General features: G+C 40.8%; 1 protein-coding gene, 2 long non-coding RNA genes and 5 pseudogenes across 3 annotated transcripts; 5 read left to right on the top strand and 3 right to left on the bottom strand.

Annotated features, from left to right (window-relative positions):
* LOC129379801 (ATP-dependent RNA helicase DDX55-like) overlaps positions 1-2012 on the bottom strand; it is a 7033-nt pseudogene extending 5021 nt beyond the window's left edge.
* On the top strand, positions 1305-5551 carry LOC129379805 (uncharacterized). Its single transcript, XR_008608241.1, has 3 exons — positions 1305-1396; positions 5073-5189; positions 5453-5551. It is a non-coding gene; the product is annotated as an uncharacterized LOC129379805 (long non-coding RNA).
* Positions 5552-7310: 1759 nt separating this feature from the next.
* Positions 7311-13665, top strand: LOC129379765 (B-cadherin-like; annotated as a pseudogene).
* Positions 13666-35578: 21913 nt separating this feature from the next.
* Positions 35579-37313, bottom strand: LOC129379764 (transmembrane emp24 domain-containing protein 2-like; annotated as a pseudogene).
* Positions 37314-38801: 1488 nt separating this feature from the next.
* On the top strand, positions 38802-41704 carry LOC129379803 (translation initiation factor eIF-2B subunit alpha-like; annotated as a pseudogene).
* Positions 41158-47975, bottom strand: LOC129379802 (ATP-dependent RNA helicase DDX55-like; annotated as a pseudogene).
* On the top strand, positions 47529-49403 carry LOC129379806 (uncharacterized). The gene is made up of 3 exons (XR_008608242.1): positions 47529-47784; positions 48944-49060; positions 49325-49403. It is a non-coding gene; the product is annotated as an uncharacterized LOC129379806 (long non-coding RNA).
* An 11816-nt stretch (positions 49404-61219) lies between these two features.
* On the top strand, positions 61220-70846 carry LOC129379763 (cadherin-4-like). The gene is given in 10 exon segments (XM_055060617.1): positions 61220-61225; positions 65257-65412; positions 66092-66236; positions 67763-67859; positions 67861-67930; positions 68269-68331; positions 68333-68398; positions 68512-68640; positions 69306-69433; positions 70393-70846. Coding segments are annotated over 8 exon segments (708 nt in total). The 3' UTR covers positions 68617-68640; positions 69306-69433; positions 70393-70846.
* Positions 70847-72089: the final 1243 nt, after the last annotated feature.

The following is a 72089-nucleotide window of genomic DNA, read 5'->3' as shown; positions in this document are numbered from 1 at the left end:
AGAAAGTGATTCTTTGGAACAAATGTTTTCAATGTTAGCAAAAAACTCTAAGGAGCTAAACAAAACATCAGGTCCCTATTAGTGGATTAATTGTGTTGCCACCACTGGGATACAGCTTTCATTTTTTTAAAAAATTTAAAATATTTGCCCTCGGTTACTTATTAAAATGAAAACTTTACTCAGAAGCATTTTGTTCAAATGATGAAGTCTAACAGAAGAAAGTGATACACCATTAAAACAGAGGAAGTCTATTTATTGCCAGCTTTTCATCCAGTTAAAGTCGGACTGAAATCCGTCGCGTACCCATGCTCTTTAAACTTCTCCACGTCTTCTGCCGGGTTGCTGCCACCAATCAGCAAAATCTGCCTGAGAACCAAAAGGTGAAATTGATTATTGAGTGCAAATTGATAAAAAAAAAAAAAAAAATGCCTGTAGTTAAATCTGCCAGCTCAGTTTGAAACAATTCCAATCTACAATATTTGACTCTGTGGAGTTTTTTTTAATTTTTATATATAGATACTCACGTGAACTCTGGAAACTTCTGGATAAACATTCCCATCACTTCACTGATCTGCAGGGCCAGTTCTCGTGTGGGAGTGATCACCAGAGCACCGACCTGCACAAAACACCTGAACTTTTCAGCGGATCCGACACAACAGCAAACCTCCCAGCATCCAAAAAAAGATAAATAACAATACTGCAGAGACTAAAGTAGCCGTGTTTTTTTGCTTCGGTGTCATGGTTACCTGTTTCTTCTTGAGTTTCTCCTCGCGCTTCAGCAGCAGCTCTATAACAGGAATGACGAAAGCCAAAGTCTTCCCACTGCCGGTGACCTGAAGCAAAACAGCAAACGCCTTAAGAAACTACCGGTTGTCATGGCAGCACAACTTCCTGATCTTTTCCAAATAACTGTTTTTGCATAATTTTGATAATTACAACACCTCTATATCCTCAGTTTTGACCATCTATCATATTTAATATCTACTGTTGGATCCAAGGTGAATATTGATTCAGCCGCCAGCAGAGGGAGCCAAATCACGTTAAACACACAGAGCAACTTCAAAGCATCTCTTGAACGTTTCATATTTTGTCATGTGACCATAAACCTTTATAAATTTCATTCAGATTTCGGTTAGATAAAAAAAGTCCATCATTCTGAATTTTTGCAGCTGAAAATCTGATAAGTGTGGCATGCACTTATTCACCCTGCTTGAGTTAAAACTTTGTAGGACTTTGAAGAACAATAGCAACTGCAAGCCCTTTAGAGGATGAACCTGTCAGCTCTGCACATGCGCAAACTGAATTCTTCTGTCCGATTGGATACAGAGCGTCTACGAACAGGCCTGTTCCAACTTTTTGTCCTAATAAGAAAGTGATTCAAATGACCACTACTGCTGTGAGTTTATCATCATCATCATCATCATCATCATCATCACAGCGCTCCTTCATCAGATATACTTCCTTCATGACAGAGACATCGCAGATGTTTTTGGTACCTTGTACTTATTCATTTGTCATTTTTGTAACAACTCGCTCAACACATTCGACGTCTCCTGGATCACGTTAGCTTGGATTTCTTCGTGACCCAGAATCAACGTGTCAGTAAATCCTACTGGTTCAGTTCTAGTTCTTGCTCCGTCTCGGCCTCTTTAAACAACTTGTTCACACTCACCGCCTCAGCAGCAACGTCTTTATTGTTCATGAACAGCGGAATACAAGCCGACTACAACGAAAAGAGATCCATCAGTCAGACAGGTGGAGATTCAGGCAGCATGGATTGAAACAAGGATTTAAGGCTATGAAAGTTACCTGTACAGGTGTCATGAAGGTAAATTTCATTTCCTCAAGCGTTTGTAAAATCTTCTCGTTTAGTTGGACAGGTAAAGTGTCCCATGTTCCGTCTGTAATGTTCTCCATGTTGGGAAGTAAATCGAGAAGACGTAGCAGCAGAATGCTAACGCCGTTAGCACATGGTCAGCCTTTCTGCACGATGGACCTTCTTCCGCTGCGTTCCGTAGTTGTTTACACGCCGGGGAGAAACTGAAGCCGACTCGCATGTTTTGGTTCCGCTTTCCACTCCGTTGTTCTGTCTTCTTCTTTTGTGTTTTATTGGCAAATGGCAACCAACTTAAGGTGACTTTACCGCCACATACCGGACTGGAGTGTTGTCATCAACGATACAGAGGGAATTTAACAATACGCACCTCAATGGTGTGTAGAAGTGTGCAAATTCATACACACACACGCGCGCGCATACACACATAACCCCCCCACACACTTTTAAAAACGATTAAATAACCTAATAGTTTTTTAAAATCTAATTAATTGATTTCTTATAGATTTTGATTCGTTTCCTAAAATATTTATCAGAAAATCCCTTCTTCTCTCTTGTATTGACTTTAAATGCTGACGTCCCTCTGAATATTTATTACATTCTAATTAGACCTGTCCCACTGCCTCCATCTGACTGCAATAATCACAAGTCCTCGTTTCATGTTTCTCTTTTCAAAAAGAGAACTATTAAGTCCTGCATGCCCAGTTCTAAATTGTGACATGAATTCTTCTTTCCAACTTCCCCATTTGTTGTTCTTCTTCTTCTACATTCTTACTTTTATTTGGTTTTCATGCAAGCATTTAACTTCCACATCAAGGCTGCTGTTACATGAGAACCACTGTTTTCTAGTAAATTTTCAAGTCATACTCAATATTTAATAATTGTAATATTAAAATTATTTTTTTTCTTCAATGACTCCAAATCAGAGTGAAGCTGTTCATTTTTATTGAATTTGAACCTTTTGATATTATTTTTGCTTTTTGTTGTTGTTAAAATGTAGTATTTTTCTTCTATAGCTTCTGGGTCATGTGACCCATTTACACTGAATCAGTGTGAAATTGTTCTAGAGTCAGTCAGGAAATAACAGAAATAATAGAAAAACAGAGTTTCTTTTATTTTAACCCACAGATTATAAATGACAAAAAGATAAACTCAACTCATAAAAGAGGTCAAAGAACCTCTTTAGTATCTTCCCCATTTTAGGTCTTCTTGCATTTTTGATGTTAATTTTGCCAATCATATTTGGTTTTTAGTAGCTCACCTGTCCTACTGACAAGGACTAAATGTTTCAATGGAATAAAAGCAGGTGAGCCTCATCTTCAAAGTCTAGTAGAACAATTTCACACTGATTTAGTGCAAATGGGTCACATGACCCAGAAGCCAAAGAAAAATACTACATTTTAACAAAAAGATGCTAAAATATCAAAAAGGTTCAAAGGCAATAAAAACGAGTGCACTTCATCTCACGAGTTAAGAACCGTTTCACACTGATTTTGAGTCAATAAGGCACATGACTCGGAAGCTATTTGAAGAAAAAAACAACACTTTTTAATATAACAATTATTAAAAATATTGGGTATGACTAAAAATTCACTAGAGAACAGAGGGTCTTGTGTAACAACATGAATTCTGTGTCAGTTGGTCACAAGGCAAGAAATCTATTTACTATTTCTATTTGTTTCTTTGGAGTGTTTGGTTCGGAAATTTGTTGAACCTCTGAGTGCATGAGGATGTAGCTGACGCGTGACTGTCGTCCGTCTGATATGATATATATATATCATATCAGATATATGATATATCAGCAGCAGTTATTTGCATGCATCAAATAACTGCTGCATGCATAATAACTGCTGCTGATATATCATATATTATATCAGATATATATCAGCAGCATGCATATAACTGCTGCTGATAACAGCTGAGGACTGAAAAATGGAAGGTCTGACACACACACACACACACACACTTTAAGTTTACCAGATGCCACTTGCAGCACCTGAGAAGAGTTTAAAAACTGACACACAGCCTGTTTAAAATGATCAAATTGGTGAAAAAAAGCAGAACTTGTGACTTTTGTTTGGTTGTGTGGCATGCAGTGGTTTATGTGAACATTTAGTGGTTTGTGCCCACTGCAGGCTCAGAAGATAACAGTCTGCAGTAGAGTCTTGACGTGCTGACTTCTCTGTCTCTCAAAACATTTGATTCATAAAAATAAAACACAAGAGCTTCTCCACACAAATGGGGACCACTTGGTTTGCAATTTGGAGTGTTTGGATCTTCTTGCGGCAGGTACGAAGTTTTCTCTCCTTTAATTTTAACACTTCTCCATTTCTTGTTTTTTTTTAAGTGTCTCTGTTATTTTGTGTTTTATAGGTGACAGTTAAAAGTAGTAAACATGTATGACATGCACAAAACAACGTTATTTACTATTGTTTTGTTATTGAAAAATGTTACATTTCCATCAATGTAAGAAACCTAACTTGAGGCATCACAGCTCGGACAGTTTCGCTACGTCTGGGTCTCAAACTGCGTTCCTCCAGGGCCGGTTTCCTTCACCTCTGCTTCACACACCTGGCTCAAACATGCACTCATCAGCAGAACTTTGTAGAGCTGGACTGAATGCTAATGAGGCAGTTTGACCATTTAATTAAAGAATGTAGTACAAGGAACAAATGTAAAAGTTGCAGGGTTCTGGCCCTTTCTAAATGCAATTTGAAACAATCTGCTTAGTGCAGGACAGATCTTAACATGCTCTTATTAATGACATTGATTTAGGGCGTATGAAATCAAACTGGAGTGAAAAATTTTCAGCTCAAAATTTGCATATTGCATGATACTTCACTATTTTCTGTTGAACATTTTAACAGACAAATTGATCTACAAAACAATATTTATTACATTGTTGAAAAGTGGCGCACTTGGTAGCACTGTTGCCTTGAAGCAAGAAAGTCCTGGGTTCGATTCCCGGCCTGGGATCTTTCTGCACAGAGTTTGCAGAAAGACGTGACTGTCGGGTAAATTGGTCTCTCTAAATTCCCGAGGTGTGTGTGTGTGTGTTTGTCCTGTTTATTTCTGCGTTGCTGTATCTCGCCTCTCACCAGCAACTCCCGGCCTCATTAGGGACAGAAAATGGATGGATGGAGTGAAAAATGTGAAATTTCCAACAATGTATAAAACTGTTGAGACCATACAATAGAAATTAGCCGTTAAAATAAACATATTTCTTCTCCTCTTCTAGACTGCAGCTGCAGAGGAATCACCATCTCAGCCTGGATTTGAGTCAGAGATGTTAATATTAAAAGTGAGCAAAAAAGCCTTGGAAACTGGCACAGACAATCATCATATTGGAGACAGTGTGAGTGTCTTTTCTTTCATTTTTTATTTTTACATCATGTGACACACACATTTAATGAAAATTAGCCAAACAAACAGACAATATAGTGGACAAAAAAGCAGCATTGTGAACTGTTTCTCATCATCATAGTAACAGGATTATGAGATTATTTTGATACTCGTCTTCAGGGGCCCTTGAGGGCCAGATTGCACCCTGGTTTCATCATTCACCAGACCTTCACAGGTCGGTTCAGTCATTTACAGACAGAATATTTGTTTCCTTAGGATCCAGCTGGTCCTCAGATCCCCGTCCTGGATTTCACTAAATCCAGTCCAGGACTGAAGAGGAGGAAGAGAGACTGGGTTATCCCTCCCTTAAACATTGCTGAGAATCTAGAGGACCTTATCCTTGCATATTCATGAGGTAACAGGAACAAAAATGTTATACAGTTTTTTTAAGATGTCAGAAACATTTCCTGCAGTGTATTTTCCTCTTTATTTATATCATATGTTTGTAATGTGCAATTACAAACTTTCTACATTTCATTTTGTGTTTAGTAAAACTGAATTTGGCTCCAAAGTGAAAAAAAGTGTTTCTGGCCTGTATCTTTTATACCAGAAATAACATAGAATAAATGCTTCAATTAAAACATCTCTTAAGTTAAGTTAATCAAAAGACATTTGTATCCCACAATAATTTTCTGTTCACTGAACAGTTTTTGCTAATTGTTGTCTTTGAAGTTGTCTCTATTCAACCCTGATTTTTGTTGTCCAGATACGCTCTGATGCAGACAATGTGAGGAGGCTCTATTATAGCATCACTGGTCCTGGAGCAGATCAGCCTCCTATTGGTCTTTTCACCATGGACAGAGACACTGGTCGTCTGTATGTCACACAGGAACTGGACAGAGAGAAACAGGACAAGTACCTGGTCAGTGTTTTCTCTGCTATCTGTTGGGTGCCTCATCCACACCAGTCCTGTTTCGCCACCGTAATAGAACTAGAAAGTCCAGCTGGTTTGGGATCGTGTGAATGTGCAGTCAAACTCTGATGCAGACCAAAAAAAAAAAGGAGAAATCAAGAGCCCAGAAACCTCAGACTCAGTTCTGATGAAGTGAACTCTGGTACAGTTTGAATTCACATGTGAATGCCAACCGGACCGGAGGCCTCTTAAAAAACATGAAGCAGAGTGTAGCGCAGAGTATTCTGGGTAACACAACTAAAATAGTTGAAACTAGTAATAGTTATTTTATGAAATCATCATCAAATAGTTTCATTATTTGGTTCATGTATTAGAAGATCTTTTGCCAAAAACAAAATAGAAATCCTCCAAGCATTAAAATCTGACGCTGCTCCATTTTTGTGAAGAAGGAAGTTGAGCTCAGCGTCTTCTTCAGAGGTTTTTATGTTGACTGTAAAGAGGATTCAGTAACTCAATCTGTCACAGAATACTTCACTGTAATTATTGAAAACTTTTTAGAATATTAAGTAGTTTTAAAACCTACACAGAAATGTATTCAGTAAAAACCAAATTATTTTTTCATCATTATGAAAGAAGAGAGACACAATATAATTGTTCTGGTGATTAAAAAAATGGCATCATGTTACAGCTCACAGTCCATGTTACGACAGAGGAAGGTGCAACTGCAGAGGAGCCAATGGAAATTAAAATCAATGTAATTGACCAGAATGACAACAAACCTGTTTTCAGTCAGTCCATCTATGAGGGAGAAGTTCCAGAGGCGACACAAAGAGGTAAAGTCACACACATTAACGTCTTTGTTCACATGTGTAGATATAAGTGCATTAATGTAATCTTATTTAAAATCACAAATATTTGCAACTTTTAGCCTTTGTGACCTGAATCAGCTGCAGACCGAGGAGGAAACTGAGGCTGAATGACCTCCTCAGTCTGCAGTCACGTTCTCGGTCTTTGTTCAGCAGATGAACTCGTTGTGCCTCAGCCACAAGGAGACCGTTTCAGATTTATCCGCAAGTTTTTTTTGTTTTATTCTGTTGTCCACACGGATTCGGCTTTTTGAGAGACCAGAAGAGATCATTTCTGAAAGAGGGTTCCAGAGTGGATCGGTTTCATATTTCAGTGTATACTTGTGAGCTGAGACTTTTTTTAAATTTTTTAACTATGACTGCTGAAGGGCTGCACAGTGGCGCAGTTGCCTTGCAGCAAGAAGGTCTTGTGTTCGATTCCCGGCCCGGGGTCTTTCTGCAGGGAGTTTGCATGTTCTCCCTGTGCATGCTGGGTTCTCTCCGGGTTCTCCGGCTTCCTCCCACAGTCCAAAAACATGACTGTCAGGTTAATTGGCCTTCCCAAATTCTCCCTAGGTGTGAGTGTGTGTGTGCATGGTTGTTTGTCTCTGTGTTGCCCTGTGACAGACTGGTGACCTGTCCAGGGTGAACCCCGCCTCTCGCCCGGAACGCAGCTGGAGAGGCACCAGCACCTCCCGACCCCGATAGGGAGAAGGGGGACGGAAAATGGATGGATGGGTTGCTGTAGCTCTCTTTGGATCCCACAATGAGCTCACTTTTATGAGTAACATGGTGACGTTCAGTGTTCTTTTTTTTGTCGTTCTGTGACAGTGTTAGAGCGCCACCGATTGGCTTGGCATACCCTCTATGGTGTATGCTACACACTTTTTTCTCTCTCTCTCTCTTTTTTTTTTTTTTTTTTACAAAACTTCTCACACTGATTGTGGCAAGCAACAAGATAGTTGGCAGTTGGACAGAGGTCTTGGTTCTGGTTCTGGTCTGTATACCCAGAACCAAACATGGAGAAGCAGCATTCAGCTTCTATGCAACACAAATCTGGAACAAACTTCCAGAAAACTGCAAAACAGCTGAAACACTGAGTTCCTTTAAATCGAAGACAATTTATTTAGAGATAAATATTCATTAATGTGCAATTTTAGCCTTTCCAACTTTTCTTTGTTTTCCCGCATTATATCACTGAAGTGTATTTATCTAAACCATGTAAAGCTCTTTGAATTGTCTTGTAGCTGAATTGTGCTACAAAGCTAATCCTGCCTCACCTATCAAACTCAGCAACAATTTAAATACAAATAGAAAATCTGCCATCATCTCAGTTGATGTCACTGTGATGACTTTTAGTGATTTGTCAAAATTTAGAAAGACCTTTGACCTGAGTTTAATGGAACTTGGAATCATCAGCTAGACAAGAAGAGCTTCTCAGCTCAGCCTCATTGTTAAATCTCTGTTGATAAACTGATGTCTCTGCTCTCACTGACCTGCTTCGTGTTTCCTCTTGATTAGGTTTTAAGGTGATTCAGGTCGTGGCCACCGATGCTGATGCACCAAATACTGACAACTCTGATATCAGGTACTTTATAATGAGCCAGAGCCCAGAGCAGCCCAGTCCCAAATGTTTACCATCAACCCATCAACTGGAGACATCATAGTTAAAGAAGCTGGACTGGACAGAGAGGTGGGAATTCAGTTAATCAATGAATCAATCAACTACATCTGTATAGCACATTTCAAAGACTGTTAGGGTAGTCTGAGTGTCTCACTAAGTCCTCACGGTCAGATTTCCTGTTGATAACATGGAGCTTTACATTTTGGTCGGAATTCAACCTTCATGTGGAGAATAATTTAATTCACTAAATAAGGTTGAGGCAAGTTTTATAAAACTCACTTCAGATTATTTCTCCCAACATGTGATGCAGTGATCAGCCAACTGATCCATCAAAGTTTTGCTCTGGACTTAACAATTTGTCGCTCGGAGGCAAAGTTGTTGATTCAAGTCCATGTTTGTTACAACAGAAAATCCCTCAATACAAACTGAAAGTAAAGGCAGCCGACATGAAAGGAGAAGGTAAGACTGGATTTGCCGAAGTGATCATCAAGGTGACGGACGGCAACGATCACGATCCGGTCTTTACAGAACCTTCTGTAAGTAGAACACGTGACTACTTTTATTAATCTGCTGATTATATTTAAATCTGTTTATCAGAATCGATTTGTGCAGTAGGTGACCAGTAAAGCAGTAGATCACCCTGAATGCTATTGGCGTGTCCATGAAATGAAAAACAAATCACAAACTGATAATCGATGATCATACAATGACTGTGTGGAACTTTTTCTGGTGACGTCTGCATCTTGTGTCTCAGTACACGGCCACAGTTAAAGAGAATGAAGTAGACGCTCTAGTTGTTAAGCTGTCGGTGACAGACGGGGATGAGCCTCATACTGCAGCCTGGAAGGCAAAGTTCAGCATTATTGATGGAGATCCACAAAACCTTTTTACTGTGGAAACAGGAACAAACAAACAGGAAGGAATCATCACTACTGCTAAGGTAGGACGACCAGCAGGTTCTCACTGCTGGAGCATAAATAATAAATGTGATTCTTTATTGCACTGTTTTTAATAAAGGGACATTTTTATAAACATAGCATAGTTAAGTGATTGTACTGCTAATGTCTGATCAGTTGATCTGAGATGATTTTTCTTTTACTAAACCAGAGTCTGGACTTTGAGAGATCCAGTAAGCACACTCTACTGGTCAGAGTGGTGAACGAGGCTCCTTTTGCTCTTGTTTCATTGGTCACTTCCACTGCCACAGTGGTGGTGACTGTGTTGGATGTCAACGAACATCCCATCTTTGAACCAGTAGAGCGGCGTGTGTCTAAAAGGGAGGATCTTGCCGTGAACAGCGTTGTGGTGAGGTACACAGCTTCTGATCCAGACTTTGCGTTCAAACAAAGGGTCAGGTAGAAAATCCTCCAACTTGAAGAGTCACTGCATAAATTACCTTTCATTTATGCTGTACTTCTGAACCAAGTTTGTTTTCCCACTGGTAATTAATCAGGCAGGAAACATTACTATAGATGGATGTGTTTTTGTTTTGTCATACTGCTTATAAAGTCTGGCTTTGTCTTATCATTTATATACATTTATATACAGCTTTATATACATTTTTGTTCTTGATGTCCAGGTATAAAATACTCAATGACCCAGCTGACTGGCTTGGCATTGATCATGAGACTGGTGTGATAACAGTGAGAAACCAGATGGACAGAGAATCCAGCTTTGTTAAGGAAGACAAATACACAGCTCTGATTGGTGCTTATGATGATGGTGGGTGTGACCGTTAACGGTCTTCATGGTTTTGGAGGAACTCTTCATAAATCATGGTGGAAGTTAAAAGGAATTTAATTTAATGGTTTGAGCTAAATTTTAATTCAGTTCAAATTCAAAAATTAGAGAGATGTTGGAGTTGGGATATAAACCCTGCAGCCTTGACTCAGTAAAACACATCACACTGTATTACCTATTCCCTTTCCGAGTCCTTGTCAGGGCTTGAAGCTCATCCACTTCGGCCTCCTTTTCAACTCCTCTGGGATTTCTGGCTTCAGCTATGGTATTATTTCAGCTTTTCAGATGTTAGACAGTTGTTCCCTGTTGTAAACCACTTTATCACAATGGTTGTGTATCAAAACTAGAATTGCAAAGTATAAAGAAATTCTTTCCAAAATCAGTTCAACTACACAGCACCCAAAACAAAAACGAAGCTGTTGAACAAAAAAAAGCAACTTTCCCCCAAAAAGGCTGGAATGAAAGTTTGAAAAGGGAAAAAATCTCTGTGAAAGTACACAGCTACAATTCCAGGATTTACTCAAAAATTCAATTCTAGAATTGACTTGAAAAGAGTTCTTTACAATATTTCTTGTCTTGAAGAGATTTTGAACTCCTTCCTCAGAGGATCATTGAAGGTGTCGACATGCTTCACTGCTGTTTGCCTGTCATGCCTCCAGATCCGATCCCAGCGACAGGAACTGGAACTCTGATCATTGAACTTGAGGATGTCAACGACAACGCCCCCTTTATTGAAGAACGTTCTATTATGTGTACCCCCGTTAGGAGATCAACATTTCTTAGGCCTGGTTGTTGTGTAGAGTTCTGTGTTTGAAAATATTATTAGTATCGAACTGAATTTAAATCCATTTGGTTTGTTCAGGTGTGCAACAAGAAACCAGCTCCTCGGCTGCTGACTGTGACAGATAAAGATGGACCAGGCTTTTACTTCTCCGTACAGCGTGAGCTTACATGACTCTGCTAAGGCCGACTGGATCGCGAGGATGAACGACGCCAGTATGTATCCGAGATAAACCCAACTCATCGTGATTCAGTCCACAAGCATCACCAACAAATGGAGGAATCTGCATTTAGAGGCAGAACAGACTAACCACTATATTTATATGTATTATATTTGCTGAAACTACAGTGTAATCGAAGTGGAAACGGATGATCGAGCATTTTTGCTTATCATCTCTCATTCTTTGATGCTACCCAGTTTGCTGCTGTTCTTGCCAGAACTTTAAGTGTCACCTAAGTTGTTCAAGTGAAGAAGAATGAGAAATCGAAACTTGATTGAACGTCTGATAAATGATTTTATTTTTTTGTTCTCTTGCTTGCAGGAACAGAGATTATTCTGACTTCGAACCGTGAGCTAGAGGAGAGAGATTACACTGTAGCCATGACTGTTTCAGACACCTCTGGTCTGTCTCAGGTCAGCAAGGTCACAGCTACAGTGAGTGACTGCACTGGAGAAGTAGTGACCCGGCAGGAGAATACTGTCGGTGGCTCCCACCAGTCAGTCATCCTGGGAATACTGAAAGGCATCCTCATGCTGCTGTTCAGTGAGTTTGAATCTTGTTAAGCTTCTGTTCAAAGCTGTTTGAGGAACAGCTTTGAATTCAAGAGACCAAGAACCATTTTAAACTGAGAATCTGGAAACTATATGTTGCATGATTATCATAAAAACACAAGACAAACACTGACGTCTATGAAGTTGGACATGTATAATTTACAATCAACAAAGTTCACTACACAGTGCATGCTTCAGATAAAACTAATATTACAGTGATTTTATTCATATTCAACACTAAATTTTCCAGTAGCAGCCTCTAAATGATCCAACCCCTAAGATAGAACCCCTCTTTAGAGAACACATTAGGCTGGTGTGGAATAAATGGGTCCATTGCATCTTGCTCACCATCTCTACCACAAAACATGACACCGACACTTTGTTCACATCTGACGAATGGGCTGCTAAACATCATGACAGCACATGACAGAAGCATGTGATAGTGAATATAGAAACACTGAGAAACTCACATCAATCTGTGATTGCGTAGCACAAAGAGCTGTGGTAATTTGATCCTTTTGAGCAAGATTAATGTGAGAAACTTGTGTGATCATAGGATGAGGCTTTAGGGGATAAGAAGCTTCTTGCTCCATCAGGGCATAGAATTTACAACACCATCATCCACGCAGTGATTATGAGTCTTCTCTTCATTTAGTGCTGGGGCTGCCGTTCTTTCTGTTTGTGAGGCGAAGAAAAGCAGCAGAGGAACCTGTTGAATTCAACCATCTCCACGTCAAAGACAAGTTTAGGAAGAGATGATGGACGACAGAGAGAACATTCAGGTGAACAGGGACAAAGGCTGATTCTGCTCAGACATTCATACGGTTCAGTTAAAACTTCAGACTGAAATTGTTCTTGCCAGTTTATTCTTGGCTTCTACTTGTTTGAGTCGAGCTAATTATTTTTTTTTTTAGCGTAACACTTGATTAAGGTTCACAGATGGAGACATTTACCAAATCTTGAAATGGTTGACTTTGCCTGAATTCACAAAACATGATTTATGTCACTATGTCATAAACAGTTTCCCCTTGAACCAGAGCAGCCTTAAAAACGTGCAGAAGACGAGATGCTAACCAGTTTTGCCCGTACATGCTAGGCTACACGACGGTGGAGCATCGTTTCCATGTTCACTGATGATTAGTACCTTTTCATAATGCAATATTTGATATATTTATAATCACACTTACCTATAAAATATATGAAGGTTAATCTTCTTACCTGGCGGATACACAGAGGGCTGATAGTAATTATGATTGATGGCTGCTGTCCATTGCTGCCACGTCTTTCCTCATTGAAAGTTATACAACAAGTTTGTATAACTTCTTACCGGTTTGTGCTGCCGACCGCGCAGCATCCTGTGATCATTTTCACTGCGAAATCAACTAATTAAAAGCGACATCAGGGTGCCATATGTAAATTTGACAGGAGCGCGTAGGTTATTTGGACGTCCATCATGGCGGAAGAGGCTGAATTTCAAAGAGTGACGTCACGTGCAGAAGGTCGATAAGTGTTTGTTCTGGACTCGTAAAAGCACAATTGAATACATTAACAATATTTTTTTCTACAAATTCAATTTCACAATTACAATCAACATATGCCGTTTTAATAACGCCACCAAAATAAGGTGCATGAATGCGTTGAAAGCTTTAAAAAAACAACAACTTGTTTATATGTTTATTTTTCTTGTACTCATTTTTCCCTTCTTTTCTTCCTCACATCCTGCTGGCGTTTGACTGTAAGGGAGGCGGTTCTGACGCGCAAGACCCGGAATATGACTATCTGAATGAAGAGGTTCCCCTTTAAGAAACTGCCTGATACTAAAAGGAGAACAGAATGAAGTCATATTGTACATGTTTGGTGAATTTGAATATTAATGAGAATTTTTTCAATGTCTGCTTTCAGTTTAATCACCTTTGTACTACATTAGTTGTTGCTGAAAGATAAAATAAGTTTTTATTTTGGAGTTTTTTGTTTGCCTTTTGGACAGAAATGACATTTATATTTTTGTTTTCCAATACAGAACTTACTGTATTTATTGAACACACGCCCTCATTGGCATCGAGATTCATCGGTGAAGTCTGTGCAAAACTTGAAACTTTATGGACATCTTTGGTATTCTACAATTCAGCCCAAAATTATTTACACACCTGTCAGATTTAGCTTAAGTAATCTTGAAAATTCACTAAGATGTTTTATTGTTTGTTTGTTTCGGAAGTAATATTATTAATTAACATTTCAACATCATATTGTCGTTCTAGCAGTAAACTAGGAAATTTTGTGAATGGAGCAAAAATTAGGGTGATGGTGAGGAGACCTTTCAACCTGGAAGGCTTGGGGTTCATTGCAACAAAACAGCGAAATACAGTAAAAAGAAATGCAAATACTGATCAGCAATATAATAAGAGTTTGATTGCTGTTATCAAAATATGGATTCTATTAATTACTAAAGACAGTAAAAACGTTTTGTTGACACCACTTCCAGAAAAAAATGAATTCAATTTTCGATCGTTGGTAAATAGAACAGATTACATTGTTTTATTTTCTGAAAATAAAACAATGTGATCATCATTTTGTTGAATGATGATCATAAACGTTCTGAATCAACCTGGAGTATGAATAATTATGGACTTAACTGTTGCTAGACCTTGGGAGCTCGCCAAAGATGCATCTCCCTAAGTTTGAAGAATTAACAGTAAATGTCTGTACGATGTTGAACATTGAGATGTTTTACTGTTTTGCTCAATTGTAATGCAATAATTTCTGTAAATATCCTTTTGGTGTTGGTAGTTGTCGTTTCGCATATTTTTTAAATACTTTTTCTTTTAACTCTGGTTTGAGCTCACAGCAGCAAGAGAATATGCTTTATTCCAAAAATGTCTTTTTAACGTTATGAGCTCAGAAAGCAAAATATCAGTTTATTGTCCGCTAAGGGAAATTTTTCTTGAAGCAAGGTGATAAAAAGATCATTTAAACACACACACACAATCACACAACACACTGCAAAATAGAAACAGTTCTAAGAAACATCAGTTCTGATATGAATAAAACAGACTAAACAACAATTAGTGTGTCAACACTCTAATTGTCCAGAAAACAGAAGTGGTTTTGAAATATTATTTATCTGCTTAAACACAGGAAACTTATGGTAGGTAAAATTTTTCAAAATAAAAATCAGATCATACTTCATTTCAATTTGTGACCAGAAAAAAGCTCGTCTCTTAGCAACAGCTTAACAAATACTGTTATTTTTGGAAAAAAACATAATTTTGCCGCTCTTTTGAAGTGTCTCAACACTCCATTGATTAATAAAACATAAGAGTTTTTGAAAGAGACAAAGAAACTTAAAGAAGGTAAATTTTATAAAAATAAAACTCAGGTCATTACTTCGTTTCAATTTGTGAACAGAAAAAAGCTCGTCTCTTAGCAAGAGCTTAACATACTGTTATTTTTGGAAAAAAACATAATTTTGCCGCTCTTTTGAAGTGTCTCAACACTCCATTGATTAATAAAACATAAGATTTTGGAAAGAGACAAGAAACTTAAAGAAGGTAAATTTTATAAAAATAAACTCAGGTCTTTACTTCATTTCAATTCGATACTAGAAAAAAAAGCTTGTCTCTTAACAACAGCTTAACAAATCTTGTTATTTTTGGAAAAAAAACATAATAATTCTGCCAATCTTTTGAAGTGTGTCAACACTCATTAGATTAATGAAACATAATGTTGTTGAAATATTATTCATCTACTTAGACACAAGAAACTTGTAGTAGGTAAATGTTATAAAAATAAAAATCAGGTCATTACTTCGTTTCAATTTGTTACCAGAAAAAAGATTGTGTCTCAGCAACAGCTTAACAAATATTATTTTTTGGAAAAAAACAGTAATTCTGCCTCTCTTTTTAAAGTGTCTCAACACTCTAATTGTTCATAAAACATAAGTGTTTTTCAAAAGAGATAAGAAACTTAAAGTAGGTATAACCAGGTGAAAAAATGGGTACCTGTCAAATGTATTTTTAAAGGCATGTTTTTGTTTCACCGACTGGTTGTTATTCTTGTTTTTGCCAGCATGTGGTGCTGTTGTTACAGAGAGGTCTAAAATGACCGGAAATAAAAAAAAAAACTCATTCATGTATCGTGGCACTAAAATCCAAACAGAAGAGAAGGACATTTTGTGCACCGAGACCGGTTGGAGGAAGGTGACTATATGGCCACCTGACCAGAAGATCCGAGTTCTCGAATTGCCACTGCCGTTTGTTTTACCCGTTGTTAGAGTTTAGCTCTGTGAAGCTACGGCCGCCATTTTCACTGAAGCTAACCGTTGATTGAATACGGGTCATGTTTTTTCAGCATATATATATATATATATATATATTATATATATATTATTATATATATATATATATATATATATATATATATATATATACACACCTGAGCAATAGAGGCCCAGATCTACCACACCAGACAAGACCCAAGGTGTAGGTTGTGCAAGGAGGCCCCTGAGACAGTCCAGCACATCACAGCAGGGTGCAAGATACTGGCAGGGAAAGCGTACATGGAACGACATAACCAAGTGGCAGGCATAGTGTACAGAAACATCTGTGCAGAATATGGACTGGAAACCCCGAGATCAAGTGGGAAACACCCCAAAGGTGGTGGAGAACGCCAGAGCTAAGATCCTGTTGGACTTCCAGATCCAGACAGACAGAATGGTAATGGCGAACCAACCAGACATTGTCGTAGTGGATAAATAACAGAGGAAAGCCGTTGTGGTAGATGTAGCAATACCAAGTGATTGCAACATCAGGAAAAAGGAGCACGAGAAACTGGAGAAATACCAGGGCCTCAGGGAAGAACTGGAGAGGGCCTGGAAGGTGAAGACCACAGTGGTGCCTGTGGTCATCGGGGCCCTCGGGGCAGTAACCCCCAAACTGGAGCAGTGGCTACAACAGATCCCAGGAACAACATCAGACATCTCAGTCCAGAAATGTGCAGTCCTTGGCACAGCCAAGATACTGCGCAGGACCCTCAAGCTCCCAGGCCTCTGGTAGAGGACCCGAGCTCAGAGGATAAGAACCACCCGCGGTGGGTGAGAGGGAATTTTATTTTTTTATATATCTGCATTTGAGAGAGAGAAAACTATTCTTCTATATTCTATTTTTTTAAGCTCTGTGTGCATCATTACTCCTGGCTTCATAGGTAAATTTTATAAAAATAAAACTCAGATCTTTAGTTCGTTTCAATTCGTGACAAGAAAAAAAGTTCGTCTCTTAGCAACAGCTTAACAAATATTATTTTTTGAAAAAAACATAGTAATTCTGCCGTATTTTTAAAGTGTATCAACACTCTAATTTTTCATAAAACAGAAGTGTCGTTGAAATATCATTTATCTACTTAGACACAAGAAACCTAAAGTTAGTAAATTTCTAAAAATAAAAATCAGGTCTTTATTTCGTTTCAATTCGTGACCAGAAAACAAGCTTATGTCTAAGAAGCAGCTGAACGAACAGCTATTGTATTTGGAAAAAAACATAGTAATTCTGCCGCTCCTTTGAAATGTGTCAACACTCTATTGATTCTAAAAGTATAAGTGTCTTTGAAAGACACAAGAAACTTGTAGTAGGTACATTTTCTAAAAATAAAAATAAGATCTTTACTTCGTTTCAATTCGTTACCAGAAAAGAGCATCTCTCTTGGCAACAGCTTAACAAACTGTTTTTGAAATATTATTGATTTACTTAGACACAAGAAATGTATAGTAGATAAATTTGATAAATTTGACAAAAATATTTTTAAAAGACATAGTAATTCTGCCTGTCTTGGAGTGTCTCAACACTACATTGTTCATAAAACATAAGTGTTGTTGAAAGATTATTTATCTACTTAGACACAAGAAACTTATAATAGGTAAATCTTATAAAATAAAACTCGGTCTTTGTTCGTTTCAATTCGTTGCAAGAAAGAAAGCTCGTCTCTTAGCAACAGCTTAACAAACATTGTTGTTTTTGAAAAACAGTTATTCTACCCCTGTTTTGAAATGTCTCAAACTCTAATTGTTCATAAGACATAAGAGTTTTCCAAAGAGATAAGAAACTTAAAGTAGGTCAATTTATAAAAATAAAACTCACGTCTTTTGGTCGTTTCAATCGTTAGCAGAAAAAAAGATTGTGTCTTAGCAACAGCTCAACAAATCTAATTTTTGAAAAAAAAAAAAAAACAGCAATTCTTCCACCTTTTGAACTGTCTCAACACTCTGTTTGATTAATAAAACATAGTGGTTCTGAAATATTCATTTATCTACTTAACACAAGACACTTGGAGTGGTAAATTTTATAAAATAAGATCTTTACTTCGTTTCAACAAGAAAAACAGCAGCTAAACAAATATTGACCCAAAAACATAGTAATTCTGACGGTCTTTGAAAGTTTGTCAACACTAATTGTTCATAAAACATCAGTGTTTTTGTAAGAGACAAGAAACTTATGGTATGTAAATTTGATAAAAAAAATAAAAAAACCCACTTATCTCTTTAATTCATTTCAATTCATTACAAGAAAACAAGCTTGTCTTTTAGCAACAGCTTAACAAATATTGTTTTTAGAAAACAGAAATTCTGCCACTCTTTAAGTGTCTCAACACTTCATTGATTAAATATATTTAAATAAAATTAATATTTAAATAATCTTTATTACCCCTACTCTTTATTAAGGACAGTGCACATTAATGAACAATCAACACTACTGTATAGACTGTAAATGGGCCAGATTGTAGCATAATTGCTAATTTACATCTGTAGTTCTAGACAAGGAGACCCAAACAACAAAAAGACATTACAAACATACAATCAAGAATTAACAAACATTCACAAAAAAACACAGTAAAAAGTTAGTTAGGTTTTTTTGAAATATTATTTATCTATTTAGATATAAGAAACATGTAGGTAATTTTATAAAAATCAAAATCAGATCTTTAGTTTGTTTCGTTACCAGAAAAACAGGGCTCAACAGGTGTTGACACCTCAACATATATTGTTGTTTTGAAAAAACGTAGTAATTCGGCCGTTGAAGAGTCTCAACTCTTAAGTGTTTTAACAACAATTTGAGGAAGAGAGTAACGTGGCACCCTTTCAACTTGGCATTCCCCATTGAACAACCACAGAATACATAGCTCTCTGATCTCGGCCGGGGGGCTCCAGGGAATGGCTCCCAGGGTTGGGCACTGTCCCAAGGAGTCCCCAGGAAAGGCCCAGTCCGGTGCCAGTCACCTGGCACCCTTGCAACTGACCAAGCCCCAGTGAGCATCGTTCTGGGTAAACGGTTCCCAGACCCTGGATCTCGTCCAGGGACCACCGACTTACCTTCTGCCACCTAACCTTTACCCTAAACCTTACAGTTTTAGTGCATCCAATGCCTGCATGGAACTTGGCTGGATCCCCTGGTTCTAGAGACTCTGAAGGGGTCCCTTCAGAGTCCCCTGGTATCCCTTCAGAGTCCCCTGGTATCCCTTCAGAGTCCCTTTAACTCTGCAAGTTGAGCCTCCTGTGATGGTCGAGAGGTTTTAGTCTCAATAAAGAAAATAGTAGTCTGCAAGGATTGTACACAGAGTCTCAATCAAGATTCAATAATTTATTTACAAAAACAGCTGGTTAAAAAAAGGAGGCATAGACAGTTCCTGACAAGAAATCAATACACAAGTTTGTGAGAGATTCTTAACTGGCCCAAAACGGGGAAAAGGAGGCGCGGTCCTCTACTGTTTCCAGTAGAGGTCCGACCGATCCTCCGGTTCCCAGCGAACCTCCAGCGGCGACCTAGCAGTCCCCACTCCTACAGTTGGCCGCCAGATCAGCAGCACTCCTTGGGGCCAGTCCTCCATCTCCAGATTAAATCTGAGAGAGAGTCTTAGCTGGCCCAACAACAAGGGAGGGGAAAGGGATGTAGTCCTCTGCTGCTCCCAGGCCGACCGATCCTCCGGTTCCCAACAGACCTCCAGCTGCGATCCCGCAATTCCCGCTCTTCCAGCTGGGCTCCAGCTCCTCTGCGGCGTCCAGATCAGCAGTACTCCTTTTGGGCCAGTTTGGGCCAGTCCTCCATCTCCAAACCTCCAGTCCACCTCCGTCCTCCTACAACCGACGTCGGTAGCCCACCTGGTCCATCTGCCCGTCCAGCTGCAGCCGTCTCACCTGGCCGTCTTCTCCAGCCGTGTTGTACCAATCAAAAACATGCAACACAACAACCCAACATTTAAACCAAAATAATCTAGGAAACTAACTAACTTCAAAATACACAGTCCAAACAATATAAGAATCATAAATTAACTCAAAAGAAAAACAAGATCACCTTGCCACACTCCAGCTCCTCATTTTTTTCTGTGGCCATTTCTCAACAAAGAAATCACAGACAAGCAATGTTAGATAAACTGCATTAATCTAACATCCACATAATATCTTTGAATCAACTCACATACCTGTCAAAACAGAAATAACCCAGTACAGCAGTCTGGCTCTGGCTTTCCCTCACACACCTTAAACGATCAAAGAGCAAAAATAACCAAGTTGTTTCGGTAAATTCAACAAATGTCGCTGTGGTGGGAATTAAATACCCAATACAGTGCTGCACTACATAAACAATTGAAAAGCAATATATAAGGACTTGTAAAGTCCTGAATCAAATTGAATATTTATGATGGATGAGATACTTTGGAAGGAAGAAAGCCTGAAAGGCATGGACATTAAAATCAACATTAATGGTATCTGGTTATTTGTGGCGTTCACTGTCTAGTTTTGTTCGTACAATACTTGAATGTCAAGCGAACGCTCAATTTTGTGACGTAGGTGCATACTTTCATCACACTGAAAATTGGAAATAACGCACGACGGTGGCACACCCATAAACGAAAGTGATATGTTTCTACAAAGAGAAGTAGATGTCTTTGTGTTTATATGTGGTAAATTATAATATCATGAAACAAAGCGATTCTCCAGTTGTTCTTTCGTGGTCGCTGTTCACACATCTGTGGTGCTGAAATGCACTGGTTACTTTTTCTACCTTAATGTCATAACACGAAAGAGCAGGTTACTTGCTGTTATAGTGTGAGATTTTACACTACAGCAGCAACAAGGGATCATTTTGACAGCTGCATTTAAACCTCTATTATAATGAAGATACATTCAATTTCATTGGCTATCATTTTTTAAAACCAAATCAAAAGTGAACGAATTTTAACCCAATAGCAGGCGTTTAAATATGCATTAAGTTTCTAACTGTGTCAAAAGTCAAACTGTTACAAGATACCAAAGTAATCTTTAAAATCAATTCATCTAAGAAATGTCACAATGTATTTCTATAACTCGGTAACAACTGTAATTGTATGAATGACAGTTCTAAACAGCAAGTCTGAAAGTACTTTATAGGAGCTGTTTCTCCTTTCTTAGTTAAATCTTATTTAGATTTAGTTAATTTTTATTTCTTCCTTATTTTCTAGTTGATTTATAATTAAAATTTTTGTTCAGTTTATTTAAAATAAGTTTGCTGGTTCACTTAAGTTAATTAATTAAATTTTGGGACGTGGGTGTTACACAGTACAGATTTGAACTAGCACATTATGCATGTGGGTGGTCAAAAGGTTTTTTTCCAGTCTATTCAGTTAGTCATCAGTCAGTCTATCCAATCGGTCAGCCAGTTCATAAAAACAACAGGTGTAGGAATCAGACTGAAAGAAGTAGTGGAATCCTGTGAGGCCTGTTACTTGTTTTGTCTGAATAGTGGAATAAAACAAAGAACTGCATTTTGACCTTTTGTAGAATCCATGATGCACCATTTGCACTATTTGAGTTGAATTCACCTTTTAGTCTTACGTTTTGTTACTTTTGAATTTGAGTTTTGGACAAATAGTCAGTACAACCTAAATAAACATTATTTTGTAATTATGACATAAAACAGTGACTATGCCTAATCCTTTTTATAGCTGAGGTTAACAAAAATGTACTCAATTTTTCTGTTTTATGTTACAGGATGAGCTGGATGACACAGCACAACTATGGAATACACACCACATCAGGCCATCTAAAACTTGCACGTTCCCAGCGGTCGGCCCAATGTGATGTATGCCCTACCTGAACTGTACAGAACTACAGACTTCCTCACTCCTTTTGAAGTAGAACAGATTCAACTGTGTAGAGATGCATGCACTTTTCGGCAGACCATACCATGTGATTCTGCTGTGTATGACATTTGCAATGTTTTAATGGCAGAATATGGTCTAATGACACCATCAGATCCATATGATTCTGTGAAACTGTACATGTTACTGAGAGATGCCATTAGAGGATTACTGTGAGTATTGACTGGAAAGAGCTGCCATGTTAGGGTTCCAAAAATAGAAATATGAAATACAGCGGTCCTAATTTGAACCTCAGGCTGATCCCCTGCCTAAAGGAACCTCAGACTGAAAATCTTTTGGCCTCCAAGTCACTTAAAATAGCACTTTTAAATACCAGATCACTCTGTGCTAAAGCTCTATTAATTAATGATTTCATCACTGAGTATAATGTTGATGTTATGTTTCTGACAGAAACATGGTTGAATGACGATAATGACCAAATTGTACTCATTGAATCAGCGCCTCCTGACTACAATTTTTTAAGTGAGAATAGAAAACATAAAAAAGGAGGAGGCGTGGCTTCTATATTTAAAAATACCATAAACTGTAGTAAAATCTTTCGGTCATTTCACATCTTTTGAGTATCTTGGAATTCAGGTTAAAGGCTTCAAACGAACTTTGACACTAACTTTATACAAAACTCCAGCATATGTGGAAAATTTCTTTACTGACTTGAATGATCTTTTATCTCTCATATGCATTGATTATGATTGTTTAATAATTGTTGGTGATTTTAACATTCATGTGGACAAACCCGAAAACAGAGGAGCAAAAAAGCTCTCTGATATTTTAGAAAATTTTGGTTTAACACAACATGTTAAACAGGCAACACACACTCAAGGACACACACTGGACCTGGTTATCAGTAAGGGTGTGACTATTTCCAATGTCTCTGTAACTGATGTCGCCCTGTCGGATCACTTTGCTGTTATCTTTGAAGGTTCTTTATTCTTTGACCCACTTGGACAAACAGCTACTGTCACAAAACGTTCTTTCACAGAAAACACAACAAAACATTTAATCAAATCTATTCTTCCTCCTCACCCTTAAGCTGTAATGACGTAGATCAGTTGTTAGATGATTTTCATCTAAAGTCTCATATATCATTAATTCCATTGCCCCATTTAAAGTAAAGGTTTTGACTGGTAGAAAGAAATCTCCATGGAGAAATGCACAAATAGTTCGGTCTGCAAGACAAGTCTGCCGCAGGGCAACGATAATGGCGTAAAACTCAACTTCATGTTCATCATGACATCTACAAGAAAAACTACGTAACTATCACTTAACACTAAAACATGCAAGGGAGGCTTTCTTTGCAGATGTCATAAACAAAACATCAATAATGCTCGAACTTTATTTGCAACAGTTGACAGGCTCACAAACCCTCCTGTGACGTTACCACATGAACTCCAATCTATGCTGCCTGGAACAGGTTTTCCAGCTTCTTTTCAGAGAAAATCCAAAAAATCAGAGGATTAATCTGCACATCAACTTCAAAGCCAGAACCATTGCTGTACCAAAACAAAACAAATACAGAAAAAATGACCCATTTTCAACTACTTAATTATAAAACTCTAGAAGAAATTATAAGTCAATTAAGTTCAAGCTCCTGCTGTCTGGATGTCCTACCCACACATTTCTTTAAGAAAGTCCTGCCTGTTATTGCTACTGATCTGATCCAAATAGTAACTCATCGCTTACATCAGGTGTTTTCCCCCAGGCCTTGAAAACAGCAGTCATCAAACCACTGTTAAAAAAGAACAACCTGGACAAATCACTATTGCAGAATTACAGGCCAATCTCAAATCTCCCATTCATCAGCAAAGTTATTGAAAAAACTGTGTGTAAACAATTAAATAGTTTCCTCATGATGACCAACTGCTTTGACACTTTCCAGTCTGGTTTTCGTGCTCACCACACACGGAGACTGCCCTCGTAAAAGTATTCAATGATATTCATATAAATACGGACTGTAGCAGAACCACGGTGCTGGTTCTGTTGGACCTCAGTGCAGCTTTTGACACTGTCGACCATGACATATTATTGAATCGACTTGAAAGTTGGGTTGGACTCTCTGGTTCGGTGCTCGACTGGTTTGAATCCTACATAAAGAACAGGGATTTCTTTGTTTCAATTGGAAACTTCTCATCAAAGAGGTCAAAGGTCACATGTGGGGTACCCCAAGGTTCAATCCTAGGACCCCTCTTATTTAATATTTATATTCTCCCACTAGCTCAGGTCATAACAGGGAATAATATTAAGTACCATAACTATGCAGATGACACACAGCTCTACATTACGATGTCACCAGGTGACTCTGAACCCATCCAATCACTGAATAAATGTTTTAGAACAGATAAATGTGTGGATGTGCCAAAACTTTCTCCAACTGAACAAAAATAAACTGAAGTCATTATTTTTGGACCTAAGAGGAACAATCTAGAGTCAATGCACAGCTTCAGTTATTACAACTAAAAACTAGCGATCAGGCCCGAAACCTGGGAGTAGTGATGGACTCGGAGCCACATAAAGACCAGAGCCACATAAAGACAGTAACAAAATCAGCCTTCTACCACCTGAAGAACATCTCCAGGATTAGAGGACTAATGTCTCAGCCAGATCTAGAGAAACTTATTCATGCGTTTGTCTTTAGTCGCATTGATTATTGCAACAGCGTCTTCACAGGCCTGTCCAATAAATCAATCAAAAAGCTGCAGTTGATCCAGAACGTTGCTGCTCGCGTTCTCACTAGAACCATGAAGATAGAGCACATAACACCAGTTTTAAAGTCCCTCCACTGGCTCCCTGTAGCTCAAAGAATAGATTTTAAAATACTGTTGTTAGTTTACAAATCACTGAACGGTTTAGCACCACAATACATCAAAGATCTGCTGTTGTTGTATCAACCTTACAGACCTCTCAGGTCTTCTGGTTCTGGTCTGCTCTGCATCCCCAGAACCAGAACCAAAAGAAGAGAAGCAGCTTTCAGCATCTACGCACCAAAACTTTGGAACAAACTTCCAGAAAACTGTAATACAGCGGAAACCCTGACTTCCTTCAAATCTCAAGTAAAACGCACCTGTTTAGAGTTGCATTTGAAATGTAATATGAATGGATTTGATTTTGTGGCTATGTATGTAATCTTTTTTTTTTTTTTTTTTTTCCTGATGTGGGCAACGGGGCCCGGCGAATACCCGTGGTTAAACGGACGGCGGAGACGGCGGTAACAGGCGCTTAAATTCCGTGTCAAAGGGAAGGGGAAGAAAGGGAAGAAAGAGGGGAAGAAGGGGAAAGAAAAAAAAAAAAAAAAAAAAAACCTTGGTATTTTATTCTATGTTGCATGCCTTTGTGTTTTGTGTTTATGATGTCAAGCACTTTGAAATGCCTTGTAGCTGAAATGTGCTATACAAATAAAATTTGATTGATTGATTGATTGATTCTACTGCTTGAAGACCAAGTACAGAGGCAACTATGAATGTCTTGGACAACCTGACTGGAAATATGCCATAATCAATGAGTCCTTTGGCCCAAATTTGGCTTACTGCATACCACCTCTCTTTGGAAAAGTCTGGTCTGAGTTTTGGCACCCTCTCCTCCCCCTTCACAGAGCTCCAAGAACTGCTCCCAGAAAGCTGTATACACGTCCCTTGACACTCCACTGTCGTCCACAGCCATTCATGATTAAATTCCATTCTTAATTCTGATTCCATTATGCTTTTGTCTATGAACAACTTAAGAAGGTCATCTATGACTATGGCACAGCGGATATGTGCATACCTGGTCTTTGGGATGTCCTACATCTCCAGTGGAAGACGGTAGTGCATAATTTCTGTTGAAGGGATCATGTGTACTACAGCTGTTTGTGGAGCCTGGAATATAACATGAATTAGAACAGTACATTTAAGTTGTCATATTTTCTTCATAAGACAACCAAGAGTTTGAAAAGACATAGTAATAATTTAGATATGTAAGTATCTAATTTAGGAACTTCATGACATTCATTACATTGGTGTAACGTTTTTTAAAAATGCAACAAATCATGTACAGAAGCAAATAAAATTTTAAAACAAAACACATTTACTTCTGAAAAGTTTTCGGCTTCTGTCTCAGGATGACTGGCCATCATGGGAAGGGTAGAAGCAAGCTCACCATCACCATCTTCTGACCTTGATCTCCCCAGCGTCCCTCCAGATTTTCCCGGCGTCCCTCCAGGTCTCCCCGGCGTCCCTCCAGATTTTCCCGGCGTCCCTCCAGGTCTCCCCTGCGTCCCTCCAGGTTTCCCCAGCGTCCCTACATGTCTCCCCGGGGTCCCTACACAGTAAATTTGGCAGTGTTAAAGCAACACCTATAGAGTTGAATTTAACACTGTTTCCGAGTCTATATGTTCCCTATCGGAATTGGTGTTAATTTTACTCTTTCAACAGTGTTACATTTTCAGAGTTAAATTTAACTCTAAATCGAGTAAAAATTTTACACTGGCTAACACTGTGCAGTGTTAATAAAACTTAACACTCCTAGTCAAATAACTCTGATAAGAGTAAATATGATTCTAATCAGAGTTAATAAGTTACTCCATAATGGTGAAAAAACTACTCTGGTTCTTATGTTATTTAACACTGCATCGAGTTATTGAGAGTTTACACTGGAGGCTCATATAACTCCTATGAGTGTTAAACTGACTCCACTGTGTAGATAACTTACTCTTTAGCTGTGAAAAAACAACTCTGCACAGATAAATATGAAGTGCTATTTTTACACTTTTGTAGAGTGAAATGTACAACTGAATAAAAATCACATTACCACAGAAATGCATTTAACTTATTTATTGAATTAGAGCAGATTTTAATATCCACTGTTAACTTTTGTCACAGTAACATCACATGGTGTACATCCCATTGACGGCTCGAAGTTGACAGAGTACATTTAAGGCAAAGAGTTTTTCCATCCAAGTAACCATGAACATGTATGTTGTGGCAAACACGTAATGTGCCTTAAACAGTTCATCAAAAGCACCAAGAGAGGATGTTGACCTGCAAGCAATGGCATTCTTGTCAAGGATGATGAAGAACTGGTGGGCTACTTTCTTCCTCCGTCCCACAGCAAGGAGATAGGGTTGTGTGCTCGTCGTGATGGCATCAAGATGTTCTTGGATGTTGGTTCCTATCTGTGGGGGGAAAAAAGAAAAGAACAATATAATTACAAAGCTGCAATGTTCCACAAAAAAACAGATATATGAAAAAACAGCATTTAACTATGTGATATCACCGTAAAACTGAAATTCTCCTAGTGAAACAACCTCGAGTATAACATAAAATAAAATTTGCAACAAATACAAACCTTCTTGAAGACCACAAGACGCTTCTCTGCTTGGGAGGCAGATACCTTCCCTGGTCTCTTACGACCCAAGGCAGAGGGGGGAATCAGGTGTAGCAGCAGCAAAATCGATGAGAGGTCACTGTCCCAAACTGTGATAAGAAACATTTGATGTTGAATTGACCATCAAAACCTAGTGACTACACAATTTAAATTATGTGTACATCACTAAGTGAAGCTCACACAATAATTGAATTCTACATATTGTTGAAAGTCATCCTTACTCATGTCATCATCCACTTCAGTGCTATCCTCAGGAGTATCAGCTGCCAGGAGAAGTTCTTCAAGGTCACTGGTGGTTGGAAGCTTCCTGCATTGTTGGATGATCTTTCTCTTGAACGTGGTCGTCCATTTTTCCAGAAACTTGCCAGACACATCTTCTCCAAACATCAGGATAAAATCCTGCTCCACCTAGGATGTAGATAGTAAAAAGCTTAAAACATTTCCCAGCCACTTTAACTGTATTCATTTTGACTTGTCTCAAAAATAAACTATTTTTACATGACTGTAAAATTATCAAAATAAATAATTACCAAGCCTTTGACATTTTGAAACGTGGGAAGACAGAGAGTATGTTGCTTGACCGTTGGGGGTCAAGGACCATGTTGCGCCGGAAGTCAAATGTGAGCTTCATCTTCTTGATTTTGTCCTCATCAGCTGAATGCTTAATCAGTGCGATGGCTTCCTTGCACTCTTCTTCACTCAGGACAGTCTCTGGAACAAACTTGGTGTCTCGTCTAGCAGCTGGTCCTCCAAGCCCTTGTTGACAAGATCCTTCTTCGGATGATGCTAGTAAATATAAGAAAATCTTTCAACTTACAAAAACAAGAATGAGCTTGGCTGAGATTCCTCAGGCAATTCCATCATGGAGACAAATTCTAACCATAAGAGAAGCAGATGAAAGACAAAAAACAGTAATCACAATGAAATAGCAAGCTTATTAAATACTAAAATGAATTACAAATATAACAAACCAGTTTCATATTTGATGGTTAGCAGAGGGATCCTTAACATCTTCATCCAACTCAGTCCCTGAACTGTCAACAACCTTCACGCCCTCTGTTACAGTTGGCACGCCAAATTTTGCAAATGCCAGAGAAAAAGACAAATGCTTGTCTAAACCACAATTATGAGGTTATGTTGCTCTAATACTCACAGGTGCACATAAATTCTGGAACATTACTTTTGAATAAACAATGTCAAGTAACATTACAAGCTCCCAGTGTCTTACCTGCTGTCAAAAACTCCTTCAGATTCGGCTCCGTTAGTCGGACAAATTTTTGCAGCTCGCCAAGTCTTGTTTTAATCAACATGGTTCCTGCAGCACATAATTCCTCAGTCATTCATCTTTAGTACTGGAATGATTTCAGTTTATGAAACATGTGCCAACTGCTTCACAAACCAATACATCGTTTTCATAGAAAACAATGATTAAAGTTTACACAATAATGGCTTGGGCGCAAATTAATTTTACTTCTTTGCACTCTTATCCAAGTTAGACAATTAATAAATTCCCATTCCTTCAGTAACTAGAACAGTTAATTCAACTGCCTCGCTTCTTTTTCGCCTTGTCTGTTAGCACTAGCAACGGTTAATGGCGGAGTCACGCAAGGTTTACAGTAGAGCTATGATGCTGGGCAGGAAAAAAAAAATCACTCGCGCCAAATTCAGTGTCAACTATGAAACTGGACTATTAGCATCGCTTACGGTTAATTTATGTTGCATTGCAAAAAATAACTAAATAAATAATAAATGAAACAAATATCTATGCTATATGGCTTGGACGCGGATTTTAGGCGGACATTTTAAGCTAGGCATTCACTCGGTCAGGTTAGCCGTATAAAACAGTATTTAGATATCTAGCCCACTCATATACCGGGGAACAAATAAAATATTCTTATAAAACAATTCAAATTGTATTATTATCTTATAAAAAGAAACTTACCGCAGTCGTTCAAGCAGGAGAAAAATGGCGTCCACACAACGGTTAGACTTGTTGGTTTGAGAGGAGGAGGTGGGCGGAGCTTGTCAGAGTCAAATTGACACGACGTGAATACACTCTGGAAATTTACACCAACACTAGGTGGCATTATACTCAGTCTGTTGTTGTATTAGCTCTGAAAGAGTCAATCAATTTTAACACAGCATATTTAACACTGCGAAATTTACTGTGTACAGGTCTCCCCGGGGTCCCTACAGGTTTCCCTGGGGTCCCTCCAGGTCTCCCCTGCGTCGCTCCAGGTCTCCCCTGCGTCCCTCCAGGTTTCCCCAGCGTCCCTACATGTCTCCCCGGGGTCCCTACAGGTCTCCCCGGGTCCCTACAGGTTTCCCTGGGGTCCCTACAGGTCTCCCTGCCGTCCCTACAGGTTTCCCCAGGGTCCCTACAGGTTTCCCCAGGGTCCCTACAGGTTTCCCCCTGGGTCCCTCCAGGTCTCCCCTGCGTCCCTACAGGTTTCCCCAGGGTCCCTACAGGTTTCCCCCGGGTCCCTACAGGTTTCCCCGGGCTCCCTACAGGTTTCCCCAGGGTCCCTACAGGTTTCCCCGGGGTCCCTACAGGTTTCCCCGTCGTCCCTCCAGGTCTCCCCTGCGTCCCTACAGGTTTCCCCAGGGTCCCTACAGGTTTCCCCGGGTCCCTACAGGTTTCCCCGGGCTCCCTACAGGTTTCCCCGGGGTCCCTACAGGTTTCCCCGGGCTCCCTACAGGTTTCCCCAGGGTCCCTACAGGTTTCCCCGGGCTCCCTACAGGTTTCCCCGGGGTCCCTACAGGTTTCCCGGGGTCCCTACAGGTTTCCCCGGCGTCCCTACAGATTTTCCCAGCGTCCCTCCAGGTCTCCTCTGCGTCCCTACAGGTTTCCCCTGGGTCCCTACAGGTTTCCCCGGGCTCCCTACAGGTTTCCCCGGGGTCCCTACAGGTTTCCCCGGGCTCCCTACAGGTTTCCCCAGGGTCCCTACAGGTTTCCCCGGGCTCCCTACAGGTTTCCCGGGGTCCCTACAGGTTTCCCCGGGGTCCCTACAGGTTTCCCCGGCGTCCCTACAGATTTTCCCAGCGTCCCTCCAGGTCTCCCCTGCGTCCCTACAGGTTTCCCCCTGGGTCCCTACAGGTTTCCCCAGGGTCCCTACAGGTTTCCCCGGGATCCCTACAGGTTTCCCCGGGGTCCCTACAGGTTTCCCCAGGGTCCCTACAGGTTCCCCCGGGGTCCCTACAGGTTTCCCCGGCGTCCCTACAGATTTTCCCAGCGTCCCTCCAGGTCTCCCCTGCGTCCCTACAGGTTTCCCCCTGGGTCCCAACAGGTTTCCCCAGGGTCCCTACAGGTTTCCCCAGGGTCCCTACAGGTTTCCCCGGGCTCCCTACAGGTTTCCCCGGGGTCCCTACAGGTTTCCCCAGGGTCCCTACAGGTTTCCCTGGGCTCCCTACAGGTTTCCCCGGGCTACCTACAGGTTTCCCCGGGGTCCCTACAGGTTTCCCCGGGCTCCCTACAGGTTTCCCCAGGGTCCCTACAGGTTTCCCCAGGGTCCCTACAGGTTTCCCCGGGCTCCCTACAGGTTTCCCCAGGGTCCCTACAGGTTTCCCCAGGGTCCCTACAGGTTTCCCCAGGGTCCCTACAGGTTTCCCCGGGGTCCCTACAGGTTTCCCCAGGGTCCCTACAGGTTTCCCCGGGCTCCCTACAGGTTTCCCCGGCTCCCTACAGGTTTCCCCAGGGTCCCTCCAGGTCTCCCCTGCGTCCCTACAGGTTTCCCCCTGGGTCCCTACAGGTTTCCCCTGGGTCCCTACAGGTTTCCCCAGGGTCCCTACAGGTTTCCCCAGGGTCCCTACAGGTTTCCCCGGGCTCCCTACAGGTTTCCCCGGGGTCCCTACAGGTTTCCCCAGGGTCCCTACAGGTTTCCCCGGGGTCCCTACAGGTTTCCCCAGGGTCCCTACAGGTTTCCCCGGGGTCCCTACAGGTTTCCCCGGGGTCCCTACAGGTTTCCCCAGGGTCCCTACAGGTTTCCCCGGGGTCCCTCCAGGTCTCCCCTGCGTCCCTACAGGTTTCCCCCTGGGTCCCTACAGGTTTCCCCAGGGTCCCTACAGGTTTCCCCGGGTCCCTACAGGTTTCCCCGGGCTCCCTACAGGTTTCCCCGGGGTCCCTACAGGTTTCCCCGGGGTCCCTACAGGTTTCCCCGGGGTCCCTACAGGTTTCCCCGGGGTCCCTACAGGTTTCCCCAGGGTCCCTACAGGTTTCCCCGGGGTCCCTACAGGTTTCCCCGGGGTCCCTACAGGTTTCCCCGGGCTCCCTACAGGTTTCCCCAGGGTCCCTACAGGTTTCCCCGGGCTCCCTACAGGTTTCCCCGGGGTCCCTACAGGTTTCCCCGGGGTCCCTACAGGTTTCCCCGGGCTCCCTACAGGTTTCCCCGGGGTCCCTACAGGTTTCCCCGGGGTCCCTACAGGTTTCCCCCAGGGTCCCTACAGGACTCCCCGGCGTCCCTACCGATTTTCCCAGCGTCCCTACAGGTCTCCTCGGCGTCTCCTTCCTGCTGCTATCCTGACCAGCCTCTGAGTCCTGAGTCCTCTGTACCGGAGACCATCAATATTTGCACTGGAACCCGAAAATGACATCAAGACTGGTATGGACTACAGCAAAACAGGCAATCCCCATTCCGACGCCTAGGGCAAAACATTTTAAGAGAGATGGCTTCTGCACTGGCACGTCTTTATCCAGCTGCTTGTCCATGTTCAACTCTCTATCCTCCACCCTTTTGTTGAGATGTTGTAGTTTTTGCCTTAGATAGTTGTTTTCCTCTCGCAATTTCAAAATTTCGTTCTCCATTTTTTCAAACCGCCTGTTGCTTTCAAGCTCGTGCTCTGCAAGTTGAGCCTCAAGCTCCAGATATTGTTGGTTGTCCATTGTCCAAACAAATCGCAGACAAGCAATGTCGATAGGAGAGCCTTGAACAAATGATTGATATTTTCCTGGCTGTTCCCTGGAATTCAAGAATGCAGCTCTATGATGTAACAGAGGAACGTGATGTCACAGAGGAACACGTCACGTTTTCCCGCTCCAGCAGAACAACTGAAAAACGTCTGAAGTTTGAATAAAAACAATTTCTATTTTCTATTTTATATTGTGAAACTAGGAAAAAAACATCTACACCATTAATCAATGAAAATATGAATTCCTATTGAGTCAGTGATATTTATCATATCATATATGAAATGTCCGATGACAATTTTAGGATTGAAACTTAATTTGCTGTTTCTGAAATGTGTCCCTGTAAAACACGCTGTAACTTATCTAGGTGTTAAAAGGTCACAGGAACAGGTAGTATTTTTGCTCTTGTTTGCGAGTGTTCAAAAGAAATTCAACAGTCGGCAAGAAAGGGATTTAAGCAGAAGGAATGTTAAGGGCGCCATATGTTTTTTCACCAGTAGATGTCAGTAAAGCGCTTTGTTCTGATCTGGACAAGATTCCCTTGGAGTTTTTTTTTTCTCTATAAAAATACTGCACATAAAATAATAATAATAATAAAATGGGTTTTTAAATTCTGTAGCAGGAGGTTTAAATGTTTTGACATTTACTGTCTTTAATCAAATAGTAAAAATCAATCTGATTAAGAGTTTAAAAAACTCTTAAAAAAAATTAAAAAATAAAACTTTCATGTGGAATATTTTCCCAAATCATCTGTTCAGCAAACCAGGGTGTATACATCTGTTGTTGTGTTGTATTTTTTTCAGTTAGGAAAACATCCAGACAAATCAGCTAAATTTCATCAGCAGCTACATAAATCATTACTGCTGTGAAACTGGGTTGATGAAAATATTAATTTGATAAGCCAGTTACTCGATACTAATTGTGAATCAGCGACCTGCGATCATTAAATCATGGAAATATATAATTAACATTGCTTTTTCACCCCGAGGTTTGTACTATAAAGTACCTATTTTTCATTTGGCTTGACCAATTCTGATTTTTTTTTTCTTCAAAATTACTGAATTTTCGTATTTTCCCATTTAAATTGCCAGAAGCGAAGCTGGTGAGGCAGCAGAGAGTTGAGCCTCAAGTTGATCAACCTCTCACTAACTGGAGCATGTTCCTCCTGTCTGTACATCACCAATGGCAAAAAAAAAAAACTTTGATTTTCCCTAATTTAGCTTCTGTAATATAATGTATAGTGTACCACCCGGTACCTCCTGCTGACTGTTGGCTCTGCTTCTCCTTAATGTTTCTGCCAGGTGGGTAAAAGCCGCTGCTGATGGGATCTGGCCTGGAAGTGAACGGCTGTAAATAGAAGACACTGCAGAACCTCAAGTGTTAAAGGAAGTTTCGGCCCAGAGCATTTAGAGGTTATGAAATAAACGTCAGAGAAAATACTGCAGCAATAATTAGAACCGCAGCATAAAGCCAAACATGCCGCAATTAAATGAATCAAAATGTCCCCAAAGAATCGGCGGGCTGACATAGGGGCCAACGGGGGATTCAGGTAGATTCCAGAGATGCAGGTTGGCTCAAAGTAATATGGGGCCCTAGACAGACGTTTAACATGTTTAAATATCAGTGAATCTGTTAGAGGGAGACCAGATTTATTGTTCTAGATCTCAGATGTGCAAACATCAAAAATTATATATAGTTAAACCCCTTTGAGCTTTTTGTTCTATAAATCAGTCTGCAGCCAACTTGTTCTCAATGTTAAGATTTTATTAGGGCTTAATTAGTAAAATGGCAGCAAATAAGCTTATTTCATAACTGCATAACCTTTGACCTCTCCTCTGGTCTGTTTAACAGCTAGTCTCAGATCAACTCAGCCCTCCAGACCATCAGCAGCAGAAAAGGCAACTTTATTCCTGTTGGGGAAAATATACTACAGCTGCTTTGCATTGTGCCCACATGATGGCAATGACACAGTTTGATCCAATTAGATTCTTGATTAATAATGGGTTGTTGCTGTGTTGTTGTTCGGTCTTTTAGGCACATCCCTAAACAAAGGCAAATCTTTCGTCCTAGACATCTGCTGCTCAAAGATGTTTTAACGAGACAAAAAGTCGTACAGAATATTTGCTTTATTATGAAACCTGGGGGATTTGTTCACAGAAAGCCATCCTTCATTTGTACAGACCCATGAAGCAGGTTGTTGTTGCAATTACAAAAACAAAAGGAGACACTGTGTCCAGAGCAGGCTGAGGTCGCCAAAACTGTTTTAATACAAAACTGAAGCACGTTTGGTTCCACGCAGCATTCAGGGACCGTAGGAATTACACGGCGGCGCTCTGACGGCTGCGTGGCACTCAACATGCTCCAGAAACTAAACATGGCATATTGTTGTGAAACCCAAAACCTGACGACAATTCTAAAAGCAACTAAGCCCAAACAAAAATATATTAAGTGTACAAACTCCCAACCGCCCCCTTTCGACCCCGCCCTCAGTCAACATTTAATATGGATTTCAGATTTCATTCACTTTTGTTTCGGAGCTATCATCCAAATAGCTCAGTTAAAATCTGACCCTCAACGACCAGCAGTCGAGTTTTAAACTGTAAAAACGTACTAGACATGTGAACAAGTGGTCTGGTTGATTTAGTTAAATACACGGGGAGCAGAGACGAACCTCCATGAAAATGTCCACTGAGTTCCCCTTGGCATGTTCCACTTTCAATCAATAACAGTGGTAGAGGTTATCTCATTTTTTATTTTTTTAGGAAGACCAGCTGCAAGATGAATCCTTAACACTTCAAAACATGAGTGGAAATGGTGAACTTTGACCCTTACGAACAACCCTCCACCTCCCAGATGCTGCATTCCAATGAAATCCTACATCCCCCCCTGTGGTGACTCCGCGCACGCGTTCTGACATTTTTCTTGCGTTGCGCTTGCAGAAACCTCGGCCATTTGCGCCAGTGAATGCTTTCCTGCCGAGAAACCGGCGCTTAACTAGACTTTAATCAAACCTCGACCAAAACCTGGCAAACCCAAAAGAGAAAGAAAAGAATGAAAGAATCCGACGTCTACAAGGAGACTCTTTTGGCCATATGTTTCCAAACATACAATTAAAGAGGGAATTAAGCAGGTAACAGAGCAGCAACAACGAAAAATATTCATCAGATCAAATCATGTGTTGGTTTTTCTCAAAATGGCCAGTCTTGTCTCTCAGTGTGGAAATAACTGTCTTGGTGTTGGAGGAGAAAAAAAACAAACAAAAAAAAAACTGTGGAGGACACACAGGGATGGATGGATGGATGGATGGAGGGAACTACACCACTCGTCGCACTTCAAAAAATCTCTTCAAGTAGTAAATCTGTCCGAGTGTCATGGCCACCAGAACGAGGGCTTCGAAGAAGGACCACAGGACCACTCTGCTGTTTGTGTTGTCGTTAACTAGAAGGACAAAAACAAACAAACAAAAAAAAAACACAGCAGACAGGATGTGAGGATAAATTTTACTCTGCTTTATCAGAACAAACGGTTGCTGGGTTTGCGTCCTTACCCGCTCTGTGTATCCTCTCACGGACCTCCATGTACTCCTGCTCGTGCTTCACCGCCGTCATAGCGACGGCGAGCTCGTTGATCATCTCCTCCAGCTTGTTTTGATGAGCTGAAACGAGCAGCGAGCGAGCCGTTAAACCCAGAAGGACAACGCGTGCAGAGGACGTGCGTCAGGCTTCTACGCTGTACATGCAAAAAAACCGTCTTGCATCCGAGACACGATTCCTTTACAACTACAGTTCTGTGGAGGAGTATTTGCTCTGCTTATGGATTTCATCTGACTCGCATTTAAATGATTGCTGTCAAACTTTAAAATATATATATAAAAAGTCACACTTGGATAACCTGAAGAAAATGGACAGACAAGGTGAAAGTGGAACTTTTTTTGGGGAAAGTTGCCCCACTTTTCAGAAAAGTGAACCATACAAACAGTGAAGCATGGTAGTGGTAGTATGATGGTCTGGAGCTGCTTTGCCGTTTTAAGACATGAATGATGTGCAGAAACCATAATTTTTCTTTCTTCTCTCTAAATGAAAATTCTTGAAATAATCAAGTGTTTGGGTGTTTATGCAGCAGGTTCAACCCAAACAAAATGGAAGGTTGCTGAGCAGTTGGGTCACTGTGTGCGCTTAAAGTGGATTGAGATGCTGCAAAGTAACCTTAAACTGACACTGCATGTTCATCGGTTCATTTCTGTCTGATGCTCTTCAGTAACCAAGAAAGACGAGCTAAACCTGCTGAAATCCATAAAAGAAGCAGATACTTTTTCATAGCACACCATTTCTCTGATACTCAGTGCAAACAGTTAAAAAAAACAAACATTAAGGCCGCATCTGTTGCAAACAACATCTAATATTAGTTTATAATATCAAAACAAGACTGGTTAGAGAAAACTCCACAGTGCATCCCAAATTTAATATGACAGTTTTCACTTATTCTGCCTTTCTTTTTTTCCTACCATCCCAGCTGTCACCACCTATAAAGGAGGGAAATTTACCCAAAGTAAAGTCAAAAAAGAAATTCAAACGAGAAAATCTTTAAAATAGAAACAGCATCACATAAAACGGGCCGTGTACTCAGACGTGGCCGATCTGAGTACCTTCCGTCTCCATGTCCTGGCCTTTCGGCGCCTCTCCGATGTCGATGGTGAACATGACGATCTTGGGCGTCATGGTGGACATCTTGTTGCTGAAGCAGAACTTGTAGGTTCCGTCCATGTGTGCAGCCACGGAGTATTTCCCACTCGACTCTCTGTCTCCTTGTAAATCTGTTTACCATCAGGCCCAGTTATCTGAAGAGAGAACAATATCTGGGTAAGAAATATTGAAAGGGTGCAGTTTCACCCAGAAAACTTGCTAAGGCTGGTGGTAGGAGGCGCTGCTGTGTTTGAGTTAAACAAAAACAACTCAAATTGTGTAAAATAAAAACTCCTGACCTCTGGCTCCCTATATATGCGCATACTGGCATAGGATGTTGCCATTGTGCTTCCAACAGTTTTACTAACGAGAGGCTTGTTAACCCGTCTTTGTTTGCCATCACAGTTACTGGTGTACAAACAAATGAATAAAAACAATGCAGCCTGGTGGGGGGAGTAAAGCCTGGAGGCCCGTCAGGCTTATGAAGCTCTGTATGGGGCAGATATGTGGTAAATTCTTTTTTGACAATTTTTATTACCATTGTATATCCACAAAAGCACAACAACACTCAAATAAAGGCCCACTCGCCTAGAATCTCAAAAGAAATTTTCAGTAATGTTCAATTTTTATGAAAGGTTTAAAAAAAAATGACAGGGAAAAAAGTGAAGTAGTGAAAAGTTGACCCATGTAACACCACTATCCATCGCTGCTACGTCTTTTTCTTCTCTATGAGGAGAGAGATGTACTTGTGATCTTTAACCCGCAGCCTGTGGTCTCTCACTCTTGCGATAATACAGCGACTGTCTATATTTTTCCTAATCTGCGCTTCCATCGACCTGTGAAATTAAGCATTTTGTGCAACGTCATCTCTATCTGATTAGAGCGTCTCCTGCCAATAGACCGTCCAACTGGTGAAGCAACACTTACTACTCCAAACAGTCAATTGCGACATGAATATTGCACTCCGGTATCATGCAGTATTAGGATTAGTACAACAGGGTTACCCTTACAGAATATTTTACTAGCAATTCATTCCAAGTTAAATATAGACCAATCAGCATAGATGCGACTCTGGTCAATAAATTACGACGAATGGAAATGGGTAAGAAATTGATCACTTTATCAGTGGGAGGAACTCAAATCATAATATGCCATCATATTGATCCTCTACTCAACTCAAATGAGTCAAATCTCACTTTGAAGCTTCTACAATACAAGAGCACATCCTAAGAGTATAAATCAGTGATGCACATATCGCAATACACAGGTGTTATCAACAATAATACGTCTCATAGAAAGTTTAATGTTCAATTCATAGATTATTCACGAAACACCAATCCAGAACCGCACAGCATTCTGGGGGATGAAGGCAGAGTAAAGTCTTCAGCCGCTCAACCTCTCAGCTGACTCGCTCTTTCATTACCTAGCAACAACCTGTTTTGGTGTCTGGAAAATGAGCCGTTCCAAAAACCTTCAGCTAACCAAGTCACAATCTGAGGATGCTGCGATGTTGCCTGGCTTCCATTGGCTTAAAGTCTGTTAAAAAATATATATTAATCACCATTTGCTAACCATGAATTTAAAAAAAGAACATTAGTAGACAGTATTTTTTTAACTGCAGATGCAACCTTTGCTACAAATGATGCTTTCATGCTACATATTGCAATTTTTTTTAAACTGACTTAAACTGAATTATGTTTTTGTGTGTATTTTGTTGTATTTCTAATGTGTAAAAACAGGCTTAAATACAAAAAAAATTTGCAAAATGCCGATGTTTTTTTTTTTTGTCCGATTAATCAATTGTCTAAAATCATAGTTGGCTGCAGCTTTAATCAGGACGTGTATGTGTTTGGCTCAGTCTGAATGTCTGTCCTTCCGTCCAGGTGAAACCATCTTGGGTCTGAGGGAGAGCCTGACGTGGGCCACATCCTGCCTGAAGGGAGAGGACTCCTCTGTGGCCGTGTCCTCCGGGGGAGAGCTGTTCCTGCGCTTCATAAGCCTCACATCCCTGGAGCATCAGGTGACGCGTGTTTCACGTTGTAGCGTTTGTGACGGCTGACAGCGTGAAGCAGGTTTTCACGTCGCTGCGGAGTCATTTCGAGCCACGTTTTTGAGCATGCCCAAAATTCAGACTTTGATTAGGCCACTTCAAAACCTTTACGTTAGTTGTAATATTTGCCAGTCGCCATTTTCTTCCAAATTGTTTTGGTGTGATTTTAAAAGGCCAATAATTCCTCGTATGGGTCACCACTGATCCATGTTTTTCCAAAAATAAAAACTCTTGACCCAGATCAGTGTCTGCGCTTCATAACAGGCGTTTCTGTCTCCAGGACTTGTCTCGCTGTAAGAAGGTGATGGAGGAAAGAGGAGAACTGTTTCTAGAGAAGATCTCCATGTCCAGGAACAAAGTCGCTAAGCTCTGTCACACCTTCATCAAAGACGGAGCTGTAAGTACTGGTCCTGTCTCCTCTCCTTGCTCTTTGCGCTCGCTTCACCTCGTGCCTTTCTTTCCCCTGCCAATCCTCTCAGAAAATCCTGACTCACTCGTACTCCAGAGTGGTCCTGCGGGTTCTGGAGAAAGCTGCAGCGGAGAAGAAGCGCTTCTCCGTCTATGTGACCGAATCGCAGCCTGACGCCACAGGGTGAGCGAGTGAGCGAGGACGAGTTTCTTTCTCACAGGACACGAAATGATTCTGCGTTTTTCTCCTTTTGTTGAAGGCGGCGCAGATGGCAGAGGCCCTGAAGAAACTCAACGTTCCAGTAACAGTAGTGCTGGATGCAGCTGTAGGGTGAGCTACTCTGGGGTTCTGAGCTGGAGGGGGAACCGCAAATGGTTTATTTAATCATTCTTTCGTCACTGGTTGGATTTTGTTATTGGAAATATCCAACTGGAAAATACATGTCTAAGATAAAATAAACTCCATCAGTTCCATTATGAAACAAAGAGAAAATAAAGCTATTATTAAAAATAAAAAAAATGTTGCTGGTCAATCGATACAATTGTTAAAAAAGAGTCAGGTTAATTTTTTTTAGATATCATTTTAATATCATGTTTAATAAATTTCTCAGTTATTTGTTCATCAGCCTGAGCAGGAGAAAACAAACTTACTGATGTAAAAATGTTGCTTTCTTAGTGACATTTAAAGCCTCCAGCAACTCTGATATACTCTACTAACTGGAGTTTAGCTTTTGTACAACAGTATTACATGTCTTTTATTTTTGTCTGGGTTTTTTTGTTTTATTTTGGTCACAAAAGTCGCTAAATGCAGCAGCAAATTTGCTAAGTTGGTGACAGTGCGGTGCCGTCAGTCAGGACAGTGGCCGAGTTTCAGACGTTTGCAGAGATAAAATCGGTTTCTCAAGTAACTATCGGCCCTTCGCCCAAAAAGAAGAAAATCTGACCTGATTTATTGATGCATCACTAGATAGTAAATTTTGTTTTGGTATTTAAAATAACCGATCGGATGGTTCAGAAAGAGAACAAGCAAAAGTTGAGGAAAAATGCTTTATTTACTTTCACACCGTTTTAATGAACCTGTTTTTAGAAGCTGCTTAGTTTCAGTTTTCCGTCTTCCAGGTACGTGTTGGAGAAGGTGGACCTGGTCATCGTTGGAGCAGAGGGAGTCGTTGAGAGCGGAGGGATCATCAACAAGGTGCGTTCCCTTGGCGGCCCCGGGTGAAACTCAAACTGGAGGATAGTTGAACACGCGTATCAGATCGGGTCTGTGTAAACACGGGGCGGGTGTACGTTTCCAACAGAATCTAGAGTGTGTGTGTGTGTTTTCCCAGATTGGCACCTATCAGATGGCTCTGTGCTCCAAGGCTCACAACAAGCCCTTCTACGTCGTTGCAGAAAGTTTTAAATTTGTTCGTCTGTATCCGCTGAACCAACAGGACGTGCCGATAAGTTTAAGGTGCGGCTTCCTTATTTTGTGTTTGTTTTTTTAAACGATTTTCCGTCCTTTTATCCAGATTTATTGACTCGTGCTTCCTGTCCCGCACAGTACAAAGCCGACACCCTGAAGAGCATCCGGAACCTGTCGGAGGAGCGGTCATCGACTACACGACCCCTCCCTCATCACCCTGCTCTTCACAGACCTGGGGGTCCTCACCCCGTCGGCCGTCAGCGACGAACTCATCAAACTGTATTTATAACCGCGTCCCTTCGCTGAACAATAAAACAGACGTTTATGGTCCGCCTGCTTCCTGCTTGGAGTTCGTGAGCTGTTGCTCGAAGTCTTCCTCGCTGATCTGGCCTTTTTTTAGTTTCTTAAGGAGGCGAGTGTCTTCTAAAAGCTCCTTCATGTATTCTTCGTCCATGTCGGAGTCCTGCAGAGGCAGAACAGAAGCCATGAGAACGAAACTGCAGTACTTAACGTTTATGAAGAGTATATTTTTTACAGATTTGCTGAAACTGTCACTATGAGGTGAGATCGATCTAGTCCACTTCCTCCCTGAGCTGTTATGGCCGTCTGAAGAAATGAAACGTTCCTGGTCAAAAACAAACAATCGCAGCCAGGAGGAGGGTCCTAGCGCTGCCAATCAATGTCGTGAACGCACTGCTAAATGTGCTAATGGTGGAGAAACACCTTACTGTTAAAGGAAAACTTTATCGAGTGGCCATGCTAACTAGCCTTAGCATTCATGACAGACTATGGTAGCTGGAGATTAGTAGTTTCAACAGATATGTAAAAGAAATATGTCTATATAAATATATATATATTAATAAAAGTTGCACACTGCAGCTTTAATGTTTCATTTATCCCCCAAACAGAGTTTACCTCGTCGTGTTTCCTTTTGGCGCCGCGTTTTTTTTGCGCTCCTTCTTGGTCTTCTGCTTGGACCAGGCCTTCTTGACGAAGTTCTTCTTGGGAAGCTCCGTCTTCTCTTTGTTTTTCTGCTCGGCCAGCATCTTCTGCCTCTGCTTCTGTCGGTTTTTGTCCTTGTAGCGGATGCTGTCCGTGTCCACCGTCGTCTCCACGAAGTCGGGAAACGTTTTCCCCTTCAGCTCGGGCATCTTCGGCAGGCGGAGCAGCGCGAAGCCTTTGGCCAGGGACACAAAATCCAGATCTAACAGAAAAAGAAAAAAAAACACCAGAAGGTTTCATTTTCTTTGTTTTGTTTGGGGATAATAAAAAAAATACATACAGTTGGCTTTGAGGATTTGTCACCTTTTACTCTGAAGATGAGGCTGCATTCGTGTTTGGCGTAAGCCTGGACGTACGACACAAAGGCCCTCATGCCTTTGTCGAACATGGCGCGGTCGGCCAGGGCCATGGCCTTCACCTTGGGCGTCACGTCCACCACGTCCTTTATAGGAGACATCTTCTGCAGCGGGCACTGGTCAGGTCACAAGCAACACTGTTAACCCAATCACTTTGCACCGATTATCAACCGGTTCTGGTTTCTTTGAGTGAACTTTAACATCACGAAATACAACAGAAATAAAACATTTTTGCTCGCTTGCAATTGCAATTTTAAATAGACATTTGTGTATACAAAATAGAACAGGTTGAATTTGGTAATTTATTGCAAGAGATTGCAAAAAATAAATACAGAAAATTTCCCATGTTCTCAAAGGGTAGCAGATCACCATTAGCAAGAGAAAAATAGGGAAAAAAAAAACTGCTTTACTCTCACTCAGGATTTGATTTCTGAGGATTTCATATCACAGTAGCTCTGATCCTCCTCTGAGTGACTTCATGCTGAGTAATGTTAGAGCTGAATAATCTGAGTGAGTTCTAGACAACTATTGTGAACCATCCATCATCAGATTATCAGATTATGAACGCCTGCATGGCCGATCCAAAAGGTCTTGTTGCTGACGGCTATGAACACCGCTGAAGGACCCAACTTCAGACTCACCTTCTGGTTGATGGACAAGAAGTTGACATAGGGTTCCTCCATTGGCAGCAGGAAGACGAGGGCGTTGCCATGGTTACCGATACGCGCCGTTCTCCCGCATCGATGCACAAAAGCACTGATGGAAAAAAAAAAGAGCAGACAGGGAAAAATGGTTGGAGCCAAGTAGTTAGAAAAGTAACATTGTTTTAATGTTTAAGCCAATAAAATAATTCATTCTGCAACATATATATATTGTTTTAAAAAGGACAACTTCTGTTTGTGTTTTTTAAACTAACTGCACCAACCTGGCGCTGCTGGGGGGATCGTACTGCAGAACCCAGTTCACATCGGGGATGTCGATGCCTCTGGCCATGACGTCGGTGCACACCAAGATCCCACTGCAACGTCACAACACGTTTAAAAACAAACACGTGACGGCACAGACTTACTGCGGGGCGGGGGGCGGATTTCTACCTCTTTAAGGCCCTAAAGTCTGAAAAAATGCCGCTGCGCTTATTTTTCATCTTGCCGTGGATGCAGAGGATGGTGACCTTCTTGACCAGCGACTCCAGGGCTCGGCCGAAGTACTCCACACAGGCGCAGGTGCTTTTAGAAGCAACAAGGACAACGGGTAAGAGAAAACGTGTGCATGCATAACCAGGAACAAAACAACTAGCTTACCAATACTTTACTGTTGGAAATGGGGGAAAAGAAGTTAACATTTATTTAATCCTGCCCCTTATCTCAGTTTAATGAAATGTGTCGCTTCCAGATGCATTAATTTGCAGGAACTTGTTATTCAGAACATATGTTGGTGTTAATATGTGATCAATTAACTATTCTAAAGAACCTACACATGATAATATTACTATTAATGACTAAAGAATAACTGCGCATACAGCATCGGAATGATTACAGACACCTTGATAATGTAGATCATGTAGTATATCTGTCTTACATAACAAAAAGCTAATGATGACAATAATGACACTAAAATAATAATCATCTAATGATGACAATAGTAAAACAGAAGGAAGGAAGAAGACTACCTTCTGCTAAATAGTGCAGAAATATCAAGTGATTTCTTATCATTCAAAAACTGATAAAATGTGAATCTGTATGAGGGCTGCAACTCACAATTTGTTTTAGTGATTGATTAAACATTCTAAATAAAACACAACCAGAAATTAAAAAAAACATTAAACCAAAACAAAAACCACAAATGAATGAACCAATCAAACCTGAAGAAGACCAGCTGCTTCTCATGCTTGTGTTGCCTTAGAAAAGCCACCAGGTTGTTGAACTTGTCCTGTGCTCTGCACATCTGAAAGGACAGCACACGATTGTGATTTGTCGTCGCCGTCTTCACTTCGTGGGCTGAACGGCGGGCTGTTCGCTCCGTCACTCACGGTGTAGTAGTTGGAGAGGCGGGCCGGGGTCTTCTGGGTGGCCGAGGCGGCCTGACCCTTCTCTTTGACCGTGATGCGGACGGGGTTCCTGAGGCCGGCCCTCACCAGCTTCTCCAGCTCCTGGGTCTGGGTGGCTGAGAAGAGGCCTGTCCGTCTCTGTTTGGGCAGGTAGCTCAGGATGCTGTTCAGGCTGGGGGGACGTGGGAGGGAATGGGGTGAAATGCAGAACAATCAGGAGCAACTTGATTGGCTAGGAGCAGATTTAGTTCAAAACCAAGAGAATAAAAAACAAACAAACCAATAAACACATCCAGACTGTATTTGAAACTACATGGTTACTGAAGGTTTCACCAACTAAATTTAAGACTTTTTAAGACCATTATAAATTAAAGACCTGGATAATGACAGAATGTAATAAAGATGATAAATGTTCAGCAAATTTGCAATTGATGGTTATAAAAAAGCTAGTTGTCAGCAGCTAGTTACTAGTAGCTTGTCTGGTAATCTTGTAGACGATGTATGCAAACCACTCAAACTTTTGCCTGACAGAAATGTTGATTAATGTAATTGAGGCCAAATTGCATGTTTTTTTAATGTTCACACTGTATTATTAATACAGGGTTACTGCAGGTTTCATCAACTCAAATTTAAGACTTTTGAGACCATTATAAACTAAATTTAGGAATGCACATAAGAGATAAATTTATACCTCCCCATGATGAGCTTGCTAGTTAGCAAGGGCGTATATATTGACAGCTAGTTACTGATAGCCACAACCACCTTGAGTCACGGAGCACAATGAAAATGTGTGCAGGTAACTCAAACTTAACCTGACAGAAAATTAGTGCAAGAAAAAAAAAATACATAGAATATAACAGATTAAACAGTCCTGCCACAACACATTAAATGACTTTAAGACATTTTAAGGCCTTAATTAGATACATAAATTTAAGACTTTTTAAAGGTGTGCACTCATCCTGGAATAGGATCTTTCCTCCATCCTGACTGTAAAATGTTTCCTGCTGATTCGTACCTGGCCTCAAAGCCCATGTCAAGCAGCCGGTCAGCTTCATCCAGAACCAGAACATCCAGGCTCCTGACTGCGCTGGCCAGTTCCAGCCCCTCTGACTTCCTCCTGAACATGTCCTCCAGGCGGCCGGCGTCGCAATCACAATGTTGCTGCTGAAAAAAAAAGTGAAACGAACGTTACAGCACGACAGTCGCTTTCTAACATGTTCCCAACTAACACTGAGGACTACAGCGCTAATCTTAAACATTAATTCAGCTAATACTAAAGTGCTATAACAAGGTGGTATTTAGCAATAGCTAATGCTAAAGTGGCTTAACAGGATATTTAGCAGAAGTTATTGCTAAAAATGTCTGTCAAGATTTAGGAGAACCTAATGCAGTATAACAAGAGGGTATTTAGCACAAGCTAATGCTAAAGTGGTAAAAGAAGATGGTATTTAGCACAAGCTAATGCTAAAGCAGTAAAAACAAGATGGTATTTAGCACAAGCTAATGCTGAAGCAGTAAAACAAGATGGTATTTAGCACAAGCTAAAGCACTACAATAAGATGGTATGCGTGGAAGCTAATGCAGTAAATGCTGTTACCCGATGTGTGTTACAACACAGACTATTGCTCTCAACAATGAGCGATAGTTGACACGCAGGTAAGTGGCTATTATGACACACCTACCTGTATGGTTGCTCTTGAGAAAGTGATTCTTTGGAACAAATGTTTTCAATGTTAGCAAAAAACTCTAAGGAGCTAAACAAAACATCAGGTCCTTATTAGTGGATTAATTGTGTTGCCACCACTGGGATACAGCTTTCATTTTTCTTATAAAAATTTAAAATATTTGCCCTCGGTTACTTATTAAAATGAAAACTTACTCAGAAGCATTTTGTTCAAATGATGAAGTCTAACAGAAGAAAGTGATACACCATTAAAAACAGAGGAAGTCTATTTATTGCCAGCTTTTCATCCAGTTAAAGTCGGACTGAAATCCGTGGCGTACCCATGCTCTTTAAACTTCTCCACGTCTTCTGCCGGGTTGCTGCCACCAATCAGCAAATCTGCCTGAGAACCAAAAGGTGAAATTGATTATTGAGTGCAAATTGATTAAAAAAAAAAAAAAACAAATGCCTGTAGTTAAATCTGCCAGCTCAGTTTGAAACAATTCCAATCTACAATATTTGACTCTGTGGAGTTTTTTTAAATTTTTATATATAGATACTCACGTAAACTCTGGAAAACTTCTGGATAAACATTCCCATCACTTCACTGATCTGCAGGGCCAGTTCTCGTGTGGGAGTGATCACCAGAGCACCGACCTGCACAAAACACCTGAACTTTTCAGCGGATCCGACACAACAGCAAACCTCCCAGCATCCAAAAAAAGATAAATAACAATACTGCAGAGACTAAAGTAGCCGTGTTTTTTTGCCGTCATGGTTACCTGTTTCTTCTTGAGTTTCTCCTCGCGCTTCAGCAGCAGCTCTATAACAGGAATGACGAAAGCCAAAGTCTTCCCACTGCCGGTGACCTGAAGCAAAACAGCAAACGCCTTAAGAAACTACCGGTTGTCATGGCAGCACAACTTCCTGATCTTTTCCAAATAACTGTTTTTGCATAATTTTGATAATTACAACACGTCTATATCCTCAGTTTGACCATCTATCATATTTAATATCTACTGTTGGATCCAAGGTGAATATTGATTCAGCCGCCAGCAGAGGGAGCCAAATCACGTTAAACACACAGAGCAACTTCAAAGCATCTCTTGAACGTTTCATATTTTGTCATGTGACCATAAACCTTTATAAATTTCATTCAGATTTCGGTTAGATAAAAAAAGTCCATCATTCTGAATTTTTGCAGCTGAAAATCTGATAAGTGTGGCATGCACTTATTCACCCTGCTTGAGTTAAAACTTTGTAGAACTTTGAAGAACAATAGCAACTGCAAGCCCTTTAGAGGATGAACCTGTCAGCTCTGCACATGTGCAAACTGAATTCTTCTGTCCGATTGGATACAGAGCGTCTACGAACAGGCCTGTTCCAACTTTTTGTCCTAATAAGAAAGTGATTCAAATGACCACTACTGCTGTGAGTTTATCATCATCATCATCATCATCATCATCATCATCATCATCATCATCACAGCGCTCCTTCATCAGATATACTTCCATTCATGACAGAGACATCGCAGATGTTTTTGGTACCTTGTACTTATTCATTTGTCATTTTTGTAACAACTCGCTCAACACATTCGACGTCTCCTGGATCACGTTAGCTTGGATTTCTTCGTGACCCAGAATCAACGTGTCAGTAAATCCTACTGGTTCAGTTCTAGTTCTTGCTCCGTCTCGGCCTCTTTAAACAACTTGTTCACACTCACCGCCTCAGCAGCAACGTCTTTATTGTTCATGAACAGCGGAATACAAGCCGACTACAACGAAAAGAGATCCATCAGTCAGACAGGTGGAGATTCAGGGCAGCATGGATTGAAACAAGGATTTAAGGCTAATGAAAGTTACCTGTACAGGTGTCATGAAGGTAAATTTCATTTCCTCAAGCGTTTGTAAAATCTTCTCGTTTAGTTGGACAGGTAAAGTGTCCCCATGTTCCGTCTGTAATGTTCTCCATGTTGGGAAGTAAATCGAGAAGACGTAGCAGCAGAATGCTAACGCTGTTAGCACATGGTCAGCCTTTCTGCACGATGGACCTTCTTCCGCTGCGTTCCGTAGTTGTTTACACGCCGGGGAGAAACTGAAGCCGACTCGCATGTTTTGGTTCCGCTTTCCACTCCGTTTGTTTTTAAGTGTCTCTGTTATTTTGTGTTTTATAGGTGACAGTTAAAAGTAGTAAACATGTATGACATGCACAAAACAACGTTATTTACTATTGTTTTGTTATTGAAAAATGTTACATTTCCATCAATGTAAGAAACCTAACTATTGAGGCATCACAGCTCGGACAGTTTCGCTACGTCTGGGTCTCAAACTGCGTTCCTCCAGGGCCGGTTTCCTTCACCTCTGCTTCAACACACCTGGCTCAAACATGCACTCATCAGCAGAACTTTGTAGAGCTGGACTGAATTAATGAGGCAGTTTGACCATTTAATTAAAGAATGTATTACAAGGAACAAATGTAAAAGTTGCAGGGTTCTGGCCCTTTCTAAATGCAATTTGAACAATCTGCTTAGTGCAGGACAGATCTTAACATGCTCTTATTAATGACATTGATTTTAGGGCGTATGAAATCAAACTGGAGTGAAAAAATTTTCAGCTCAAAATTTGCATATTGCATGATACTTCACTATTTTCTGTTGAACATTTTAACAGACAAATTGATCTACAAAACAATATTTATTACATTGTTGAAAAGTGGCGCAGTTGGTAGCACTGTTGCCTTGAGGCAAGAAAGTCCTGGGTTCGATTCCCGGCCTGGGATCTTTCTGCACAGAGTTTGCAGAAAGACGTGACTGTCGGGTAAATTGGTCTCTCTAAATTCTCCCGAGGTGTGTGTGTGTGTTTGTCCTGTTTATTTCTGCGTTGCTGTATCTCGCCTCTCACCAGCAACTCCCGGCCTCATTAGGGACAGAAAATGGATGGATGGAGTGAAAAATGTGAAATTTCCAACAATGTATAAAACTGTTGAGACCATATAATAGAAATTAGCCGTTAAAATAAACATATTTCTTCTCCTCTTCTAGACTGCAGCTGCAGAGGAATCACCATCTCAGCCTGGATTTGAGTCAGAGATGTTAATATTAAAAGTGAGCAAAAAAGCCTTGGAAACTGGCACAGACAATCATCATATTGGAGACAGTGTGAGTGTCTTTTCTTTCATTTTTTATTTTTACATCATGTGACACACACATTTAATGAATATTAGCCAAACAAACAGACAATATAGTGGACTAAAAAGCAGCGTTGTGAACTGTTTTCTCATCATCATAGTAACAGGATTATGAGATTATTTTGATACTCGTCTTCAGGGGCCCTTGAGGGCCAGATTGCACCCTGGTTTCATCATTCACCAGACCTTCACAGGTCGGTTCAGTCATTTACAGACAGAATATTTGTTTCCTTAGGATCCAGCTGGTCCTCAGATCCCCGTCCTGGATTTCACTAAATCCAGTCCAGGACTGAAGAGGAGGAAGAGAGACTGGGTTGGGGTTGGGGTTTGGGTTCAGGGTCAAAGGTCAGGGACCCAGAAGGTTCCAGGTCCCCTTCCTTCAGCCCCTCCTTCTTCCCCTCCCCCAGGATGCACGGGCACGTCCTGCCAGGAGTCCCCACGCGGAGCCTACTCTCATTCAGACCCTTGGGGATCTGTGTCCAGCCTGTGGATCCACAGTCTTTCAGCCCTTCTCCTCTGGGCTGAGGACCAGGCTGGGTTGCATTCCAGCACGGAGGCCGAAAGTGCATCCCAGCCGTGGCGTATAAAGTGCTGCTAAGGGTACATGAGTCCTTTTTTCTTTTTGAATATTATATCTATGCTGGGTGAAACGGGTAAGGAGGCTGTTGCCCGTTTCACCCACATACTGGATCTTACAGATTTGACATGTTAAAAACACAATTTTTTGATTTGGGGTTTCCTGATGGGTCTAATTTGAAAATTGTGTTTTGAGTCTGTTTTGTACCCAGTGCAGCTGTTTAAAGAATTCACTCTGACCCCTGACCTTTGGTGCATTCAAAGGTCGAACCTCAGCACGGACGAGGAAATCCCTCAGGTTCTTGTTCCTTTTGTAGGCCGCGATTATTCTGTAATTTTGCAGCAAAGAGGTGTCTGATTGGAATTTGGTGAAATTCTGCTTGATGTTATGCACAAACTGTCCTGCTGAGGAGGAGAATGTAGTGATCAGAGGAACCATTGGTGATGAATCGGGGGTCTGGACTCAAGGAAGTTCTTCCTGCATGCTCAGGAAAGATCTGGAATATCCTCTCTTACTTAAAGCAGAAAACAGAATCCTAGTTGCCTCCTTAAAGTCTGTTTTCTGTGAAACAAATTCTGTGAAATCTGAGGAGCTGTGATTTGATTAGGCCAGCATAAGTGTGCCTTGGATGATAGCTGGTTTTGAATAGCAGAGCATGTGTGTCTGTGGGTTTGAAGAAAACTTTAATCTCTAATTTATGAGTTGTGTCAAAGTTTTCTCCTTTATATGTGGTGGTGTCCAGGAAGTTGACCGCTTTAACGCTGGTAGTGGACTTTACTGTGATAGATGGATTGTATGTGTTCAGGTGCTGGAGGAATTCCTGGAATTCGGCTTCAGAATGTGTCCAGACCCCCCAGATGTCATCCAGGTACCGGTAGTAATGCAGGGGTGTTTTCCTGCATGTACTAAGGGCCCCGGCCCCACTGAGCCATGAAGATGTTTGCATAAGCTGGTGCAAACTTCTTCCCCATGGCCGTGGCCTTGATTTGGAGAAAGAATTGGCCATCGAATATAAAGTCATTCCTCTTTAAATTAATTTCTAATAATTTGATGAGTTCTCGATCTGGTCTCCTCGAATCTGGATATTTCAAAAAAATGTTTTTAATGCAGCCAATTCCTTCATCTATATCAATGTTAGTGTACAAACTGTCAATATCAATAGTAAATAGAATAGAGTCCTGAGGTAGAGAGATTAATTTAATTTTTTCCACAAAATCGTAGGTGTCCTTAATGTAACTTTGGTGCCGAATTGATAAGGGGTATAGGTAGCGATCGATAAACTCTGCTGTGCGGTAGGTTTCGCTACCGCAGTCAGAGACGATCGGCCTGCCAGGAGGGATCTCGTGCGGCAAGCTCCACTTTTCAGGCTCCTTGTGGATTTTGGGGAGCAGGTAAAACCTCCTGGCTCTCGGCTCAGGGGGCGCCGCTCAGGTAAGTTTTTTGTTTCGAATTGATAAATTTTTTGTGTAGGTCTTCTAAAATTTTGGTTACAAGGGGGGCCGTATCGGTGTAAATTGGGGCGTCTAATTTTTTGTAATATGTTTGGTTGTTCAATTGTTTGTATCCCTCCCACAGGTATTGCTCCCTGTCCATGATGACTATGGAGCTGCCCTTATCAGCAGGTTTGATTATGATGTTCTTGTTCGAGATTAGTTCTTTTAGTGCCCCAGTTTCAGCCGAATTCAAATTTGGTTTAGTTTTAATAAATTTAAATTGTTATCCAAATAGTCTAGATCTTGGAAATTAATTTGCCCACCTCAGGAGGAAGAGCGGCGATTGGAGGGGACCAGTCGGACTCCGGCATGAAAGGCAAATGGGTATTATTAACATTATCAACATCATCTTTATAATAAATGGCCAATTTCAGTCTCCTGTGGTATTTTTGCAGGTCAAAACGCATTTGCATCTTGACCTGCTTCAGACTGTTGACCTGTGTGGGGATGAAGGTCAAGCCCTTGGTAAGAAGGGAGCACTGTGCATCACTGAGGGTGAAAGACTTAGACAGATTACATACATTATTATATACAAGTTACAGTGCCCCTCCTTCCCAGGCAGGCTAGTGGGGCTCTCTAATTTAACCACTGGGCCCAGTGGTTCAGCATCTTAGCCGCGGTGGACGGGGTCCAGTGGACGTTGTCCCCGGCAACACTGAAGTCCCGCCTGTTCAGCGCGGGGATGTAGCGGCTAAGCTGCGCTATATTCCTATTAAGGAGAGCTAAGGTCACCTGCTGGTATGGAGGAAGAGCCAGGGAGAAGTTCACGGCGGGGACAAAGATCTCCGCCTGTGGACACTTCTCCCTGGCTGCTTCCAGGGCATTCTCCATCTCCTGCACAATCCTCTCCCTGTCAACCTGGGACCTGTGGTTGATCCCCACCGAGAGGATCAACCGTTCCACCTGCTGGAACACCGGAGCCTTGTTAAAAAGGTGAGTCAGGTGCCCCCACTTGGCCCCAGGGAAACTCACGACCTGCAGGTCCGGGTTGCTGAAGGGCGGGAACCTGCCCACATTCGAGTCCCCAGGACCACATACTTTTACTTTAGGTCGAGTGACCAGTTCACCTTTATTTAAGGTCCCCACATGGTGGGACGCACAGGTTACCTGTGACGGCGGTGGAGGAGAAGGCGGTGGAGGAGGAGGCGGTGGAGGAGGAGGCGGTGGAGGAGGAGGCGGTGGAGGAGAAGGCGGTGGAGGAGGAGGCGGGAGGAGGGAGGCGGTGGAGGAGGAGGCGGTGGAGGAGGAGGCGGTGGAGGAGGAGGCGGTGGAGGAGAAGGCGGTGGAGGAGGAGGCGGTGGAGGAGGAGGCGGTGGAGGAGGAGGCGGTGGAGGAGAAGGCGGTGGAGGAGAAGGCGGTGGAGGAGGAGGCGGTGGGGGAGAAGGCGGTGGAGGAGGAGGCGGTGGAGGGCTTTGAGCAGCCTGTGTAGCGCTCTGACCTTGGTGGTGAAGAGCGGGTCCTCAAATGCTGGTAGCCGCTGCGTTCCTGTCCTCCTCGCTGCGCTCCAGGCGCTAGCCGCTGCCGCTGACCGCTCTGCCGCTGCTGCTGCTGGCCGCGCTGCCGCTGCTGGCCGCGCTGCCGCTGCTGCTGCTGACCGCGTCCTCGGCGTGGTGCTGCGCCCTGGTTCCAGCCGCGGGGGTGTGGTTGGCGGTTCTGGTGGTGATGGACCGGTGGAGGACGGGGACGCCTGTTGTCGCTCCGGGGGCGGCGGTTCCGGGTCACCGAGGCGTAGCTCCGGCCCTGGTGCTCCTGTGGAGGAGCTCTGTAGCGCGGTGCGCCCCAGCCGTGCTGCGGTGGCCCTTCTCCCCAGTGCTGTCGGGGGGGATCCCGGCCGTACGGTGCGCCACGGTGCGCCTGGCGTTGTCGGTCGGTGGGTTGCCAGGTTCTCCGTCGGCCCGGCTGTACTGGACCCTGGTCCAGCCTTCGTCGTCCTCCGGATCCAAGTCCCACGCCAAGGAGATCCAGGTAAGAAAAAAAAATTTTTTTGTTTTTTAAGAAAAATAAAAACTATTTAAATTAAAAAACTGACTGTAAAAAATAAAAATAAAGAGCAAGAACGAAAGCTCCGTTTTTTGCCGTGAGGCACATTTTTTTTATTTATCTTTGTTTATTGGTTTTTTTAACTATATGTAAACACCAACACAAGTAAACAAGAACCCACCCCGAACAAACATGGAGCACAGCAGTGTCAACATAAAATAAAAAAAATAAAAGAAATAATTAATTAATCTAAAAAAATTATAATAACAATAATAATAAAAAAATAGATAAACTACAACAAAAAAAGACATACATACAGCCTACATACACAAAGTACAGGCAGACATTCCCAGGCAAAGATTAAAATAGTCAAAAACTCTCGGGCCAAGTGAATGATATAGTAAATGTAAAGAAAAAAAAAATAATTAATTAATAAAATAAGTGAAGATTACAGTCTCTGTAAGAAAGATTGCAGTGGGTTCCAGATCCTCCAGAATTTGTCCGACTTTTGATGAAGATCATGAGTCAGTTTTTCAACTAAAACAATAGCAGAGATTTGTGAAATCCACATATCAACTGTAGGGGCCTGCGGTGCTGTCCATCTCAGTAGTATACATTTCTTGGCCAGAAATAAGAAGATTACAAGCAAATGTTTAGTATCTGCATTAAATAGAGTTTCTGAAGTATGATTAAAAAGACAGAAGGAGGGAGTTAGTGGGAACTGTTTACCAATAATCTCTTGTATCATCATATGAACTGCTTCCCAGAAACTTTTAATACAATTGCAAGACCAAAACAAATGAATAAATGTGCCCCTATGTATTTTGCATTTACGACAAAGATCTGAAGCATCAGGAAACATCCTCCGGAGCGAACAGGTGTATAATAAGTTCGGTAGAAAAATTTAAAGTTCTGCTCATGTATAGAGACCGAGGTGCAGTTGGGGAAAACCCCAGTACAAATTTCCTTCCAATCTGCAGGATCAAACGTCAGCCCCAGATCATGTTCCCACACCAGCTTCATAGCATCATAACCTGAGGAATCAGAGCCAGACAATAAACTATATATCTTAGAGAGAAGTCCTTTAGGAGATTTGGTCATGACAATCATATTTTCTAAGTCTGATAATCTTGTGCGTAATTTCCTGTTCTCCTGAGAGAACAGGAAAATGACGGATCTGTAGGTATTTGTAAAAATCTATTAGAAATATTGAAATTGGCTTTAATTTGTTCAAGGGTTTAACAGAGTCAGAGTCCAGTATGTCCATAATATTTGACAGTCCCCTAGATGACCATTCAGACAGATCAATGTTCTAATCTCCACTGGTAAATCTGGGTTCAAGGTTAACGGTGACCAAGAAGAAAGGGCAGGAGAAATATTAAGATATTTCTTCACATCTCGCCAGGCCAACAAAGTATTACAAACAATAAAGTTGCTTCTGAGATGGGCTATTTGGTCTATGCCACTTATAAAGACAAGAGAATTAAGTTTGCTGGGGAGACAGGATTCGGATTCCAGATCTAACCATAAAGAGTTATTTCTATTCATAAACCAATTTGAAATGATTTTAAGTTGTGCTGCCCAATAATAAAGCTGCAGGGATGGTAAAGACAGACCTCCAAGATGTTTTGGCTTAGTTAATATAGACAACTTTACTCTTGGATGTTTGTTGTTCCATACAAATCGAGATAAATGAGAATTTAGTGACTTGAAGTGTGCAGGGGATAGATAGCAGGGAAGATTTTGATATAAATAGTTAAGTCGCAGGAGAATATTCATTTTTATATTGATTCTCCCTAAGAAAGAAATTGGCAGGGGAGCCCATTTTATTAAATCATGTTTTATCTTCTGAATTAAAGGTGAATAATTAGTTCCAAAAAGATTATTCAGATCAGGTGTAACAAAGATACCCAGATATTTGAAGCCTCTCATAGACATTTGAAAGGGAGATTGCATGAACTTTTCTGGGGGGATGCTGAAAGGAGTGGCGACAGACTTTCCTAAGTTGATTTTATACCCTGACAAAGCACTGAACATAGCCATAGATTCCAAGATAGCTGGAATTCATTTCTCAGGATTGCACATATACAGAAGAACATCATCTGCGAATAATGAAATTACATGGTTTCTACCGCCTATATTGATTCCAGAAACATCCGGATTAGTCCTGATAATCTCAGCCAGAGATTGTTTATTGTTCAATAAACAATGTAAACAATAAGGGTGAAAGGGGGCATCCCTGCCTACAACCCCTATGAATCTTAAAGGGCTCAGATATCAAGCCATTTGTGTTAACTGAGGCTGTTGGGTCTGAATAAAAGGTTTTAACCAGATTGGTGAAATTTGGGCCTAGACCGAATTTATGTAACACCTGAAAAAGAAACTGCCATTCAATTCGGTCAAAAGCTTTCTCGGCATCGAGGGAAACAATTACTGCAGGCTTTTTGTGAGTATTAAGGTACTGAACAACATTAAGAGCGCGTCGTATATTGTCTGTGCCATAAAACCTGCCTGATCTGGGTTTATTATTTTAGGGAGGATATTTTCCAATTTCCGGGCCAATACTTTTGCCACAATTTTATAATCAACATTAAGCAAACTAATGGGTCTGAAGGAGGAACAATCCAGGGGATTTTTACCTTCTTTTAAAAGAAGACTGATGGAGGCATGTCTCCATGAGGGGGGAATGCCATTTCTCAAAATGTCATTAACAGCGGGCATGAATATTGGTTGAATCTCTGGCCAAAATGACTTAAAAAATTCCAATGGGAACCCATCAGGTCCAGGACATTTTCCGTTTGGCATAGATTTAATTGCAGCCCAAACTTCCTCCGGGGTGATAGCAGCATCTAAAAAAGCACGATCCTCTCCCGTGACAGAGGGTAGAGATATATTGCTCAGATAGGAGGCGAAATCTTCTGGGTCAGCCATGTCTGTATTGTATAGAGATGTGTAAAAATCCCGGAAAGTGCTGTTAATAATTATTGGGTCATATGAGATGTCTTCGTTCTGCGTTCTTATCATATTGATTAAGCGACTATTATTTTGATTTTTCAATAAATGAGAAAGCATGTGACTGGGCTTATTACCAAATTCATAGTATTTCTGTTTAGTATAAAGTAGTAATTTCTGAACTTGGCGGGTGTAGTCTATATTAAGCTCAGATTTAACAGCCATTAGTGCCTTCAAATTCGACAATGTCGGTGACTGTTTGTGTATTTGCTCTAGTCGGGTCACCTCTTTTTCCAGATTATTTCTCCTCTCTGCTAGAGCCGCTTTTTGATGAGAGCAGTAAGAAGTAAGATGACCACGCAAAGTAGCTTTTGCTGCATCCCAGATCATAGCAGAAGATACAGGAGAGTGTTTGTTTTCGAGCCAAAACTGCAAATAGGTTACTCCGTACAAAGTTGCAGAAGGGTTCATTATCTAAAAAAGAGGCATTGAATTTCCAAGTGAAAGTTCTAGCCATACGCAATAATGGATCAACACTTAAAAATACCGGTGCATGATCCGACAAAACTATGGGGTCTAAGTTACAACTTTGAACTGAATGTAAAAGCGACTTGGGGATAAAAATATAATCCAGCCTGGAATAAGTGTTATGGGGATGTGAATAAAATGTATAGTCCCTTGCTTTAGGATGTAAATGTCGCCAAATATCTATCAAACCAGTATCTGTACATAAGTTTTTTAGGACAGCTGAAGCTTTCGGGTTCGGCAATTTTGCAGAGGAGGATCTATCCAAAGATGCGTTCATTACGCAATTAAAGTCACCAGCCAAAAAAAACGATTTCTTTGCAATGATGGTTAAACAATAAGATAATTCGTGACATAAACTGAGGCGAGTCATCATTAGGGGCATATACATTAAGAATAGTTATGTGTTGTCCATGGATCGACCCCGTAATTAAAATAAATCTCCCCTCTGAATCTTTCTCCTCATGCTCCAGAACAAAAGGAAGATTTTTGTGTATGAGAATGGCTGTACCCTTCTTATTTTGTGAATGGGCAGAAAAATATACATTACCTACCCAGTCCCTTTTAAGTTTCAAATGTTCTGCAGCAGATAACCTAGTTTCCTGTAATAGTGCTATATCAAGTTTATTTTTTTTTAGAAAGTCAAAACCTTTTTCCTCTTGATCACATGACCCAGTCCCTGCACATTCCAAGTCACAATCCTAAGAGAGCCCGACATACAAACTGTAACGACAGAAAACAGCCCTTAAACACTGGGTGTCATATTCGAATAGGTTGGTCTGTACATAGGCATTTGTGTATGTACAAAGAAAAGAAAAGACACATTTAGGCTCCTGACATTTAACACCAAAAAAAAATAAATAAATAAAATATCGAATCTGCAAACAACAGCATTCTCCCTCCCCTATTCTGTCCCCAAACGACAGAAAAAAAAGTAACCCAAAAAGATGTCACTGTTATTTCCAAAAGGCATACAACTCCCGATTTTTACAGTTCAATCACAGCAACAACCGGATGCTCAAAACACCATCCGTAGTCCAGGCAAAAAAAAAAAATAGCCACACTGAGAGGCCTCCCAACGTACTAAGTTCAAAAAGAAGCAAAAGTAAAAATGTTTTTTGGGTCTCAGTGTGGAAATAAAGTCCATCCTCCTCCAAATTCTCTAGACAAAGCGGAGAAAAAGAAACAATAATAAACATAATAGGCTACCTCATTTGAGAGAGTCCAAAAATGCAGCGGCAGCCTCGGATGTATCGAAAAAAAACGGATTCGCCCCTCATGAAGACATCGGAGCCGTGCGGGATAGGCAAATCCACGGTATTTGTCGCGGCGGATCAGCTCCTTCACCACAGCACCAAACTCTCGCCTCCTCCTCAGGACCTCCGCGGACAGGTCGGGGTAGAATCTCAATTGAGAGCCGCCATGCGATATGTCACGCTTCTTCTTTGCTGCATTAAGCACAGCCTCTCTGTGCGAATATCTCAAGAAACGAACCAGGATACTTCGTGGTGGTTTATTCGGGGCCGGAGCAGGAGCTAAAGCCCTGTGGGCCCGCTCGATCTCCAAAGCTGGATGATCAGCTGGTGAACCGACCAAGGTCGGTAAAATTTCTTGGAGAAAGTCTACAAGAGGAGTGTTGCCCTCTACTTTCTCTGGTAAGTTAATGATTTTTAAATTTTTACGCCGACCACGGTTCTCCAAGTCATCTATTTTTAGCTGTAGATGTTCCACTATCTTCTCCATGGCGGCTATGCTTGTCCCATGAGCGCCGAGGCTGTCCTCTGTCCCGGAGATTCTCCCCTCGGCCTCATCCATGCGTTTTTCCAAGTCCGCCGCCCTGCTAGAGAGCAGCGACAGGGAGCTCTCGACCGAACCGACAGAGGCCTTTAAATCGCCCAGTGCGACATCAATAGTATCGAGTCGGGTGCCGATTGATGCATCCATATCTTTCAACCGGGAGGCCAACGACTTTACCTCAGATAAAATCAGCTCCATTGTAGTTTGGTCGGTTAGCTCCGAGACGTTAGCATTAGCCTCAGCCTGACCTGGCTCCTTCGGAACGATTTTCTTCTTTGTGGAAGAACCCGGCGGGGAAAAAATTGGGAAATCTTTTTCCCGTTGTGATCGAGGCATCCCCAAAATGTTTCAAAGTAGACAAAGACGTATTAACTGGAGGAAGATGTAAGATTATTTTTAGCCTGGAGCGGAGAAGAGCCTCAAGCCTCCATCTGGTCCGGATCACGTGACCTCCCTCGTGAGGCACTTTTTAATCGAAAATGACAGCAAACACAGCAAACGTTTCGGTCACGATGAACCTTCATCAGGCTGTTTGCTGTCAAACTGTCCAACAGGACAAACAACAATATATAGAAAATATTTTCAAAATTCGAACGAAAAATACAGTATTTACAGTCAGCGGGCTCTGATTGGCCGTTGGATGGAAGCTGCACGTCATCAGCGACCAGCTGAGGGAGTGACAGAAGACAGCTGATCTTTGTTTACATGCGCTGCCTCCCTCTGCTGGCCGATCATTATATTACACAAAGTGTAGCTTCCATCCAACAAATGTATTTACAAAAAATAATACAATAATCAATATTTACAGGAAAAATTAGACAAACAGGTGACGATATTTACAAAATTCACAATAATTTAATATTTACAAATTTATTTACAAAAATTGGCGAAATTGCCCTTAAAGAAAATATACAAAAAAGGTTAAAGAGGTCAAATATTACATACATTTATATACAGCTCACTCAGTGATGCACAGTGTTTTGCTGGGGGGGATGTGGATTAAATAGGTGGGGTTAGGGCCAAAATCAGGGGTTAGGTTTAGATATGGGGTTCTGGGAGGTTTAGGTTTAGGGATAAAGACTGTGGGTTTGTATGGGGGATCGGACAATAATCCGGTGTTTTCTTGTTCCACAGTGGCCGGACACCCCCGCGGTCGTCACAGAGAAGGCAGGACCACGCGGGACATCCTAGGACAGGAGGCATGGCTGGAAAGGGTTGGGGTTGGGGTTTGGGTTCAGGGTCAAAGGTCAGGGACCCAGAAGGTTCCAGGTCCCCTTCCTTCAGCCCCTCTCCTTCTTCCCTCCCCCAGGATGCACGGGCACGTCCTGCCAGGAGTCCCACGCGGAGCCTACCTCTCATTCAGACCCTTGGGGATCTGTGTGTCCAGCCTGTGGATCCACAGTCTTTCAGCCCTTCTCCTCTGGGCTGAGGACCAGGCTGGTTGCATTCCAGCACGGAGGCCGAAAGTGCATCCCAGCCGTGGCGTATAAAGTGCTGCACTAAGGGTACATGAGTCCTTTTTTCTTTTTGAATATTATATCTATGCTGGGTGAAACGGGTAAGGAGGCTGTTGCCCGTTCACCCACATACTGGATCTTACAGATTTGACATGTTATAAATAAACACAATTTTTTGATTTGGGGTTTCCTGATGGGTCTAATTTGAAAATTGTGTTTTGAGTCTGTTTTTGTACCCAGTGCAGCTGTTTAAAGAATTCGCTCTGACCCCTGACCTTTGGTGCATTCAAAGGTCGAACCCTCAGCACGGACGAGGAAATCCCTCAGGTTCTTGTTCCTTTTTGTAGGCCGCGATTATCTGTAATTTTGCAGCAAAGAGGTGTCTGATTGGAATTTGGTGAAATTCTGCTTGATGTTATGCCAAAAACTGTCCTGCTGAGGAGAATGTAGTGATCAGAGGAAACATTGGTGATGAATCGGGGGGTCTGGACTCAAGGAAGTTCTTCCTGCATGCTCTCAGGAAAGATCTGGAATATCCTCTCTTACTTAAAGCAGAAAACAGAATCCTAGTTGCCTCCTTAAAGGTCTGTTTTCTGTGAACAAATTCTGTGAAATCTGAGGAGCTGTGATTTGATTAGGCCAGATAAGTGTGCCTTGGATGATAGCTGGTTTTAAATAGCAGAGCATGTGTGTCTGTGGGTTTGAAGAAAACTTTAATCTCTAATTTATGTGTTGTGTCAAAGTTTTCTCCTTTATATGTGGTTGTGTCCAGGAAGTCGACCGCTTTAACGCTGGTAGTGGACTTTACTGTGATAGATGGATTGTATGTGTTCAGGTGCTGGAGGAATTCCTGGAATTCGGCTTCAGAATGTGTCAGACCCCCCAGATGTCATCCAGGTACCGGTAGTAATGCAGGGGTGTTTTCCTGCATGTACTAAGGGCCCCGGCCTCCCACTGAGCCATGAAGATGTTGCATAAGCTGGTGCAAACTTCTTCCCCATTCCGTGGCCTTGATTTGGAGAAAGAATTGGCCATCGAATATAAAGTCATTCCTCTTTAAATTAATTTCTAATAATTTGATGAGTTCTCGATCTGGTCTCCTCGAATCTGGATATTTCAAAAAAATGTTTTTAATGCAGCCAATTCCTAGTTCTTGCTCCGTCTCGGCCTCTTTAAACAACTTGTTCACACTCACCGCCTCAGCAGCAACGTCTTTATTGTTCATGAACAGCGGAATACAAGCCGACTACAACGAAAAGAGATCCATCAGTCAGGACAGGTGGAGATTCAGGGCAGCATGGATTGAAACAAGGATTTAAGGCTAATGAAAGTTACCTGTTACAGGTGTCATGAAGGTAAATTTCATTTCCTCAAGCGTTTGTAAAATCTTCTCGTTTAGTTGGACAGGTAAAGTGTCCCATGTTCCGTCTGTAATGTTCTCCATGTTGGGAAGTAAATCGAGAAGACGTAGCAGCAGAATGCTAACGCTGTTAGCACATGGTCAGCCTTTCTGCACGATGGACCTTCTTCCGCTGCGTTCCGTAGTTGTTTACACGCCGGGGAGAAACTGAAGCCGACTCGCATGTTTTGGTTCCGCTTTCCACTCCGTTTGTTCTGTCTTCTTCTTTTATTTTTTTTGGCAAATGGCAACCAATTAAGGTGACTTACCGCCACCTACCGGACTGGAGTGTTGTCATCAACGATACAGAGGGAATTTAACAATACGCACCTCAATGGTGTGTAGAAGTGTGCAAATTCATGCACACGCACGCGGCATACACACATACCCCCCACACACACTTTTAAAAACGATTAAATAACCTAATAGTTTTTAAAATCTAATTAATTGATTTCTTATAGATTTGATTCGTTTCCTAAAATATTATCAGAAATCCCTTCTTCTCTCTTGTATTGACTTTAAATGCTGACGTCCCTCTGAATATTTATTACATTCTAATTAGACCTGTCCCACTGCCTCCATCTGACTGCAATAATCACAATCGTCGTTTCATGTTTCTTTTTTCAAAAAGAGAAAACTATTAAGTCCTGCATGCCCAGTTCTAAATTGTGACATGAATTCTTCTTCTTCCAACTTCCCCATTTGTTGTTCTTCTTCTTCTACATTCTTACTTTTATTTGGTTTTCATGCAAGCATTTAACTTCCACCTCAAGGCTGCTGTACATGAGAACCACTGTTTTCTAGTAAATTTTCAAGTCATACTCAATATTTTTAATTGTAATATTAAAATTATTTTTTTCTTCAATGACTCCAATCAGAGTGAAGCTGTTCATTTTTATGAATTTGAACCTTTTGATATTATTTTTGCTTTTTGTTGTTGTTAAAATGTAGTATTTTTCTTCTATAGCTTTCTGGTCATGTGACCCATTTACACTGAATCAGTGTGAAATTGTTCTAGGGGGAGTCACAGGAAAATAACAGAAATAATAGAAAAAAAGAGTTTCTTTTATTTTAACCCACAGATTATAAATGACAAAAAGATAAACTCAGCTCATAAAAGAGGTCAAAGAACCCTTTTAGTATCTTCCCCATTTTAGGTCTTCTTGCATTTTTGATGTTAATTTTGCCAATCATATTTGGTTTTTAGTAGCTCACTGTCCTACTGACAAGGACTAAAATGTTTCAATGGAATAAAAGCAGGTGAGCCTCATCTTCAAAGTCTAGTAGAACAATTTCACACTGATTTAGTGCAAATGGGTCACATGACCCAGAAGCCAAAGAAAAATACTACATTTTAACAAAAAGATGCTAAAATACAAAAAGGTTCAAAGGCAATAAAAACGAGTGCACTTCATCTCACGAGTTAAGAACCGTTTCACACTGATTTTGAGTCAATAAGGCACATGACTCGGAAGCTATTGAAGAAAAAAACAACACTTTTTAATATAACAATTATTAAAAATATTGGGTAGGACTAAAAATTCACTAGAGAACAGTGGGTCTTGTGTAACAACATGAATTCTGTGTCAGTTGGTCACAAGGCAAGAATCTATTTACTATTTCTATTTGTTTCTTTGGAGTGTTTGGTTTCGGAAATTTGTTGAACCTCTGAGTGCATGAGGATGTAGCTGACGCGTGACTGTCGTCGTCTGATATGATATATATATCATATCAGATATATGATATATCAAATATATGATATATCAGCAGCATGCATATAAACTGCTGCTGATAACAGCTGAGGACTGAAAAATGGAAGGTCTGACACACACACACACTTTAAGTTTACAGATGCCACTTGCAGCACCTGAGAAGAGTTTAAAAACTGACACACAGCCTGTTTAAAATGATCAAATTGGTGAAAAAAAGCAGAACTTGTGACTTTTGTTTGGTTGTGTGTGCATGCAGTGGTTTATGTGAACATTTAGTGGTTTCGTGCCCACTGCAGGCTCAGAAGATAACAGTCTGCAGAGAGTCTTGACGTGCTGACTTCTCTGTCTCTCAAAAAAAACATTTGATTCATAAAAATAAAACACAAGAGCTTCTCCACACAAATGGGGACCACTTGGTTTGCAGTTTGGAGTGTTTGGATCTTCTTGCGGCAGGTACGAAGTTTTCTCTCCTTTAATTTTAACACTTCTCCATTTCTTGTTTTTTTTTAAGTGTCTCTGTTATTTTGTGTTTTATAGGTGACAGTTAAAAGTAGTAAACATGTATGACATGCACAAAACAACGTTATTACTATGGTTTTGTTATTGAAAAATGTTACATTTCCATCAATGTAAGAAACCTAACTATTGAGCATCACAGCTCGGACAGTTTGCTACGTCTGGGTCTCAAACTGCGTTCCTCCAGGGCCGGTTTCCTTCACCTCTGCTTCAACACACCTGGCTCAAACATGCACTCATCAGCAGAAACTTTGTAGAGCTGGACTGAATGCTAATGAGGCAGTTTGACCATTTAATTAAAGAATGTAGTACAAGGAACAAATGTAAAAGTTGCAGGGTTCTGGCCCTTTCTAAATGCAATTTGAAACAATCTGCTTAGTGCAGGACAGATCTTAACATGCTCTTATTAATGACATTGATTTTAGGGCGTATGAAATCAAACTGGAGTGAAAAAATTTTCAGCTCAAAATTTGCATATTGCATGATACTTCACTATTTTCTGTTGAACATTTTAACAGACAAATTGATCTACAAAACAATATTTATTACATTGTTGAAAAGTGGCGCAGTTGGTAGCACTGTTGCCTTGGCAAGAAAGTCCTGGGTTCGATTCCCGGCCTGGGATCTTTCTGCACAGAGTTTGCAGAAAGACGTGACTGTCGGGTAAATTGGTCTCTCTAAATTCTCCCGAGGTGTGTGTGTGTGTTTGTCCTGTTTTTTCTGCGTTGCTGTATCTCGCCTCTCACCAGCAACTCCCGGCCTCATTAGGGACAGAAAATGGATGGATGGAGTGAAAAATGTGAAATTTCCAACAATGTAAAAACTGTTGAGACCATATAATAGAAATTAGCCGTTAAAATAAACATATTTCTTCTCCTCTTCTAGACTGCAGCTGCAGAGGAATCCCATCTCAGCCTGGATTTGAGTCAGAGATGTTAATATTAAAAGTGAGCAAAAAAGCCTTGGAAACTGACACAGACAATCATCATATTGGAGACAGTGTGAGTGTCTTTTCTTTCATTTTTTATTTTTACATCATTGACACACACATTTAATGAAAATTAGCCAAACAAACAGACAATATAGTGACTAAAAAGCAGCGTTGTGAACTGTTCTCATCATCATAGTAACAGGATTATGAGATTATTTTGATACTCGTCTTCAGGGGCCCTTGAGGGCCAGATTGCACCTGGTTTCATCATTCACCAGACCTTCACAGGTCGGTTCAGTCATTTACAGACAGAATATTTGTTTCCTTAGGATCCAACTGGTCCTCAGATCCCCGTCCTGGATTTCACTAAATCCAGTCCAGGACTGAAGAGGAGGAAGAGAGACTGGGTTATCCCTCCCTTAAACATTGCTGAGAATTCTAGAGGACCTTATCCTTTTTTTATTGCTGAGGTAACAGGAACAAAAATGTTATACAGTTTTTTTTAAGATGTCAGAAACATTTCCTGCAGTGTATTTTCCTCTTTATTTATATCATATGTTTGTAATGTGCAATTACAAACTTTCTACATTTCATTTTGTGTTTAGTAAAACTGAATTTGGCTCCAAAGTGAAAAAAAAAATGTGTTTCAGGCCTGTATCTTTTATACCAGAAATAACATAGAATAAATGCTTCAACTAAAACATCTCTTAAGTTTAAGTTAATCAAAAGACATTTTGTATCCCACAATAATTTTCTCCTCACTGAACAGTTTTTGCTAATTGTTGTCTTTGAAGTTGTCTCTATTCAACCCTGATCTATGTTGTCCAGATACGCTCTGATGCAGGCAGGATGAGGAGGATCTATTATAGCATCACCGGTCCTGGAGCAGATCAGCCTCCTGTTGGTCTTTTCACCATGGACAGAGACACTGGTCGTCTGTATGTCACACAGGAACTGGACAGAGAGAAACAGGACAAGTACCTGGTCAGTGTTTTCTCTGCTATCTGTTGGGTGCCTCATCCACACCAGTCCTGTTTCGCCACCGTAATAGAACTAGAAAGTCCAGCTGGTTTGGGATCGTGTGAATGTGCAGTCAAACTCTGATGCAGACCAAAAAAAAAAAAGGAGAATCAAGAGCCCAGAAACCTCAGACTCAGTTCTGATGAAGTGAACTCTGGTACAGTTTGAATTACATGTGAATGCCAACCGGACCGGAGGCCTCTCAAAAAACAGGAAGCAGAGTGTAGCGCAGAGTATTCTGGGTAAACACAACTAAAATAGTTGAAACTAGTAATAGTTATTTTCATGAAATCATCATCAAATAGTTTCATTATTTGGTTCATGTATTAGAAGATCTTTTGCCAAAAACAAATAGAAATCCTCCAAGCATTAAAATCTGACGCTGCTCCATTTTTTGTGAAGAAGGAAGTTGAGCTCAGCGTCTTCTTCAGAGGTTTTTATGTTGACTGTAAAGAGGATTCAGTAACTCAATCTGTCACAGAATACTTCACTGTAATTATTGAAAACTTTTTAGAATATTAAGTAATTTTAAAACCTACACAGAAATGTATTCAGTAAAAACCAAATTATTTTTCATCATTATGAAAGAAGAAAGACACAATATAATTGTTCTGGTGATTAAAAAAATGGCATCATGTTACAGCTCACAGTCCATGTTACGACAGAGGAAGGTGCAACTGCAGAGGAGCCAATGGAAATTAAAATCAATGTAATTGACCAGAATGACAACAAACCTGTTTTCAGTCAGTCCATCTATGAGGGAGAAGTTCCAGAGGCGTCACAAAGAGGTAAAGTCACACACATTAACGTCTTTGTTCATGTGTAGATATAAGTGCATTAATGTAATCTTATTTAAAATCACAAATATTTGCAAACTTTTAGCCTTTGTGACCTGAATCAGCTGCAGACCGAGGAGGAAACTGAGGCTGAATGACCTCCTCAGTCTGCAGTCACGTTCTCGGTCTTTGTTCAGCAGATGAACTCGTTGTGCCTCAGCCACAAGGAGACCGTTTCAGATTTATCCGCAAGTTTTTTTGTTTTATTCTGTTGTCCACACGGATTCGGCTTTTTGGGAGACCAGAAGAGATCATTTCTGAAAGAGGGTTCCAGAGTGGATCGGTTTCATATTTCAGTGTATACATGAGCTGAGACTTTTTTTTTTTTTTTTTAACTATGACTGCTGAAGGGCTGCACAGTGGCGCAGTTGCCTTGCAGCAAGAAGGTCTTGTGTTCGATTTCCGGCCCGGGTCTTTCTGCAGGGAGTTTGCATGTTCTCCCTGTGCATGCTGGGTTCTCTCTGGTTTCTCCGGCTTCCTCCCACAGTCCAAAAACATGACTGTCAGGTTATTGGGCTTCCCAAATTCTCCCTAGGTGTGAGTGTGTGTGCATGGTTGTTTGTCCTGTTTGTCCAGCGACAGACTGGTGACCTGTCCAGGGTGAACCCCGCCTCTCGCCCGGAACGCAGCTGAGAGGCACCAGCACCTCCCGACCCCGATAGGGAAAGGGGGACGGAAAAGGATGGATGGGTTGCTGTAGCTCTCTTTGGATCCCACAATGAGCTCACTTTTATGAGTAACATGGTGACGTTCAGTGTTCTTTTTTTTTGTCATTCTGTGACAGTGTTAGAGCGCCACCGATTGGCTTGGCATACACTCTATGGTGTATGCTACACACTTTTTCTCTCTCTCTCTTTTTTTTTTTTTTTTTTTTTACAAAACTTCTCACACTGATTGTGGCAAAGCAACAAGATAGTTGGCAGTTGGACAGAGGTCTTGGTTCTGGTTCTGGTCTGTATACCCAGAACCAAGCATGGAGAAGCAGCTTTCAGCTTCTATGCACCACAAATCTGGAACAAACTTCCTGAAAACTGCAAACAGCTGAAACACTGAGATCCTTTAAATCGAAGACAATTTATTTAGAGATAAATATTCATTAATGTGCAATTTTAGCCTTTCCAACTTTTCTTTGTTTTCCCGCATTATATCACTAAAGTGTATTTTTTATCTAAACCATGTAAAGCTCTTTGAATTGTCTTGTAGCTGAATTGTGCTACAAAGCTAATCCTGCCTCACCTATCAAACTCAGCAACAATTTAAATACAAATAGAAAATCTGCCATCATCTCAGTTGATGTCACTGTGATGACTTTTAGTGATTTGTCAAAATTTAGAAAGACCTTTGACCTGAGTTTTAATGGAACTTGGAATCATCAGCTAGACAAGAAGAGCTTCTCAGCTCAGCCTCATTGTTAAATCTCTGTTGATAAACTGATGTCTCTGCTCTCACTGACCTGCTTCGTGTTTCCTCTTGATTAGGTTTTAAGGTGATTCAGGTCGTGGCCACCGATGCTGATGCACCAAATACTGACAACTCTGATATCAGGTACTTTATAATGAGCCAGAGCCCAGAGCCAGCCCAACATGTTTACCATCAACCCATCAACTGGAGACATCATAGTTAAAGAAGCTGGACTGGACAGAGAGGTGGGAATTCAGTTAATCAATGAATCAATCAACTACATCTGTATAGCACATTTCAAAGACTGTTAGGGTAGTCTGAGTGTCTCACTAAGTCCTCACGGTCAGATTTCCTGTTGATAACATGGAGCTTTACATTTTGGTCGGAATTCAACCTTCATGTGGAGAATAATTTAATTCACTAAAAGGTTGAGGCAAGTTTTATAAAACTCACTTCAGATTATTTCTCCCAACATGTGATGCAGTGATCAGCCAACTGATCCATCAAAGTAAAGTTTTGCACTGGACTTAATTTGTCGCTCGGAGGCAAAGTTGTTGATTCAAGTCCATGTTTGTTACAACAGAAAATCCCTCAATACAAACTGAAAGTAAAGGCAGCCGACATGAAAGGAGAAGGTAAGACTGGATTTTGCCGAAGTGATCATCAAGGTGACGGACGGCAACGATCACGATCCGGTCTTTACAGAACCTTCTGTAAGTAGAACACGTGACTACTTTTATTAATCTGCTGATTATATTTAAATCTGTTTATCAGAATCGATTTGTGCAGTAGGTGACCAGTAAAGCAGACCTCTGATCTGTCTCAGGTCAGCAAGGTCACAGCTACAGTGAGTGACTGCACTGGAGAAGTAGTGACCCGGCAGGAGAATACTGTCGGTGGCTCCAACCAGTCAGCATCCTGGGAATACTGAAAGGCATCCTCATGCTGCTGTTCAGTGAGTTTGAATCTTGTTAAGCTTCTGTTCAAAGCTGTTTGAGGAACAGCTTTGAATTCAAGAGACCAAGAACCATTTTAAACTGAGAATCTGGAAACTAGTATGTTGCATGATTATCATAAAAACACAAGACAAACACTGACGTCTATGAAGTTGGACATGTAATAATTTACAATCAACAAAGTTCACTACACAAGTGCATGCTTCAGATAAAACTAATATTACAATGATTTTATTCATATTCAACACTAAATTTTCCAGTAGCAGCCTCTAAATGATCCAACCCCTAAGATAGAACCCCTCTTTAGAGAACACATTAGGCTGGTGTGGAATAAATGGGTCCATTGCATCTTGCTCACCATCTCTACCACAAAACATGACACCGACACTTTGTTCACATCTGACGAATGGGGCTGCTAAACATCATGACAGCACATGACAGAAGCATGTGATAGTGAATATAGAAAACTGAGAAAACTCACATCAATCTGTGATTGCGTACAAAGAGCTGTGGTAATTTGATCCTTTTGAGCAAGATTAATGTGAGAAACTTGTGTGATCATAGGATGAGGCTTTAGGGGATAAGAAGCTTCTTGCTCCATCAGGGCAATAGAATTTACAACACCATCATCCACGCAGTGATTATGAGTCTTCTCTTCATTTAGTGCTGGGGCTGCCGTTCTTTCTGTTTGTGAGGCGAAGAAAAGCAGCAGAGGAACCTGTTGAATTCAACCATCTCCACGTCAAAGACAAGTTTGAGGAAGAGATGATGGACGACAGAGAGAACATTCAGGTGAACAGGGACAAAGGCTGATTCTGCTCAGACATTCATACGGTTCAGTTAAAACTTCAGACTGAAATTGTTCTTGCCAGTTTATTCTTGGCTTCTACTTGTTTGAGTCGAGCTAATTATTTTTTTTTTAGCGTAACAGACCTGATTAAGGTTCACAGATGGAGACATTTACCAAATCTTGAAATGGTTGACTTTGCCTGAATTCACAAAACTGATTTATGTCACTATGTCATAAACAGTTTCCCCTTGAACCAGAGCAGCCTTAAAAACGTGCAGAAGACGAGATGCTAACCAGTTTTGCCCGTACATGCTAGGCTACACGACGGTGGAGCATCGTTTCCATGTTCACTGATGATTAGTACCTTTGCCATAATGCAATATTTGATATATTTATAATCACACTTACCTATAAAATATATGAAGGTTAATCTTCTTACCTGGCGGATACACAGAGGGCTGATAGTAATTATGATTGATGGCTGCTGTCCATTGCTGCCATGTCTTTCCTCATTGAAAGTTATACAACATGTTTGTATAACTTCTTACCGGTTTGTGCTGCCGACCGCGCAGCATCCTGTGATCATTTTCACTGCGAAATCAACTAATTAAAAGCGACATCAGGGTGCCATATGTAAATTTGACAGGAGCGCGTAGGTTATGGATGTCCATCATGGCGGAAGAGGCTGAATTTCAAAGAGTGACGTCACGTGCAGAAGGTCGATAAGTGTTTTCTGGACTCGTAAAAGCACAATTGAATACATTAAACAAATATTTTTTTCTACAAATTCAATTTCACAATTACAATCAACATATGCCGTTTTAATAACGCCACCAAAATAAGGTGCATGAATGCGTTGAACGCTTTAAAAAAAACAACAACTTGTTTTATATGTTTATTTTTCTTGTACTCATTTTTCCCTTCTTTTCTTCCTCACATCCTGCTGGCGTTTGACTGTAAGGGAGGCGGTTCTGACGCGCAAGACCCGGAATATGACTATCTGAATGAAGAGGTTCCCGTTTAAGAAACTGCCTGATACTAAAAGAGGAGAACAGAATGAAGTCATATTGTACATGTTTGGTGAATTTGAATATTAATGAGAATTTTTTCAATGTCTGCTTTCAGTTTAATCACCTTTGTTCTACATTAGTTGTTGCTGAAAGATAAAATAAGTTTTTATTTTGGAGTTTTTTGTTTGCCTTTTGGACAGAAATGACATGTGAAAGATGACATTTATATTTTTGTTTTCCAATACAGAACTTACTGTATTTATTGAACACACGCCCTCATTGGCATCGAGATTCATCGGTGAAGTCTGTGCAAAACTTGAAAACTTTATGGACATCTTTGGTATTCTACAATTCAGCCCAAAATTATTTACACACCTGTCAGATTTAGCTTAAGTAATCTTGAAAATTCACTAAGATGTTTATTGTTTGTTTGTTTCGGAAGTAATATTATTAATTAACATTTCAACATTATATTGTTGTTCTAGCAGTAAACTAGGAAAATTTTGTGAATGGAGCAAAAATTAGGGTGATGGTGAGGAGACCTTTCAACCTGGAAGGCTTGGGGTTCATTGCAACAAAACAGCGAAATACAGTAAAAAGAAATGCAAATACTGATCAGCAATATAATAAGAGTTTGATTGCTGTTATCAAAATATGGATTCTATTAATTACTAAAGACAGTAAAAATGTTTTGTTGACACCAACTTCCAGAAAAATGAATTCAATTTTCGATCGTTGGTAAATAGAACAGATTACATTGTTTTATTTTTCTTAAAATAAAACAATGTGATCATCATTTTGTTGAATGATGATCATAAACGTTCTGAATCAACCTGGAGTATGAATAATTATGGACTTAACTGTTGCTAGACCTTGGGAGCTCGCCAAAGATGCATCTCCCTAAGTTTGAAGAATTAACAGTAAATGTCTGTAAGATGTTGAACATTGAGATGTTTTACTGTTTTGCTCAATTGTAATGCAATAATTTCTGTAAATATCCTTTTGGTGTTGGTAGTTGTCGTTTCGCATATTTTTTAAATACTTTTTCTTTTAACTCTGGTTTGAGCTCACAGCAGCAAGAGAATATGCTTTATTCCAAAAATGTCTTTTTAACGTTATGAGCTCAGAAAGCAAATATCAGTTTATTGTCCGCTAAGGGAAATTTTTCTTGAAGCAAGGTGATAAAAAGATCATTTAAACACACACAGAAACAATCACAACAACACTGCAAAATAGAAACAGTTCTAAGAAACATCAGTTCTGATATGAATAAAACAGACTGAACAACAATTAGTGTGTCAACACTCTAATTGTCCAGAAAACAGAAGTGGTTTTGAAATATTATTTATCTGCTTAAACACAGGAAACTTATGGTAGGTAAAATTTTTCAAAATAAAAATCAGATCATACTTCATTTCAATTTGTGACCAGAAAAAGCTCGTCTCTTAGCAAGAGCTTAACAAATACTGTTATTTTTGGAAAAAAACATAATTTTGCCGCTCTTTTGAAGTGTCTCAACACTCCATTGATTAATAAAACATAAGAGTTTTTGAAAGAGACAAGAAACTTAAAGAAGGTAAATTTTATAAAAATAAAACTCAGGTCTTTACTTCATTTCAATTCGATACTAGAAAAAAAAGCTCGTCTC

The sequence above is a fragment of the Poeciliopsis prolifica genome, unplaced genomic scaffold (assembly GCF_027474105.1).
Source record: "Poeciliopsis prolifica strain line A6 unplaced genomic scaffold, Auburn_PproV2 SCAFFOLD061, whole genome shotgun sequence".
NCBI lineage: Eukaryota > Metazoa > Chordata > Actinopteri > Cyprinodontiformes > Poeciliidae > Poeciliopsis > Poeciliopsis prolifica.
This window is presented reverse-complemented; position numbering and strand designations above follow the sequence as displayed.